Genomic DNA, 72089 nt, shown 5'->3' with positions numbered 1-72089 from the left:
TATATCCCTTGCTTATTCTCCCAATAGCGATGACATTGTTGCTTCTTATCGTCCCAAAGTTGAGATGTCAATTATGGATTTTACTCAACCTTTGCTAACTCCTTCCTAGGTTATTAGTTAAGGAATACAAGGCTCCAACATTTTCTATAATCGAGTGGGAAGCATGTTACACCCGGGTCTACTGCTAAGCTATATTTTAAAAAAATATAACTTAGATTTATGTGCCAAAAGCCCATTTGAGTTTTCAAGTATATATATTTTTTAAATAGACTATGGGCCTACAATCTCTCTTTTGTGAACTAAGATTTCCTTCAACTTTATTATTTAAGTTAAAAATCTTTTATGGGCCGAGATAATTTTTGAATGTTAGATTATTATTTTTTATTGAGACCCAAAATTTGGAGAAAAAGCCCAAGCCCATCAGTTGTTGTATCAGACTACACATCCTACACGATTCATGTTTGTTTGTCACTGCATGCACAACTTCTTTGTGTCTGTGTCCTTTGCATGCACGTTTTTATCTTTAGGGTTTTTCTCCAATCACCTCTATAAATACACATATATGCCCCTTGTATATTTTAGAAGCTACCCAAACCCTACGCTGCTGCACCTCCCCAAGCCACAAACGCCCACACCCAGCCACGACAAGGCCATTGTATTGTGTCTTTCCTCCTACTCACATGCATCGCAAGCCACCAATTTCACCACCATAGCCACTTTTCATCCCCACCATACCACCACTGGTAGCAACCTCCAAGTAGTATCGAAAACTATTGCAATTCTTCTACAGGACAGTGCCTTTAGAGGCTCACCACCGTGGCTCCAACCCTTTAACTTCAAACCATGTGGTCTCCCTCGTCTCTTTTCTTCTCAGTCAAACCCATCATAAAAGACCATCACCAAAGCCCCACCGTGCATCACCCAACGTTGCCAAGTTTCCTCTTGCATAATGAAATCTGTCGGCCTGTTTGTCACCTGTTTTTAGCCTCCAAAATAGAGCTTTGGACACAAACCACCAACCCCCCTATCCCGGGAAAGCCACTTCTCGTCACTAGCCCCCACCCTGACGTTGCAAACCGCCCAATTTAAGCAAAAGTTACAGTTAGAAGACTTTTTGGAAAGCAAGTCAAAGGTTGATAGATATCTAGCTGAAAAATGTGAGGATGAAGGTGATAGTTTTGACCTTCTAAATTGGTGGAAGGTGAATTCAATTAGATATCACGTATTTTCAAAGGTTGCATGCGATGTACTTGCAATACCAGTATCTACCATGGCCTCTGAATCTACATTTAGCACTGCGGGTCATGTACTTGAACCTTTCCAAAGTAGTTTAAATCTAATGATGGTTGAGGTTCTCATATGTGTACAAAATTGGTTCCGTTCTTCCTCTACTCCAATATGCTTGAGGACTTTAATGGATGAAGTGGAGGAATTTGAGAAGCAGATGGATATGGGTATGTAATAAATTTACTTTTGATTTATTTTGTGCTATATTTTGTTTTATCTTTTATATTATTTAACTTTATTTAATTTGTTTTGTTTTAAATTTTTATGGATAGAACTTGTTGGTGAATTTGCTGATTCTGCAGAATGATCAAATTCAATGCTTACCGGCTTTTAACCTAATGTTGATGTAAGACCAAAAAGGTGAGACCATGAGAATGATTGTGCTCAGTAAAATCTGTGTGTGTGTGTGTGTGTGTTTTTTTTTTATTTTTTTTTTCAGTTTTCTTTCTTTCTCATATTTTTTTCTGTTTGTAAATATTTTCTTTCCTTTGTTGTTTTTCTATTTTTAAGTGCATGGGAATATATAAATCCATGCTTGATGTAAATGTAAATGTAAATGTTAGGACTTAGGAGCTTTAAACAAGTTCAACAGAGTTGAGCCAATTCAGTTACTAAACAAAGTTGTGCTCAGTAAAATCTATTTTTTTTTTCCAGCTTTCTTTCTTTCTTGTCTTTTTTCTATTTGTAAATATTTTCTTTTCTTTATTGTGTTTTTATTTTTAAGTGTATGGGAATATATAAATCCAATATCAATGTAAATGTAAATGTTAGGACTTAGGAGCTTTAAATAAGTTCAACAGAGTTGAGCCAATTCTGTTACTAAACAGAATTATCACATTTTAAATCTTTTTTTTTTCTAGCTTTCTTTCTTTCTCTTGTCTTTTTTCTATTTGTAAATATTTTCTTTTCTTTGTTGTGTTTTTATTTTTAAGTGCATGGGAATATATAAATCCAATATCATCGTAATGTAAATGTTAGGTGACATTCTTTTAACTTAACTTCACAGTAACAAGAATATCATACGTACACGCCTTAATTTAACTTAATGTGCTGTCATGACATTCTTTTAGGTGAGCCCATCTTGTTTTCCTTTTGGGTAAAGCATTCAAATTCTTGATAATATTGATGTGGCTTGGGACTTTCTTTATCAATCCTAAGTCTTTTTCTTTCATATTATTTTAATATGTAGCATGACTCGCATCCAAATTATATTCACTTGATGGGAAATCTCATAGAGGAAAGTGTGGTTTTTGCAGTTGACCGAGCTCATCTTGATCTGTTCAAATCTGAAATAGTAACCATCCACTCTTTTCTATTTTTATGTGTTTGGTGATGAGAACTTTTGCTAATAATTCCTTTGTTTACACTTTACAGGGTATTGTGAAAACACTGAAATGTAAAAAGTATGCCAAGCCAAAAAGATGTAGGTGCTACTAAGGCCTGGAGGATAATTGTATAATTTGTATTGATGTAATTTTGTTAATGCTTTATGCTACTATTGGTCATATTTTTTTATAAGTAATTTATGCTACTGTTGTAGTGCTTTTGATGTAAATGATTTAATATGACTTCTAGTCTACGATAGTTTTTTTTTAAGACCTTTTAATTTTTAGTTTTTGAAACTTGTATAATTTTCGGCTTTCATTATCTATTCTTGGGAACTGATTTTTTCTTTCTTTCTTGTAGAAAGCAGATTTGAATCATTTGATGTTTGTAAGATACATGAAGGTAGATTTCAATCGTCTCTCTCTCTCTCTCTCTCTCTCTCTCTTAAAGACCTTTCTTTCTTTTCTTAGATAATGCAAATTGCAATTAAGTTGCTAGTTTGCTATATGATAAATATTAAATAGTATATACTATGATTGATTGATAACCTTGTTTAAATTGTTTGGATGTATACAACAACTGAGAAGATTACAGGGTGATATTTCATTTAAAGGAAATGTCTCTAATATTGAGGAAGGAGGAAAACTTTGGGTGTTGTGAGATAATGGAATCAGTATTGATGTGCAGGGCCTTGACTCACTAAAAATTGAATAGTACAAAGGCTATCCCAAGTGCAGGAAGATGTCCTTTAATAATTAGGAGTAAAATTCCTAGATCGTCTCATTGGAAAAAGTTGATTAAATCCAAACTTGTATAAAATGGTGAAAAGTTTCACAAACAAAAGTGGTGGTATGTATAATGAATGGAAGAGTGCAATGGAGATAAAAAGGGCACTAGTAATAGACTAAATTCATATTTTTGAATTTTTTTAAGTATTGAAATGGAACATAAAAGACTAACAAATTGAAATTAAATATTCAACTATATTAAACAATTTTAATTAATTTGAAAATTAAATGATAAACTAAAATTAATCTAAAATGTAATTGTAATGCATATTTAATGGAAGTTTAAAGAAACAAAAAAAAAAAAATAACTGACATAAAATAAAATAACAACAACTAAAATGCCCAACTTTTAATCCAAAAATATCAATAATACACCATAAACTTAAATTGAAATTAAATAAAAAATAGAGAATAAAAAGATCAAGCCAATTGAACATAGATAGAGATTGAAAGCAGTGGAGGAGGCTGGACTATAGCAGCAATTAGACGTCTTAAGGAGCTCTTCAACGCAGTATGAGTGTGTGGCCCAGAAGAATTTATGTGTTGTGGCGCGAATGAATTAATGCCCCAAAAAGAGAAACTTTATGCGGGGTCAAAAAAATGCCCAAAGAGATCTTATATCTGTGCGGCACTCTCTAGGTTCTAGGAGAAAAAAATGTTGCTGTCCAAGTCTTCAACTTCCCCAAAAGCCAAAAGTCATCCATATCCCCGTATCCAATTAAAAAGCGTGCGCTCTAAGTGAATAAAATAATCTCATTCCTCTTTTTATTTTTTTTATTTTTTTTGGCCTTAGGTCACAAAGTCTCCAATCTAATAAATAGGTGCATTTCTGTCCAGCTCAAAAGTTTCTATGTAGGTCAAAGTCTCATTTGAATAAATGCATATCAAGGTCAAAGTCTCATTTTCATTTATTAGCCTATATAAAAAAATTAAAAATAAAATAAAATAAAAATAAAGAATAGAATATCAAAAATATGTTATGCATGTAAAGAAAGTCCAATTAAATCATAAGTTATAAAATTAAGCATAAATTCATGTATTAATCAATTTAAATCAAAACTCGGATTTATGCATCTTAATTATTTTTTCATCTAAAACTAATAATAATGTAATGAAAGAATTAAAATATATTGGTTCTAAATGTATAAAAATATGTAATATTTTAACTCAATGACACTCTCAAATTAGCGTTTTGCTAATCCTTGAGCAAAATAGTGAAAATTTAGTTGAGATGAACATTGCATAAAGATCGAAATCCAAACAAAAGCAATCAAACACAATTTCGAATTTCCACAAAAGGTGATCTATGACTACTCAACCCAGGAGCTATACCCACCAAGACTGTCTCAACAATCCTTCATATAGAATTGGAGAAAATGTCTTAGAACTCAGATGTGTGTGTGGCTACATGGTTGTGTGTTCCTCATTATTAGCCAGGATTTGTCATTGGATTTTTCAACATTAAGATTAATCATTGCTGATTCTAACTACCTTAAAGCCCAATAGACTAGGAGTTTTCATACTAACTCTGTTTAAAAGTTGAACACTCAATCCCCAAAATTAGGGTAACTGTTTTTAGCCCTTTACTTAGGAAAGTTCACTAAGCTGCCTTTATCTTCTTCTTCTTCTTCTTCTTTTCTCTCTCTCTCTCTCTCTCTCTCTCTCTCTCTCTCTCTCTCTCTATTCTTTTCGAATCCTTTTTATTCTTTTTCTTTCATTTTTTTTTTTAACAAGGCTCGATAGTTCTGCAGTTTACTTCTCTTGTGTTAAATCAATGGACAGTAAATGATGAACACAATAGGTGAAAGCATATGCAAATTGTCCTTCAAACTTTTCCTTTCGTTCTATATAAATCTTACCAAGTCTCATCTCAATAAGTATAGTAACCTGGTGTTTCAAACCATATATCAACTAATATGATGCATCAGAAATCATGCTCTATGCTCAGGCTTGAAAATAAATATTCACAAAATAATTCTACTCAACCAATTCACCAAGGTGCTCAAATTTCACAAAATACTAGAAATAAAGTGTGTGTCAATCATATATGTATCAATGCACATCACATTAATGCAAAATTTTTTATTTTTTATTTTTTAAATCTGTCCACACACACTACCCCCAACTAGTGAGAGACATGGTCCTCAATGAATCGAACGAAAGAAAACAAAGTGCACAAAGATAAGCAAGCAACACAGACAACCAATCATGTGATATAAAATGAAAGCAAAAAAACAAATATAAATAAAAGATAAAATGCAATTAAAGAAAGCCGTAAAGATAAGAAGTAAATAAATAAATCAAAATAAAAAAACTTCCCTGGGATCTTGCACAAGTAATATCTCTTCGTTTGGATCAAAGGCAGTAAGAAATGGCTTTAGATGTTGCCTATTGATAGTAAAGCTATTACCATTCTTCAGATTGACAATGTCTACCGCCTCGTGAGGATGAACCTTATTTACAATATATGGCCCACTCCATCGGGATTTCAGCTTCCTGGGAAAAAGATGTAGTCTAGAATTATAGATGAGCACTTTCTAATTAGGGACAAGATGTTTATCATAGATCTTCTTGTCATACAAGGCCTTCATTCATTCCTTTGCCAAGTGAGAATTGTCGTAGGCCTCCCTCTTTGCTTCATCAAATTCTGAAATCTGCAACTTTCTTAAACCTTTGGCAGCATTAAGTGAAAAGTTAATTTGCTTAATAGCCTATAAAGCACGATGCTGAATCTCAACAGGTAAATGACAAGCCTGACCATAAACCAATCTATAAGGTGATATCCTTAAGTTAGTTTTGAATGCAGTCCTATAAGCCCAGAGAGCATCAACCAGTTTTTCAGACCAGTCCTTTAGAGTGGGACGGACAGTTTATTCAAAAATAAGTTTGATCTCTCTATTTGCCAACTCAGCTTGACCATTAGTCTGGGGGTGATATGGAGTAGAGACTTTGTGGGTCACTCCATATTTCTGCATAAGTTTTTGAAAGGGTTTGTTACAAAAATGTGAACCCCCATCACTAATAATTGCTTTGGGCATGTCAAAACGTGCAAATAATTCTTTCAAGAAACGGATGACAACCTTATGATCATTTGTTCTTCAAGGTATGACCTCTACCCATTTTGAAACATAATCTACAGCAACTAAAATATAAGAATTCCCAAATGAATTTGGGAATGGTCCCATAAAGTCAATCCCCAAACAATCAAATATCTCAAGTGTAAGAATAGGAGAAAGGGGCATCATGCTACGTGATGTAATTTTTTCAAGTTTCTGACAAGGCTCACATGCCTTGAAAAAGGCTCCACATCTTTAAAGTAGTAGGCCAGTAGAGTCCACTTTGCAAAATTTTGGCAACAGTTTTCTTAGCTGAAAAATGGCCTCCACAAGCCCCAGTATGGCAAAAGTGAAAAACAGAGGTAAACTCATCATCAGGAATACATCGACGCACCAACTGATCAGCACAGTACTTAAAAAGATAAGGAGTGTCGAAGTAATTTAATCATACCTCTGCAAGAAACTTACGCTTGTCCTGAGCTGTCCAATGTTCTAGCTCATCAGGAAAATCTTCATTCAAGGGAGGAATAGACGTAGATACATCAAGTAGTTGCAGTCGTGACAGGTGATCGGCTACCACATTCTCGACTCTCTTCTTATCTCGAATAGTGATGTCAAATTCTTGGAGCAAAAGAATCCAATGTATCAACCTGGGTTTAGCATCCTTCTTTGGCAACAAATACTTAAGAGCAGAATGGTCAGTAAAAATGATAACATGAGACCAATAATATAAGAACGAAATTTATCCAAGGCAAATACAACAGCTAATAACTCATTCTCGGTAGTGGTGTAACTTTTCTGTGCATCATTTAAAGTACGACTTGCATAATAAATGACCAAAGGCTTATTGTCTACTCTTTGGCAAAGAACGACACCAAGAGTGAAATCACTAGTGTCGATCATAATCTCAAATGGCAAGTCCCATCGATGAGTTTGCATAATAGGTGCAACTGTTAAGTGTTCTTTTAGGGTCTCAAAAACATGCTGACACTCATTAGTCCAAATAAAAATAGTATCATTTTGCAATAAAGTACATAATGGTTTTGTAATACTACTAAAGCTTTGAATGAAACACTGATAGAAGCCAACATGACCAAGAAAAGAACGAATATGCTTCATTGTCTTAGGAATAGGCAGTTGAGATATTAATTCTATTTTGGCCCTGTCAACCTCTATGCCACGTTTAGAAACTAAATGTCGAAGTACCAAACCACTAGTGACTAGAAACTGACATTTCTCCCAATTCAGCAATAAATTCTTTTCCTCACATCTTTTCAACACAGCAGCAAGATTTTTTAAACAGACATCGAAAGATTTATCAAATACAGAAAAATATTTCATAAAAACCTCACACATATCATCAAGCATATTAGAAAAAATGTTCATCATACATCGCTAAAACATAGCAGGTGCATTACATAAACCAAATAGCATTCTTCTAAAAGTGAAAGTACCAAAGGGGCAAGTAAAGGTGGTCTTCTCTTGATCATCTGGTGCTATGGAAATTTGATAATAACTAGAAAAGCCATCCAAGAAATAATAAAAAGTATTAACCGCTACTTTTTCTAAAATCTGATTTAGGAAAGATAATGGGAAGTGATCTTTTCGACTGACCGAATTCAACTTTCGGTAGTCAATACACATTCTCCAACCCATTACCTTCCTAGTTGGGATCAACTCACTATTAGCATTTTCAATAACAGTTAAACCATATGTTTTTTGTGCTACCTGTGTCGAAGTTACCCACTTGCTGTAGGAGATAGGATAGATGATGCTCAGAGCTAACAATTTCAGCACTTCATTCTTCACCATCTCCTTCATGGTAGGATTCAACCTCCATTGTGCATCAAGAACTGGTCTCGCATCTCCTTCCAGAAAAATATTTTGGGAACAAATTGAAGGGTCAATACCTTTGATGTCTGCAATAGTTCAGCCTATTGCTCCTCGATGATATCTCAGCACTGTTAATAACTCTGCTTCCTGCTTCGAAGTGAGCTGACAATAAATAACCACTGGAAATGTATCCTCAATTGGGCCCATAAAAACAAACTTCAAGTTCTCGGGTAGTAGCTTTAACTCTAGTATTGAGATTTCTTCTTCTGATGACTTCATGGCTCCTAGTAAATCAAGAGTTTCAAAGACTGGCCTACGCCAATTACTCGTGTAACTTACATCTGATAATTGAAGAGATCTAGTTGTCTCTGTCAACTGCCCATATGATTTTGTCAACTCTAATGATGTAGAGATTGTCTCAAAAAGAGTCTCAGACTACTCAAGAAAGCCATCCTCAGATGCACTCTTGGAATCAAATACTGACAACAACTCCGAAACATCAAAATCATACACCATATCAACAGCATGCACATCTGAATCTTTGCATCCACTAGGCATCTTGCAAGCGTTGAACACATTCATGTCTAGTATGATATTCCCAAAAGTGAGCTTCAGTACTTGACTTTGACAATTAATAAGTGCATTCAAAGTAGCAAGGAATGGGCGTCCAAGGATGACAGGCGCTTGGTGAATGAATGTCAAGAACTACAAAATTCACTAGGTAATAAAACTTGTCCACCTGGACCTACACATCTTCAACTATACCTCTCGGCACTTTAACTGATCTGTCAGCCAACTGTAGCATGATGGATGTCTTTTTTAACTCACCCAATCCCAACTGCTCATACACTGAGATTGGTAACAAGTTCACACTACTCCCCAGATCAAGTAGGGCTCTCCCAATGTGTGACTCACCAATTATAATGGAAATGTGGGGAGAGCTGGGATCTCCAAACTTTTGAGGAGTCTCGCTCAATATTAGTGCACTAACTTACTTTGTTAGAAAGGCTTTCTTCTTCACATTCAACTTCCCCTTCACTATGCACAAGTCCTTCAAAAATTTTGCATATGAAGGCACTTGTTGTATGGCATCCAAGAGTGGAATATTAATCTTGACTTGCTTGAAAATCTCTTGAATCTCAGTGTGATGTTTGTTCTTTTGGCTAGCTGCCAATCTCTGAGGATAGGAAACCACAGGTTGGTACCCCTACTAGTTTCAGTCTCTCCACTCACAGGCTTCTTTGACTCTAGCCTCACTTCCCCTGGTTCTTTTTCAGCTTCATCAGTCTCTGTTACATCTTCAGGTTTAGAACCACTACTTGTCTATCCATGGTCATCTCAGGTTGAGGAACTTCTTTCCCACTTCTCAAAGTAAGAACGACCTTAGCTGTCTCAATAACGTCCCTTGAGACATTATGCACTTGCTGTTGTTGTTGCCTGTATACTTGAGGATTAGGCAGAGGCTGTGCTAGCAATTTCCCTTTCTCTAGAGTGCTCAAGGTCGTGATCATCTTATTAATAGTGCCACACAACTCATTTATAGCCTGAGTGTTCTGATTGTTTGTGGTGGCCTGAATCTGTATGAATTGCTAAAGTGTATTGGCCATCTGTGCCATACTATTGTCTAAAGACTTCTTTGCAGATGATTGAGGCTGAAATCCAGGAGGCGCTACAAAAGGATAGCTCTAAGAACTCTGATATGGCTGATATTGGTGTTGCGGAGCACCCTGATGAAATGGTTGCTGCGAAGATGGTGGAGACCGGCCAGGCTGATCATTTCTCCATGAGAAATTTGGGTGATTCCTCCACCCCGGATTATATGGGTTGGAAAAAGGCTGATTTTGTGCTCTGTTAACCCAGTTATCTAATTGCATCTGCTCAGACCCACTTTCTTAAAATATTGGTATAATCGGGTAGTCCTAGGTCTTATGGTTCGAATCAGCACATATAGAACATGCCTCTACTACTTTCACAGCCTTCACTTTTTCCATTTCCATGACCTCTAGTCTTTTAGTTAATGCAGTTTTTCAGGCTTGAACATCAGTGTCTTCCTTAAGTTCATATCTGCCCCTTCAAAAATAGCCTTTAGTGGCTGTGCTGTTAATGGCACTCGATCAATTCGAGTGTTCCACTGTTGTGAGCTCTTGGCAAGATAGTCAAAAAATGATATTGCTTTATCGGGTTCCTTGCTAAAGAATTCCCCATTGTACATCACCTGAATAAACTCCTTGCATTCTGGAGTGAGCTAGTGTAAAAATAGCTGACCGACCTCCAAGATTTGAAACCATGATGTGGACACATGTTTACCAAATCTTTAAATTTTTCTCAACTGGCCTGAAAAGTCTCATCAGGTTTCTGATTGAATTGGCTGATTTGCTCTTGCAAAAATTGAGTTCTTTGAAAAGGAAAATGTTTTTTGTAAGAATTCACACTACATATCAGACCAACTAGAGATATAATTATGCCTCAAAGAATTAAACCAAATCTTTGCCTTATCTTTTAAAGAGAAAGGAAATAAACGAAGTCTAATAAATTCATCAGTAATGGCCCTAGTAATAAAGTAGTGCAATTCAACTTAAAATCTGTCAGGTGCTGGTAAGGACTCTTAGAATCCATCCTGTGAAACTGAGGTATCACTGACATCATACCATGCTTAATAGAAAAATTAAGTGCATCATCGGGTAAAACAATGCATGAAGGTGTACTATACTGGTATGAGTGGGTTGCAAATAATCTTTAAGAGTGCGTGGTGCAGGTGCAGCCATGGTTTGTTCAATTTCAATATCCTCTCTCATAGAAGAGACATAAGAGCTATCTATCTCAGAGTTGTGTACACTACTCTCAATGCTCAATGTGACTCTAAGCAGCCTATTTTAACTGTCTCCACCCATGACATGAAACATCAGTCAAAATAGCATAAATAAGATTCAAGCGACTGAGTAGTAGATGTAAATGAAATGTGTAATCAGAGATAAGAAAGTGAAAAAAATGAAAATAAAAAATAACGAGTTTAAATTTAAATTAGACAATTATCCCCGGCAACGGCACCAAAAACTTGACTCACTCAAAAATGAGTAGCACAAAGACTATCCCAAGTGCAGGAGGATGTCATGTAATAATTAGGAATAAAATTCTTAGATCGTCTCCTCGGGAAAATTTGCTTAGATCCAAACTCTTATAAAATGGTGAAAAGTTTCACAAATAAAAGTGGTAGTATGTACAATGAATGGAAGAGTGCAATGGAAATAAAAATGGCACTAGTCATAAACTAAATTCATACTTTTGAATGTTTTTTTAGTATCAAAATGGAACGTAAAAGACTAACAAATTGAAATTAACAATTAAATATTCAACTATGCTAAACAATTTTAATTAATAAATTTAAAAATTAAATAATAAACTGAAATTAATCTAAAATGTAATTGTAATGCATATTTAATGGAAGTTTAAAGAAACAAGAAAACTAATTGACATAAAATAAAATATCAGCAAATAAAATGCCCAACTTTTAATCCAAAAATATCAAGAATACACCATAAACTTCAAATTGAAATTAAATAAAAAGTAGGGAATGAAAAGATTAAGCCAATTGAATGGAGATGGAGATTGAAAGTAGTGGAGACGGCTGGATTGTAGTAGCAATTGGACCCCTCAATGAGCTATTCAACGTGCTGCAGTGTGAGTGAGTGGCCCAAAAGAATTTATGTGTTGCGGCGTGAATGAATTAATGCCTTAAAAAGAGAAACTTTATGTGGCGTCAAAAAAATGCCCAAAGAGATCTTATATCTCTGCGGCGCTCTTTAGTTTCTAGGAGAAAAAATGCCCAAAGAGTCATCAACTTCTCCAAAGTCTTCACCGTGTTGCAGTGTGAGCGAGTGGCCCAAAATATGCCCAAAAATTTTGCCTTAGGTCACAAAGTCTCCAATCTTATAAATACGTGCGTTTCTGTCTAGCTCAAAAGTCTGCATGTAGGTCAAAGTCTCCTTTGTATAAATGCATATGAAGGACAAAGTCCTATTTTCATTTATTAGCCTATATAAAAAAATTAAAAATAAAATAAAATAAAATAAAAATAAAGAATAGAATATCAAAAATATGTTATGCATGTAAATGAATATTGTTCAAATAAATCATTAGTTATAAAATTAAGCATAAATTCATGCTATTAATCAATTTATGCATCTTAAGTATTTTTTCATGTAAAATCAATAATTAAAATATATTGGTTCTAAATGTATAAAAATATGCAATATTTTAACTCAATCAGGCCATAGTAATCAGAGCATCAATCTGACGGTTAATGAGAGGTCTTGTTGGGTCTCCTTTGTTTATGCGAAATGTAGATATGGAGAAAGAGGAACTTTATTGGAGGGACTCCAAAGGCTGAATCTGGGGAGCTGCCTTTGTGGTAGGTCTGAAGTGCATGAAAGAAAAGCTTTTCGGCAGTAATGCTGCCTATCCTACAGTTGATTGTTGCCTATCTTGAATAGTTTTAGCTGATAACTCCAAGTTTGCTTCTCCGCCTTGGCCTCCCTACACATGGGGTATCTCTCATGTATTAGCTTTGAACCATGTATTGAAATATGAACAGGGCGAAGTGATAATCGCATTCTTTCACAATTTACTTCTCCTTAGGGGCTAATACCTTCCAAGAATACTTGGCTTGAAAATGAGGTGCCAATTACTAAAATTTCCTGGTGTAAATGTTATATAACACTCACCATGTGTGTTATATCACATTTACAAATTAAGGATGACAATGAAAATTCAACCACGCCTTAAGGAATTGATTGGTTTGTTCTGTATCCATTATTGTGGACCCAATTGGTAATGGTGTAGGATGTTGATTGCAGACCTAACACACTAATTGGACCCAAGTTTTATGAAATCGTCACTAAAGGTAGACGAGAAATGGTTACACGTTCGAACTTTGATAATGTTTCGTTCGAACATAACTCATATGATGTCGTTTTTCAATGGTTACATGTGAACATATAAAATTTTACATTCAAATGGTTCATGCACGTTCGAGCGTTAAGCCCACTTACATTCGAATGTGTAAATTATTTGTTCTAATGTTCAGGTAATAGTCATTAACGTTTGAACGTGAACTGTTTTAAAATTAAAAATGAAATTTCAAATTAAAAAATATTGAGAATTGAATTAATAAAAAAATACTAGATATATTAAATGATATTATTTGTTACATAAAGTATAAAAAAATTGTAAATTATGAGTAAAAAATTTATTCATTTCATTACATAAAGTTACACTAGATAACTGGATTTTTTATTCATTATTCATTAAAAAATGGATTTTTTTTTGTTCATTACACTAGATATTGTTCATTACGTAAAGTTTAAAAATTAAAAATAGAATTTCAAATTAAAAAAGATTGATAATTGAAATACAAAAACACTAGATATATTAAATGATATTGCTCATTACATAAAGTATAAAAAAATAGCAAAATATAAATTACAACTACAAGAAAAGTGCAAAAGAAGTCAGTTGAAGTTGTTGACATAAGTATGTCAACCTTTTCAAAAGTTATCCCACCCCAAAAGTTAAGCCGCATTAATTCCACCACTCCAAAAGTTACGCCACATTAAAAAAATCTGACTAAAGGAACTGTTGAGGAGATACATCCCCTGACACAGGGCATGGGCAACTAACCCAAGAAATGGGGTATAAAAGGCAATTCCCAAGTACTAGAAATTCTCTCTGAACTCTTTATTCACTCGCACAAAACTCTAAGACAATAATGACTTTGGCATCGAAGACTCCTTAGTCACCACCACGACTCCCATCTAGCGGTGTTTGCTTTGTATTTGCAGACCCAAGACCGAAGACCCAAGCTGTTGAGAGCCATGCCCAAAGATGTGCAAAACACAATGTTAATAGTGGCGCCATTTGTTGGATCTTCATAGACTTCACGTGTCCTTTGTATGCTTGCGAGAACCCATTCTTAGACGACCTGGGGACAAGAGGAAGCAATGTCAATGAACATGGATGCCAAATTAGTTGCCATGGACTAGCTGGTGGGAAAAGCCGACTATTCAGGTGGATACCTTATGAAAAGATAACAGGTCACTCAAGGGAATCCCCAATGAGGCAGGGAATGATGTGGAACCCAGCAATAGTGAGCATGTTGGATCCCAAAACACCGATAAGGAGGGTCACATAGAGGAGGAAATGAAGAACATGCAGAATGCGCTTCGTAACCTTAAGGGAAAATAAGAGGAGATGGCAAGAAAGATGGGCACTATCTCATTAGTAGACCAATTGCTCACCAACATGGGCCTGCCCTACAATGAGGAAGTGATGGCGGTGCCCTTACCACCAAAGTTTCGGGTCCATTTCATGGAAATATATGACGGGAACCACAGACCCGCTCGAGCACCTGGAAACCTTCAGGGCACACATGATCCTATAGTGTTTCCAAAGTGTCCTGTAGAGCCTTCCGCTGACTTTGAAAGGACCAGTGAGAGTTTGGTTTGGGTCCTTGACGCCGGGGTCCATAGACAGTTTCGGGGAACTGGCCCATATATTCCTTGCTCAGTTTATGGCGAGCAAGAGACGAAGGCATCCTATGGCGTACCTCACCATCAAACAAGGGGAGGATGAAAGCCTAAAGGCATACTTGTCCAGGTTCAACAAGAAGTGCATGACGATGGATGCCCAGGACGAGAAGATAACCTTGGTAGTGCTCCTAGGAGGAGTATGGCCTTAGTCCCAGTTCATGCAAGAGCTGGCAAGAAGGACTCTCGCAACACTAGGGGAGCTCATGGATCAGGTTGACAACTTTATCAATATTGGGAACACACTCCACACTCTGACCTAGCCAAGGAGGAAACAACTAGAGCGAGCAGACAGTAACTCAGGGCAAGGCTGTGGCAGCATGAAAAATGACCACCCCACCCATGTGAGTGCAAAGGGGTAGGGTAGCACCCCTAGTACAAATCATTTTCTGATTTGTGGATAACCTAAAAATCATATTGAAAAGGTTATTTTCCCTACTCCTTTGTTAAGTACGCAAGTTAAGAACATAGCACATAATAATTATGTATGTAATGTAGCCTTTGCAAAACATTGAAATGTCCCTCTTTGTTGCCAACTGGCCCAACTCATTTGCATTTTAAGCTTGAAAGTCATTTTTGTGGAAAGGATGTTGTTGTTTAATTACTTATTCTTTGCATTCTTGACTGATTATGGAGTTGCCACAATCGTACATCGGAATCCTCTTTGATAATGCTATATAATATGCTGTAGTTTTGAAATAGGAAGAAATTTGGGTAGTAGAAGTTTTATATGCTCACATAATGTATCATAATAGTTGAAAGTATTATTCTATTTTCGAGTCAGTGTGTAGAAAATAGCATCCACACCACTTAATTGATAATATTTGATTTGTATGATTCAAATTTTAAAACTTATATGTCAAAGAAAATTATGCCATGTAAGTACTATACTAGCTAGGTTTGTTGAAATGTATGTTATTTGAGCAGCACATAAATTAATGAAATTACAAAAACTTGAATTTTGAAGTTCCTCATAATTATGCAATTTTCTTTACATGAAAGTTCCAAGTATTCACCAAAATTGTTAGTTACTGAAACAAGTCTTGTAAAAAATGAGTTCAGGTTGAGTTCTAGTTTGGGATTTCAATTTTCACCATCCTCAATATATAATTGAATAATAATCCGGTTGGCTTGTTATTTTCAAGTAAGGGAATTATGGCACTTGTAGTTGTGGATAAATAAATACTCCCTTTCGAGATTTTCCTTTCATTAGAAAATTTATAAGAGAAAGGGAAAAAATAAAATTTGTGTATATTTATATATGTTGAGTTTCGATATGAATGCATTTTTAAAATAAAAACTATTTATTATCATTTTAATTATTACTTTTTATCATAGTTCTTTATACATTATTAAATGATTCAAAAGCTAGCCAATTTGTTAAGAGCGTGTTTCACCTCCACCTACCACATGGATAGCCTACAACAAATGAAGGGACAGCACTGGTTGCTCTGTGGAATCTTCAATGCCAAAGTTAGAATTATAATATGAGAGTAAGAGTGTATAGTAAATCAAGTTAAGGATTTGTTACCTCCTATAGGCTATTTATAGAGGTTATTTCCTTGAAGTGATAGGAGTATAATTAGCCTTGTGAAACCTTTTCCTTGTAAGAGTGTGAGTCTCTCTCCTATTAGGAACCTGCATCTCTTTCTTCTTAGGAGTCTGAGTTTATCTCCTGTTAAGAGTGTAAATCCATCTCTTACTAGAAGTATGCGTCATCTCCCTCCTAGGAGTCTGAGTCCCTTCTTGACTTTATCTCTTAGCTAAAATTGTGGGGCCTCAAATATCCCTTCCAGTTACCCTGCTAATTTTCTTCATGATCATCATGTGGGAAATTAAATATACCACGTTTCCTGCCACCCCTCTAGTTGTTGGTGCGAAAACTGATGGTGAAGTCATAATTGCCATGGCGGGAGGCCTTGGTTGATGTGGAGCTTTGTGGCATAAAACGTTCGTTGCCATTATGGCAGGTGGCGAGGAGACTCTGGTCGCCATCATGGGTGAGGCGAGGAGAGTTGATCTTGTCTGCTACTTCCTATCTTTCTCAATTGTGATTTGTTTGCTGTAGAATGTTTTTTGCACGGAGAAACTGTTGCTCCTTGAATACTTTAGTAACAATATTTTTGTTCATCAGAGGTTGCTAAATACTTGCTCGCCTAGAGTTGTTGGTCGTGTTGCTTGCCTAGAGGCGTTTGTATAGTTGTTTGCCTAGAGGCATTTGTGCTGTTGTTCACCCAAAGGCGTTGGTTTACTAAAAACAAAATTGGTTAGTATAATAAAAAATACAAAGTTGAGATTTAAATACATGAGCCTTGCTCTGGTGGCGATGGGCTCCTGGCGAGAAGATTAACTTGGGCGTTGAGGAGTTTCCTTTGTACATGGCACTGCGAGGCTGATAGCTAGTCATTGGTATTTAATGGTCGGGCGGTCCCTAACCTTTCCCGCCTCTTTGCATGGCACCTCAAATGTGATAACTCGTCATTGGTGTTTAATGGTCATGCGGTCCCTAACCTTTCCTGCCTTTTTGCATGGCACCACGAGCCTGATAGCTCGTCATTGCTGTTTAAGGGTGGCATGGTCTATTGACCTTCGCGCCCTTTTTACATGGTACTGCGAGTATGATAGCTCGTCATTGGTGTTTAAGGGTCAGTGTGGTCTAAGGACCTACGCGTTCTTTTTACATGGCATCGCGAGTGTGATAGCTCGTCATTGGTGTTTAAGGGTCGGCGTGGTCTCAGGACCTACGTGTCCTTTTCTCATGGCACTGTAAGCTGCTAAAGCTTGCCTTTGGTGTTTAGGGTCGGCATGATCTGAGGACTTACGCACCCTTTTCTCATGGCACCACAAACTGCTAAGGCTTGCCTTTGGTGTTTAGGGTCGACGTGATCTGAGGACCTACGCTCCCTTTTTTCATGGCACCCAAGCTGCTAAAGCTTGCCTCTGGTGTTTAGGGTTTGAGTTTAATCGTCCTAATAAATTTTCACCAAAAATCAAATAGGTTAGTGTAATACAAATTACAAGTTTAAGATTTGTAAACCTGAGCCATTCTACTATATTGTGGCGAATGCTGGTGACACATTAATAAAGGTCCGGGATGCCCGCGGTTATCGGTTGGTCTATTCTGATGAAGACAAATTAAGATGGTTGAGCGGGGCTTTGTAAGTGATGTTCCTTACTGCTCGGGTGATTTCTAGCAAAGTATATGCCAGAGCAATTTTGCTACTGCTGCCCCGACTAGGATTATTTGCTGTTGAATGATTCTTGCATGGAGAAATTGTCCATCCTTGAGTGCTTTTACGACAATAATCTTGCACGATTGAGATTGGTGAATTTTTTGCTTGCTGAGAGGCGTTGCTCTTGTTATTTACCCAAGGCGCTGGTCTGGTTTGGCAGTAATGAAATGCTTTTATTGCCTGCCAAGAGGTGCCGCCTATCGCGTACGCAACTAACAGTCAGGAGCTATTATCTGCACTTGTGTGGACCTGGTGAGATGCTTCTGGCGAGATGCAGTACAGTTAACGCCCAAAATCTCGTGAAGTGGTCTTGATGCATGAAGCTTGGTCAACATGGGGCGGCGAGATGGACTTTCAGTAGGCACCCAAAATCTGGTCGAGGAGCTTATGGTGCGTGAAACTTGGCGAGGAAGGCTCCATGTGGTGAGTAAGTGGTGAGGAGTATCCTGTGAGTGGGCAACTGGCAACCAACATCTTGTGAAGAGGAACTTCGTACGAAAACAACTCTTAGTAGTGAGAACCGATGGCGAGAAGCTTCCGTGGCGAGCATTGGTGCATGTGGCGAGGAGGTTTCCTATAGATTTGTTGCTCTCTACCCACATTGTGCACGACGTGCACAATACCTCTATTCGGTGAGTTTTAGGAAAAAGCCTTCTGTGCCGCTGTATCACTGGTGGGTCACCAGTGGTTGTGGCTTCTGCATAGTGCAGGAAGCCGTGCACCCCTTCCTACATACGTAGTGCATGGCACAAGTGCAGCGCAGGTTGCATGTGTGTAGTGCATCCGTTTCTTGTGGTCCTTCTCAATGTATAATGTATGTATGTATATTTTTTTTATTAACTGCAGTGTTAGTTTGTAAACAAAAAGAAAAATAACAAAGTTGAGGTGATCTTATTTGATTTTTGGAAATGATCTTGTGAGTCACAGAATTCCCCTTTTGTAAAGGACTCCTTCGATAAGCTAGAATCTAGTCTCCTTTTTCTTCACCCTCCTCACCTCATCTTTTTTTTCTGGTAATTTTTCTTCTTCTAAGTATTCCACAATCTTGCTCACCCATTCTGGAGTGTTAGATCCCAAGACGCCTACTTCGATGCTAACTGCTGGGATTTCGACGACCCTTCTTTCTACTTGCCACGGTAGAGGTACCTCTTCTATCCCAGATGCCGCTCGTGCCAACTTGTCTGTGACCTCATTGTCCGCCATTGGTATCTAAGTTACGGTGAAATACGAGAAGAGGTCGCAAATTTCCCAGAATTTTGCTAGATATTTTTTTAATTTTTTGCCTTTCATAGTATATAGGCCCAACACTTGATTTACAACCACTTGCGAGTCTGACCTGGCTTCTATCGGTCACCACCATTCGTGTGGCCACAAACAATCTTGCTATTAGTGCTTCATACTCTACTTCATTGTTTGTTAATTTGAATGCCAACGTCGCCATGTAGTGCCGTCCTTGTACGTCAGGACTCAATAAATGCACTCCTAGGCCTCCACCTTCTCGGCAAGATGTGTCGTCTATGAATAGTACCCACGGCTTTTCTGATGGTTCTATTGTTTCTTCTTGGGGAAATCCCACGAATTCTGCTACAAAATCTACCAGCGCTTGTCCTTTGATTGCCTTCCTCGGCTTGTACTCCAAATCAAATTTGCTTAGCTCAATTGACCAACCTGCTAACTGGCCTGTGCTGTCCAGTTTTTTCAGGACCTTTGCTAGGGGGCCTCCGTGACTACTCTTACTGTGTGGGCTTGGGAGTAAGGTTGGAGCTGTCTGCCCGCATTTACCAGAGCAAAAGCCAACAGTTTAATTCGAGGATACCTTGCTTCAGCCCCTCTGAGTGCTCAACTTATGTAATATATCGGATGCTGGGCGGCCTCCTCCTCCTTTACCAGGACGACGGATACAACATGCGGGGAAACTACTAGATATGCGTAAAGTACGTCACCCTGTTTTGGTTATTTCAATAGGGGCGGACTAGCCAAATATTCCTTTAATTTTTCGAACAACTCATCACACTGTTCATTCCAAGGATGTACCTTCCGCGGTACTTGGAAAAAAGAAATGCACTTATCCATTGATCTGGCTATGAATCTTCCCAAGGTGGCCACTCTACCTGCCAGCCGTTGGGTCTCGTTCAGGTTCTTTGGTGGCTTCATGTTGAGTATGGCTTTGATCTTATCTGGAGAAGCCTTGATTCCTCTCTCGGATACAATGAAGCCTAGGAACTTTACCGACTGGACCCCGAAAGCATACTTTGCTAGGTTCAACATCATTTTATAGCGACGTAAGATCTCAAACGCCGTTCGCAAATTCGTAAGGTGTTGGGCGGGTTCCTTACTCTTTATCAACAAGTCATCCACATATACCTCCATATATCTCCCAATCTGTTGCTTGAACATTTGATTTATCAGCCTTTGGTAGGTCGCCCCTACATTCTTCAAACTGAACGCCATAACTTGGTGACAATACAACCCTCAGTCTGTGATGAATGAGGTTTTCTCCTAATTCACCAGGTTCATCCGTATTTAGTTGTAACCTAAGTATGTGTCCATGAAGCTCAACATATGATGCCCCGCTGTTGAGTCTATGCATATCCTCCATTTCCCGTTTGCATTTTTTTACCATAACTACATTGCACAACCACTCAGGATAATGGGCTTCCCTGATGAAACCAGCTGCGAGCAATCTTTCCAACTCTTCGTTAATAGCGGCATAGTTTTCTGCACCGAATGATCTCCTTTTCTGTCGTACTACTTTGTGTGTTGGGTCTACGCCCAAGCAGTGTTCGATGACATCATTATCTATACTAGGCATCTCTTTGTGGCTCCATGCGAAGATATCTCGGTGCTCTATCAGCAGTTGTTTTAGGGCTTCCCTATCCATCGGTTTCAGGGCGGTTAGCGTTTAATGTCACAAGCTCCAATGGTTCATTGACTTCAGTATGTTGCTGGCTTTGGTCGTTCTTGATCTCAATATCTTCCTCAAAAGCCAGTGTCGTAGGTGGGGGATGGGGTGGTGAGGCTTCATTCTTCTCTTCCAAAATACAAACCTCGCTTTTGACCTTTTGTAATTTATGTACGTAGCATTCCCGTGCTAGGGCCTGTTCGCCTCTTGCCTCACCTACCCCCTCTTGGTTGGAAACTTCATCTTGAGATGGTAGGTGGACATTACCGCCCTAAGGTGGTTAAGTGTTGGTCTCCCTAATATAGTGTTGCAAGAAGAGGGAGCTTTTACTACTAAGAAATCTGTCATGGTGGTCGCTGCCCGTATTCTAGTTCCTGTTGTTATTGGGAGGGTGATCGCCCCTATGGGCTGAATGGTATCTCCCGAGAAACCTTTTAATGGTGTTGGGGAGAGTCTCAATTTGTTTACCTTGATGCCCATTTTTACGAATGCCTCCCAAAATAGTATATCGACAGAGCTGCCGTTATCTAACAGCACCTGTCTGGTTGTATAGTTGGCTATCACGAGGGTGATTACTAAGGTGTCATCATGCAGATACAGAACTCCTTGTCTGTCCGCCTCTTCGAAAGATATCATCATTCGATCGTTGCTAAGTTTTGGAAGCTTGTGCGCCTTATCTGCCTGTCACGCTGAAATACCGACCCCAGCAAAGCCTCTTGCTATGGTTCTTATCTCTCCAATGGGAGCCCTGTTCCCGTTACTTCTTTAGGGGGCTTCATTCGCCCCATTTTGGCAGGTCTTGGCTTGGCGCCATTTTGCTCGACTTTGACTCCGCTAGGTTTCCTGTCTAGACTCTTGGCACCTTCTCAACCTCGACAGTTCTGCGACCATTCGTTCTAACTCACCGATCTCTACTAATTGCGCTACTCTTTTCTTCATGGTTGTGCAGTCTTCATTCCAACGTGAGCTTGTTTGGTGATATTTGCTGTATCGACTGCCCTTCCTGGTAGGGCGACGATCTCCTCTTTCCTTCCCTTTCTCTCGTATGTCTAGATTATTGTATATCAGCCTAGGACTGTGATCTGAGCGCCTCTCCTGCTCTCTTTCTCGCCTACTTGCCTTAGCTTTTTTGTCAACTTGCCCGTTTCTTCGTTCGATCCCCCTATCTTCCTTACCAGGATCCACTAATGCTTGCAGGGTGTCTTCCGCATTAACAAAGTCATCAGCCTTATCCATGAATTCTCTGAGGGTGGAAGGAGTCCTTCGGGTCAACTTTGCCATAAAAGGACTGCATGGCCATACTCCTCCCAAAAGAGCGGCCAGAGTGATCTTTTCATCTTGGTCATCCATTGTCAAGCGTTCCTTATTAAAACGGGTCAGGTAAGCCTTCAAATTCTCATCCTCCTTTTGTTTGACAGTTAGTAGGTAGGCGACTGGCCGCGGATGCCTCCTGCTAGGCATGAACTGGGTCAGGAACTGTTTTGCCAACTCTTCGAAGCTGTCTATTGATTTTGGCTTGAGGGTCCCAAACAATCCCCTAGCTATCCCTTTTAAAGTCAAAGGGAAAACTCGGCACGCAATCTCTCCAGGGAAACCATGGGGCGTGATATGACCTTTAAAGTTCTCCAGATGATCTACTAGGTCTTTGGACCCGTCATACATAACTACTTGAGGAACCTTGAATTTTGGCGAGACTGGCATGACCATAATTCGTGTGTTGTATGGTAGATCTATCTGATGTAGCAGACTTTCTACTGAGGAAAAGCCCTCAATCTTTTTTGCCATCTCCTCATATTTTCTGGCTAGTTCCTTCAACTCATCATGCATTATTTCTTTTTCTGCCCGTCCTATATCCGCTTCGGTATTACAATGTGCCTCTCCCTCATCCTGCACACTGTGAGCGGGTGCATTGATATTATTAGAGTTGGCATTCTCCTATCTCAAGTCGTCATTCTCTTTTTGAAAGATTTCCATAGCTTCCAGGGCCTTCTTAATATTTCCTCTGCTTCTGCTAATCGTGCTTCCATTGATGGCTGCAATGCATCCATTGCTCGGCTTGCTACTGAGCGAGTTATAGTTGGCATGTGAGAACCACGCTAAATCATATAGATCCCACAGATGGAGTCACTGTTAAGGACGTGTTGCACCGCCACCCGCAACTGTTCACCAAAAATTGTCAAGGATCACTACAAAAAGAAGCAAATTTGCCGGCATTGGTTATACGCCGGCAACTATCCAAAAAAACGCCGCTAATTAATTCGCGGCATTTTTCTAACGGCGCAACCGTCTGCCGGTAATAGAGGGTTGGTATTTTCATTGTTCCAGCATTTGGGCAAATGCCGGTATTTGTAAGTCTCATGAGTGGCATTTGTATCAATTTAGCGGCATTTCTTGAACGCCACCACAGTACCTACATTAACAGCGTTTCTCAAAACGCCGCCACTTTATCATTGCCATCCTTGGTATATACTAGCAGGTTTACCATAAATGCCGCTGCAACTACATTGCCGACGCATCATATAAATTGGCGGCATTTATTTAAATGCCACTAATAGTACATTGGCGGCGGCACATTGAATTTGTTAACGGCGTTTATATGACCACCACCACTTTTTAAAATAGCGGCGTTACGATAAATGCCGCTACTAGTAATTTGCCGATGCATCATATAAATTGGCAGCATTTATTTAAATGCCACTGATAATATGTTGGCGACGGCATATTGAATACTTTAATGGCATTTATCTTAACGCTACCAATGACCTAATTTAATGGCGGTTATCTAAACGCTGCTACAGGTAAACTGCCAGCTCGTCATATAATTTGGCGGCATTTCTTTAAATGCCACTAATAGTACATTGGCAAATTTTGTAACTGCGTTTATCTAAACGACACCAATTTTTAAAATAGCGGCGTTAGCATAAACGCCACCACATTACGTTGCCAGCACATCATATAAATTAGCGGCATTTATTTTAATGCCACTAATAGTACGCTGACAGCACATTGAATTTATTAATAGCGTTTATCTAAACGCCACCATCAATTTGTTTTTCCTATATTACGGCTTATTGTCAATGCCGCCACTAATTCGTTGCTGGCATATTTTTTAAATTAATGACATTAATATAAACGCCGCTACAAATACATTGCCGGCGCATTGCATTAATTAATGGCATTTAGAACGTACCAATAATATGATAATATCCCACAATAAAAAATATATATAACATATCAATTAATAATAAATATGATATAATGAGTCATTATTCATCTAATAAAAAAATTACAAATCAAAGCACATGAAAGTTCTTCATAGATAATTCTTCTTCTTCACATCGTGTTTGTTACTAGCTTTAGGACTATTTCTTTCATGGGTAGTTGTTCTTCACACTTATCCAATGGTTCTTTGAAATTGTTATGCAAACGTTGAGCTTGGAAAAGACCAAAAAAGCTATACTAAATTAATAGAGAGAGTAATATAAACACAATGTGAAGAACTGAAGGTCATAAAAGGCTGAGGAGAAATCGTGGTCAGAAACCATGGAAATGACAACAGAGCAAATCGCATCTCATTTGTCCAGTCTGCCTTGAAAAAGAGAGGAAAAAACAAAAACCATCTGCATACTCATACAAAAATTCCAGGATATACATTCGAAATAAAAAGAAAACTATTACTTTTGAGATAGATTAACAAATAAACGAAGTTGGCACATGCGCTTTTGCTTGTTTGTCTTTGAATTGGGTTGTAGAATGCTTGCAAGGCTGCTTCTCTCCTTTGTATGTCCTAGAACCGATTCAAAAACATAAGGCCAATACAATTTAAATGTTTGATTGATGAAAAACCTCTAATTATAAATACGTGTTACAACATCCTTTGTAGTCTTGTAGAGGAGCACCTTCCTCTTTTAGCACAACCCATCTTGCCAAGTCGCGTAATTCTTAGACCAAATCAATTTCTCCTTCCTGTACTCGCTCCCTTATTGACTTGTAATGTATTATGCATAGATCATCAGGCATCATCTCCAGGAGTTCATCACTGCCAAAAATGAGATCCGGTTTGGTTAAGAAGATGATGAAATATTTGTAGGAGCCCAAACTGGAAAATTCCACGAATGACGTATTACTTGCCATTAAGTTGGAAAGGACCAAGAAATCGCCTGCTTTTGCAGACAACGAATGTGTCCAAATGTGGCTTTGGGATTGAAAATGACAACAGAGAAACCTTAAGGATTGAAGGTTCACATGTGTGATGTGTCTTTCAAGCAGTTACAACTCAAGCTAGCCAAATCTCATTCCAAGTCACGTTGAGTTGAATTCTCAAATCTTTCACTCAAGCATATGATACAGCAGTTACAACATATATATAGTATCTTCCAAACTGCTCACTTTTGAAGAAACAATAAACTAATGATCATTGAAAGAAAAATAGAACTAGAAAGTTGTGTATATCACCATTTGATCAGAGCAGTAACTACTTTAGTCAAGATAGAAAAGCAGGGGGTGTGCTCCGCTTCTCATATAAATATGGTAGCAGCTAAATTATAATGACTGTAACCAATGACAATTCTCAATGCTAGAAAATCAAACCAAAGACCAGAGTGCAGATTAACAGGACAAGTAGCTAGCATGAAGAGATATCTAACCCTATCATATATATAAGATAGACTTTAGGAATCAAACATTACCCCATAGCAATCGCCAATCAAGCAAGATAGAACCATTGGTCAGCTTTGTCCTCTTGGTGATCTCGTGCTTCTTCTTCTTTTACTTCCCAACAGCTTTAACCTACAACAGAGATTCACTTAAAATAATTACAGGCTATAGACAAATAATTGCAAAACAGAGGCCACGGTAAGCATAACAAAACAGATTTACATTGGACTGGACTGCTCTGTTTTTTACATAGCAAAATAGAGTTTTGTTGCCGGCTTTATGTTGGTTGGGAGGGATGGACGAGTTGCAGCGGGTTAGGGTTAATTAGCAGTGAGAGAGAAATTCAAGTTTTCTGAAAATTTGACAAAAGTTTGAAGTTGGCGCTCAAGTTTGGAAGACCCGCTTTTGTTGTGGGAAATTTTTGAGGGAACTCATATATGGCTATATATATGTACACATGATGCCCCACGTTTATTAGACTTAATACCAACCGAACTACTCATATGTTAGGATTGGTTTTCTTCGTCTTTATTGTTGGTTTCGAATAATAAATCTGGTGGCATATTTCTTTGGTGAAGTTTATGTATCTTTTGAATGTGAATTATAATTAGTTTAAGAGATAAGTCAATATATAAGGCAATTTTTAATATATTGAATGTGAATTAATTAAAAAAATGATACTTCAAAGTGAGAAAACGTGTTTTTACCACGTTTATTATTATTATAAGACTAATTCCTCTCCATATTATTATTAAAATATGACATTACAATTTGCGTGGGTAATATAAAATAGAAATTATTCATCATCATGATCGGAAGATTCACAAAATAAACTCAACACGTGATCAACAAATATATATTAAACTGGATTAAAAAGTTAATTAAAGTGTCATTAAGTTCTTCTTTCTTTTTTGGAAAATACCCTTTTGATTGTGAAGAAATCTGGAATCCTATCCAAAAGAGACGTGAGACAGCAATATGTTCACCCATCAAAATGTTTAGGTTGTGTTCTTTCCAACATATATATAATATGGCCAAATGTGTATAATGTTATAACTATAATTCCTATACTTTAATCGAAAGCATTAGCATTTAGATCAGAGCTTTATTTTTGTTCTTCCACGTAATTATAATTTTCTTCATTTCAATTATAAAAATCTTGTACGTAGTTTTGGTAATGTGTTTGTGGTTTTCTCAACTCATGCACGCGCGCCTTTCTAGTTTTATTACTAATGAATTCATAAACATTATTACATTTTGGAGAATATTATTTAAGAGCTTGTAATAATTAAGTTATGATTATTAATTAATTATAAATTTATGAGGCTTTGCATTTGACGTACAAACATTTTTTTTTAACAAATAAGAAGAGCAAGGACTAGGAGAAAGAAAAAACAAGGTGCTTAAACAAAGTTTGACGATCAAGTAAAAGTTATGTTTTTCCTTCCAAACATTAAGCAAATAGCCTATGGAATTCAAGTTAATGTCAAACATATAAACTCCTCACTGGAGGACTTGTCAGCCATCTGGCATGAGTATCATTAAGTTGATCAAATGGTCAAATTTTCTTGAATAGCTGTAAATGTCCCTGTAATAGTTCCACCCACGTCGGGGAATGTCTCAGAGCCAGGAAGAGGTTTCACCTTGCCCATTCAATCAACTTCAAGTGGATACTTTAACAGGTGGCCCTTCATTTCTGTTACCTCATCAGCTGCATATTGTCTCCAGTTGCACTAGCTCATGGACCGTACCTGTCTCACACATTCAAGGCTCTCTGGTTGCTTGAAACATTCTTCGATTGCCCCGACATGCTCTGCCCATAATGACATTTGATATCCATAGATCTGCTGAGCCTGTTAATTGAGGGGGTCTGACGCACATGTCGGCGAATTGTAAAGTGACTTTATACTAGGGGTGCTACCCGCATGGTGCGGGGCGGGGGAATGATCCCCTCCACGCTACTGGGGGGTACTTGGGTTGAAACCACAGTACCCCCCAGTAGCGTGGAGGGGATCATGCCCCCGCCATCCCGCCCTGCGCGCCCCCCACTCAACCCAAATTATAATATAATTTAAATTATGAATTAAAATTTATACATTTAAATATAAACTTATTAGAGTTGTATTATAGGATTAACTTGAATTCAACTTCAAGTTTTTAACAAATTTTATATATCTATATTCAACCCGCCCCCATATGGGCTATTAATCCATATGGGGCGGGGGCATGATCCTCTCCCCACTACTGGGGGTACTGGGGTTGAAACCACACCCCGCCCCCCGTGCCCCCCTCAACCCAATGTCTAAAATTGTTTTAGACCCAAATTATAATATAATTTAAATTACAAATTAAAATTTATACATTTAAAAAAATATAAACTTATTAGAGTTGTATTATAGGATTAACTTGAATTCAACTTCAAGTTTTTAACAAATTTTATATATCTATATTCAACCTCGCCCCGCGCGCCCTCCGCTCAACCCAATGTCTTATAATTTTTTAGACTCAAAATTATAATATAATTAAAACTATAAATTAAAATTTATACGGTTAAAAAAATATAAACTTATTAGAGTTGTATTTTGAATTAACTTGAATTCAACTTTAAGTTTTTAAAATTTTTTATAAAAACTAATATATTCAACCCCGCCCCGCGCGCCCCCGCTCAACCCAATGTCTAAAACTTTTTTAAACCCAAATTATAAATTAAAATTTATACATTTAAAAAATTGTAAATTTATTAGAGTTGTATTTTGAATTAACTTGAATACAACTTCAAGTTTTTAACAAATTTTATATATCTATATTCAACCCCGCCCCATGCGCCCTCCGCTCAACCCAATGTCTTATAATTTTTTAGACCCAAATTATTATATAATTAAAATTATAAATTAAATTTTATACATTTAAAAAAATATAAACTTATTAGAGTTGTATTTTGAATTAACTTGAGTTCAACTTCAAGTTTTTAACAAATTTTATATAAATTAATATATTCAACCCCGCCCCGCGCGCCTCCCGCTCAACCCAATGTCTTATAAGTTTTAGACCCAAATTATAATATAATTAAAACTTATACATTTAAAAAAAATATAAACTTATTAGAGTTGTATTTTGAATTAACTTGAATTCAACTTCAAGTTTTTAACAAATTTTATATATCTACAATTTTTATTAATGTAGTTTATGATAAAACCTTGGGTTTGATAATTAGTACTTTAAAAATCTTTTTATACTTGAGATAATCTTTAAATAAGTTGGATTATTATTTTTTAGTTTGAATTGAGGTCCAAAATTCAAGAAATTAGAACCTATCTATTTATTTGTTTTCATCACTTTATTTTCACGGTTGCACAAGTTCACACACAACCCCATAGACTCCATGCAAGCTTATATCACTTCCGTCCCTAGGGTTTTATTTTTTGGTTCCTACATACACTAGGGAAGAAACCTCAAGCCAACGCAATATCATTCTACACACAAGTCCCCACGGTTGCACAAGTTTGAGTTGCAAAACTATCCTTCCTCCTTCCACAGCCACGCAAAACCATAGCACAACCCTTGCTCCATCGCGCAGCATCAGTCCGAACAGAAAAGAGCACCACCGTTTGTCCCCTATTTTTCCATACCTGAAACAGAGCATCCACAGATCCCCTTTTTGCCAGAGATGATAAATATGAACAAAGGCAGATTACTGTGGTTGACAAGAATGGTAGGGGATATGAACTGACGGTTCAGGGAGCGGTTGAGTGGAAGCAATATTCAGGATGTTAATCGTGACAAGGATGTTTTTGATTGGGTGGAAGCTAATATTCAGGATGTGCAATACCCCATTTACGGAGAGAGAAATTGCCTATAAAAGAGTCTAGTTTAATGGAACACCTCAAGTAATAACAAAAGTTTCTTGGAGATGCATTAGTATGGATTTTTGTGAAGATTTTTGGGTGTTTGAATTTTTAGTAGTCTAATTCATTGTAAGGGATAACCTAGAAACAAAGGAAAACTATGGGAAAAATCAAAGAATGATCAATAAAAAAAAATACTATGGGCAGAAACGATCAATAAAAATAATAATGGTTCTAATAAAAATAATAATGGTTGATTCTTTTTTTAAAAAAAATAATGAAAAAAAATCAAAGGATAATAATGGTTCCTTTAAAAAAAAATAATTACTTGATATATGACGCTGTGTTATCTCCATTTGTTATTTAATACATAATAAAGAAAACTAATATATGCTCAGAGAGAAAAAAAAAAAAGCAACAAAAAAAAAAAATAGTACGACTATTGAGCTACTTGAAATTTATTTGTTAGATGGTATTTTTAACTAACATTATTACATAGTATTAAAAAAAATCAAAGGATAATCTTCTTCCTTTTCTTTCTTGGCAATGATTGGCATATACTGATGTAAATATATATATACACACACTCTTCAATGCATAGTTTTCTTTTACACTATGGGGCAGGCCAGATACGAGTAATTAGCATGAGCCGCATTGTATCAATCCTCAAGCACTCCCAATTATCGATCCATGGCTACTAGAGTACTACTCTTAACCATGGGGAAATTCTTTGGGGAGAATAGAATATATCTTATGCTTCTGATTATATGCAAATTTAAGCTTTATTTTGCTTTACTCATACAATTAAATTATTTTCCATACTATGTTTTAAGTTATTGATGATCTTGCATTCTCATAGGTTTTTGTTTTCATATTTAAAATATAGTTAAGCTATGGACAAAAGTTGGATGAAAAAACCTCGACATACAAAAGAGTATCTCGATGGTGTCAATGAGTTTTTGAAGTTTGTGTGCGAGAATTGTGATACAAATTCATCGATTTGTTGCCCATGTAGAAAATGTGGATTACGTAAGATGTTTATCCCCAACATGGTATATGATCATTTGATTAGTTATGGAATTTCTCAAGGTTACACCGTTTGGCATACTCATGGGGAGAGAATAGGGGGGCATCTTACCATGCTAATGATGCCCAAAATAATAATGAGCAAATAAATGAAGGCTCTAGTGGGATGACAACCATGTTACATGATGTTTTCCTCATGTTTGATCTTGAAATAGTGGAGGGTGGGCCTGAAATAGGTGTGGATGCTGGAGAGGCAGGAGCCAAAATGAGAATCGACAAGGTTCTAGTGAAAAAGTTAATAAATTTTACAATATGTTGAAAGACGTTGATGAGCCATTATATGAGGGTGTACAAAACATACTAAGTTTAGTGCTATCGTACGTCTCTAGAATATGAAGTGTTTGGGTGGATTGAGTAATAGCATATTCACAGAACTGCTTGAATTTGTGAATGAGTTGCTCCCACCAGGAGCATCGTTGCCTAAAAATGCATATGAGACGAAGAAGTATATGAATGAGTTAGGACTTGGATACGAGAAGATCTTAGTATGTCCCAATGGTTGTATGTTATTTTGGAAGGACAATGAGAATCTGGAAACATGCGTGGTATGCGGAGCACCAAAGTGGAAGCAAAAAGAGTCTATGGATGATATGTCTAAAAAAGGTAAAAGAATTTCAGCGAAAATATTAAGGTGGTTTCCATTGAAAACAAGGTTGCAAAGGCTTTTTATGTCATCGAAGACTTCTTCACAAATGAAATGGCATGCTTTGGGCCGCACAAATGATGGGGTATTAAGGCATCCAACAGATGGCATGGCCTGGAAGACGTTTGATACACAACATGATGATTTTGCCTTTGACCTCCGCAATGTTAGGCTTGGTTTATCTGCAGATGGCTTTAATTTTTTTGGAAACATGAGCATTTCTTATAGTACTTGGCCGGTTATGTTGGTACCTTACAATTTATCTCATTGGATGTGCATGAAACGATCAAGTTTCATGCTATCGTTGATTATACCGGGACCATTATCACCTTCAATAAATATAGATGTATACTTAGAGCCTCTAATATCAAAATTAAAGGAATTATGGGAGGTTGGAGCACCAACCTATGATATTTGCTCTAGCGAGATCTTTACAATGTGCGTAGCTTTAATGTGGACGATAAATGATTTTCCTGCGTATGGTGATTTGTCTGGGTGGAGTACGAAAGGTCATTTAGCATGTCCTATTTGTATGGGTAATACACGATCTAGATGGCTGAAACATGGAAAAAAGTTTTCCTATATGGGGCATAGACGATTCTTGCCAAGTAATCATAGGTGGAGAATGATGGAAAAAACATTTGATGGTACATGAGAAATTGATCATTCACCTACTATGCCAACACCTGATGAAATCTTGGAACAATTAGATGATTTAAATTGCAATGATAGAACAGATCATAAAAGAAAAAGAGTTGTGGGGTTGACTAGTGTTAAGGAACACTCATGGAAGAAATGTAGTATTTTCTTTAGTTTACCTTACTGGAAATATAATTTATTGTGTCATAATCTTGATGTGATGCACATTGAAAAAAATGTGGTGGATAATATTGTTGGCACACTATTAAATATTGATACAAAATCAAAAGATGGCATAAAGGCACGTCTTGACTTACAAGAAATAGGTTTGAGACCACAACTTCATCCAGTTATAACAGATGCAAGCAAGACATATTTGCCTCTTGCTATTTTCACAATGAATAACAAAGAAAAAGAAGACTTGTTGAAGGTTATACAAAATGTAAAAGTACCGGATGGTTATTCTACAAATGTTTCACATTGTGTCAAGCTTCAACACTGTACCACAGCGGGCATGAAGAGTCATGATTGTCATATACTGATGCAATAGCTTTTGCCAATTGCATTATGTGGGTCATTACCTAAGAAGGTAATAGAACCATTAATCGAGCTATCTGGATTCTTCAAGGGAATTTGTTCCAAAATGTTACGGCTTGAAGATTTGGACCGATTGGAATCTAGAATACCTTACATATTGTGCCAATTAGAAATGATATTTCAGCCATCATTTTTCACAGTTATGGTTCACTTGACTATACATTTAGTTGCAGAATGTAAGCTTGGAGGACCCGTTCATTATCGATGGATGTATTCCGTTGAAAGGTATGCTATAGTTATTGAACTAAAAGTCATGTGCGTCTATTAAAGTAAGAACATATTTTTTGAAAAATAATAAAAGTCATCTAATGATTTATGTGGTAGGTACCTACACCGACTTAAGTTTCATGTGCGTAACAAATCTGCGCCAGAAGGTTCCATTGCTGAAGGATATTTACTGGAGGAATTATTGACGTTTTGTTCTTGTTATTTAGACCATCTAGAAACCCAGAGGATTCCAAAGGGAAAGTTGTTGACGTTCACCTCGATTTTATGTCGTGGACCCAAGCACATCGCTATATTCTCTTCAACTCTGACGATTTCACTCCATTCCGCATGTGAGTTGCAATGCTTGATACCTATGAATTAAATTATATTTAATTTATATTTGTGAAATTGTAACAGACATTTGTGATGTCGTGAACATATAATAGGATGCACTTGGAAATAATGAGGAATACAGTTGATGGGAATCATTTATCGAATGATGAACTACAGAAGATGCACGAAGACCAATTTTGTAATTGGTTCCAAGACTATGTATGGATTACACCCCATTCAATATTGTATCACAATATTAATTTATTATGCCTCTGTAGCTAGTTTTTGTCATTTTAATCAATGCTAATAATCCAACCTTTTAGGTAATGAAAATGGATGACAATGGAAGAAGCAAATTGGGCCATAAAGTTGTAATGCATTCTAAAGGACCCATGCGAGTTGCCAAAGAATTTAAACGAATTGTCATCAATGGCACAAAATATCGCACTAGGAATCACAAAAATGGGAAGAAAACTCATAATTGTGGGGTTAGTGTGTGTACTAATCAAGATGGTCCTGCTTGGTATGGCCAATTAACACGCATAATTGAGGTTCTGTATTATGATGGGTCCCGATATGTGTTATTCAAATGTGATTTGGCAGACGTTACTCGGGGTAGAGGTTTCAAGGAGGACGAGTTTGGCTTTACTATTGTAAATTTTTCTCATCTAGTACAGACTGGTAGTCGGATAACTGATGATCCGTTTGTTTTATCTTCCCAAGTATCTCAAGTATTTTATGTGGCAGATGAAAGATGTCCAAATTGGGTCGTCGTCGTTAAGACAAAACCAAGAGACGTGTATGACACTGGTGGACAGGAAGTGACTGACGGCGATGAGGATGAATATTTCGTCAATGAATATTGTATTAACACTTCCAACGATGAAGCTATTGAACTTGGTATTGACGATGTTGTGTGAACGCGAAATGACATAGATGGAATGACAATCGAAACTCACTAATAGTGTTGAGGTTTCGTTTATATTTCTATAGGCTTGTTTACATCAATTTTCTTTTATATAGGCCTGTTTAGTGGTATTTTCTTTGCTATATCGTTTTGTTGGTACTTGGATTTTTTTAATTTTGTTCTATATTTTTGTAAAATCTAGGTACTTTGATTGTTACTACTGTATTCCTCCGCCACAAGTGAGGGTTGATTAATAAATTCGGGCGTGGGTCACTAATGGACATGTGACTACCCTCTCTTTAATTTTTTTTAAAAAAATATGATATCTCTTATCACATAAATCTATCTCATATCATGCTCAAAATATTATTATTTCTATTGATTTGCATATATGCAACTTTTTTTTTATTTTTTTTATTTTTGTATAGGTACAATGGGTCCAAAAAAGAAGGCAAAGACTACCATACCACACCTGCGAAGACAATCTACAAGACTACAAGATATCTATAGTGAGACACAATCTGATAGGACAACCCATTCATTACCCTCTATCGATGGGCCACCCCTTTCCGTTAATAGGATGGTGGAGTCATCACCTTCTATAGATTGTCCTTCACAGCCATCATTATCTTCACAGCAAGAGACTCAACCTTCTCCATCTAACCAAATAGGAGGACAACTATCCAGACATACAGAGATGAGCAAAGACACCGAACCATGCACATCTGTACCAATAGCACCTAGTTCAAAAGCAGAAAATGTCGACTCATGTTCCGACATTGGAGATCGCTTTGTCGTCGTCGTAGGCATGTTTCTGTTTTTCTTACTTATTATTTATTTAACTATGAATGAAGATTTACAAAATACTAACAATGTAACTAAATCCATTTTTGCAGATAGTAATGGCGATCGAGTAAAGAGACCATTGCACTCGATTCCTGACATTTGGCATCTTCCAGAAGGGGAGCGCATTGAAATAGAGTTCAATCTTCTTGGTCAACCTATAAAAAAGCAAGACTCAAATGTGGTAAGGTTTGGTTGTCTGATAGCGAGAAGTAATAAGTTGGTTCCAATAATTTACAAAGATTGGAGTTCGGTGCCTAATACCATGAAGGAGGAAGCGTGAGGTCTTATAAATGTATGATTTTTTATAACATCATATTAAAACATTATTAATAATTAATAGGTATATTTTGAAATTTTTTTTTAGAAAGCTACTCACACACTTGTGTAAATTTATTTTGACTGTAGGGCAAGTTTAAAGTTCCTGATGACAAATTGGATGTATTCAAAAAATGGATACTAAAGGACTTGGGGAAGAAATGGAAGGACTACAAGCATGAGTTGAAGAAAAAGTTACTTAATGAAAAAGACACCTCTGCAGCACAAGTTGTGGCAAGGGCAAGTCCTGATATGGTGGACTTAGAGCAACTGGCAGAGTTGGCTAATCTTTGGTTCGATCCAGAATATATGGTAACAGTGCGCATATTTTTGTTATATATTTGTAAAGTCAACCAACTAGTTATTTTCATAATTCTCATAATTCTTGTGATATTGTAGTCAAAATGTAATAAAAACAAGGAGTGTTGTAAGAAGCAGGTGATTGTTCACAGTGGAGGATCGAAAAGTTTAGCAAGATATGCCCATGATGTGGTATTTATTTAATTAATATTTATTTATTGTTGAATATTTGTTAGATCTTTGTTTTCAATATATGTGTTTAATCTAAAATATTGGAAGCAGAAAAAATCAACTGGGGCATTGCCAAGTCGAGCCCAGTTGTTTGTCAAGACCCATAAGAAAAAGGATGGCACACACTACAATGATGAAACGAGAAAGAAAGTGGTATGTTTATTTTCAAATTTATTACTTTTTAATTTTAATGGATTTATAAGATGGAGAATAATGTGTATTTTTAATTGTCTATTACAGGTTGAGATGGAGGAACTTTTAACACAGGACACAAATCCTATAGAAATAGGGTCTGGAGAAACCATGACTTGGAAATCAGATAATGCTTATTCGAAAGTTATGGGCCTAGAACGGCCTGGACGTGTGTGCAGTTTGGGGTTTATGCCAACCCCTACAAGGCAAAGTTGTCAATATTCACTACCAACTTCAAACCAAGAAGATGGTATATCAAAAGAAGAGTTTGATAAAATGCAGAACGAATTAACTGAATTGCGGAACTTAGTAAACACATTTGTGCATGCACAGGTGATCACCCCACATATGTTTAGTTGATATCAGTTAACCCTATTTTGGAATTTTTGGACCCTAATTTGAATTATATTCAGGCTTCAGGACAAAATCAAAATGAGAATGAAGAGGAAGAGAAAGATGGAGAAGAGGAAAATGCTGAAGAGGAGGAAGATCAAGAGGAAGATGAAGAACAAGAAGAGGAAGATGAAGACAATGATTGAAGGTCAGGATTACAAGTTAGACTATAATTGAGGCTATATATATGGTATTTGTCATATATCGACGTTTGCTCTGTTTAATGGTATTTGCAACTTTCCTTAATTAAGACTAAATTTATGGTTATGCCATATATCGACGTTTGCTCTGTTTTGCTAATTTGGAATTAGGATGGATTATAAAAGGATAACTGCTGGATTATGCATATGTTTTACTACTCTTTTTGGAAATTGTGAATCTTAGTATGATGTTTAACATATTTTGTCATAAAGTTCGCAAACGCCACATTCTTTTTTAAAAATTAGAATAAATACGAGATCCATATTAAAAGATTACATTTTTAATAATAGACTATTTTTTTCAAAAGGAATATTGTACGACACTTGCACAATTTTTAAAATGAATACACAATACTTACATTACTGTATTATACATTACTTATTAAATATTAAAGGAAAGAAATTAAATAGCCTCACATTAAGATCTCAATTAGGGCATCCTAGAAATTCAACTAAGATTTTGTGAGTATTTTCGTATCATTTAAATAAGTTTTTTTATTATTTTTATTATTTATTTTACTATCAATAAATTTATAATAGCCTTCATCGCTAACTCTATATATTATTACTGGCGTCACAATAAATACTTCGGCCATTTATCAATTACTGGCGTTTCATTGATCAATTTTCAACATTTGGTAAACGCCGCCAATGCTATATAATTATTACCTACGTAACAATATAAACGCTGAAAAACTACTTATTTACCAGTGTAAAATTAATCAATGCCTGGCATTTGCTCAAACGAAATAAATGCCAAAACACTCAATACTTTATCGGCGTAAACTTTATCAATTGTTGGCGTTTTGTGAAATGCCACTGATGCTATATATTATTACTGGCGGTATATTAAAGACGCCGGCAAACACAGTTAATATAACGGCGTATAATTAATAAAGTATTGGCGTTTGTGTAAATGGCTCCAAAAATATATATTATTACCAGCGTAACAATCTAAATGCTGGAAAACTACTATTTTCTCGGCGCATAATTGCTATCTTGGCGGTGTTGTTATGAATGCCGCTAAACCTATACATTATTACCGGTGTAAAAATTTAAACGTCGGGAATCTCAATAATTTACCGGTGGAAACATTAAGCGCCGGTAAATTTTTCTATCTACCGGCGCATAAACAAATGCAGTGGATATAAACGCCACCAATTTTGCATTTTTTTTTTTTTTGTAGTGGATGTTGGTGGGGCTTCACTTGAACACACTCTGATGCTTAAGTCAATGAAAGGAAGTAGCAGTCAAATTATTCCCCTACTCTCCTTTCCGACATTAAGAAATCGTCGTTTGCATGTGATCATGTGATAGTTGGCAGGTGAAAACCATGTTGAAGTCTGTATGGATCCCACAAATGGCGCCATTGTTAAGGACGTGTTTCACCGCCACCTGCCACATGGATCACCTGCAACAAATGAAGGGGCAGCACTAGTTGCCCTGTGGAATCTCCGATACCAAAGTCAGAAATATAATATGAGAGTAAGAGTATATAGTAAATCAAGTTAAGGACTTGTTACCTCCTATAGGCTATTTATAGAAGTTATTTCCTTGGAGTGATAAGAGTACTCTAATTAGCCTTTTCCTTGTAGGAGTGTGAGTCTCTCTCCTATTAGGAGCCTGAATCTCTTTCCTCTTAAGAGTTTGAGTTTATCTGATGTTAAGAGTGTGAATCCATCTCCTACTAGAAGTATGAGCCATCTCCCTCGTAGGAATCTGAGTCCCTTCCTGACTTTATCTCTTAGCTTGAATTGTGGGGGCTCAAATATCTCTTCCACAATTGTTATAAATTTTTTACTTATTTATAAACTATTTGGTGTTACGTCATAATTGGTGGAAATGATGATATTTATAGATCAGACTATGAATAATATTTTTATTTCTTAAAACAAGTTGCAGGACTTTTTTTTTTCCCCCCCACCCAACAGATTACAAGGCAAGGAGGCATTGCCATTTTCGGTCTAATTTACTCTAATATAGGGTTAGAGTTAGTGAAGATATAATTGAAGGATGTTAAAGATATTTTTGATGACGTAATATTATACAAGTCTTGGCATATGTACCTTTTATAGATATATCTCAGCTTATAAAAAGGTAAAAAGATAATTTTTTTTTTTCTTTTAAGATTAAGCCTCGATTTGTTTTCACAAATCATTTCATCTCATCTAATCTTATTTTAATAAATATTTTTTAATTTTAAAATTTCAACTTTTCAAAATTTTTATCTAATAATTATATAGGCATTATAACTTTTTAAATTAAAAAAAAAATTAACTTTTTTTGCAAATTCTAAAAAAAATAATATTAAAAATGATATTACAACAATCAAATATGTAACTGGGTTCTCCACATCATGTGTCGGAGACTGGTCTTCTGTTAGCTGCTGCTGCGGTTGGCAACAATTATTGTTCTCCAAGACTATCTTGTTCTTTCTGTTAGGAGAACAGTAATGCCGTATCACTCTTTGATCATCATCATCATCCATATAATTGTCGTTTTGCTCGAATACAAAATGAACCCCCAATCTTTTATCAATTAATTTATCCCCGTCCACTACATTTAAGCCTGGGATTAGAAATTAAAATGAGACTCGAAAGTGATCTCCTCCATTGGTCTCATCCCACCACATGAAGGCACCACGTGGAAAACACAATAGCCACACTTCATCTGATTCCCATAATCCACTAGAGGGGGGGCGTAGTCTCTGCATGGAGCCATTAATCGACCATTGATAGAGACCCACATGGAAGGACGAGACAATGGTCCAAAAGCTTTCCGTTTCAAAACAATATCGATAACCAAACCTGCTAACTTGGCTTTTTTAGGTGGAGGCACTCGGAAACACATCTCATGATTCTCCCTACTTGCATGGATAAACCATCCTGGTAACTCCCCTCCTCTAACTTTAATTGTAGTTATCATTTTTTCACAAAATCTATATAATATAGGAATCATCGTACTTAAATTATCGATGAAGGATTTGCCACCACTACTTGCATTCATTTGTCGAAGCCCCTTGCAATCCTTCAATACAAGGGATTGCAAATTGGTAAATCTAGTGATACATGCAGGGAGGCTAACGAAATTGTTTCCTGATAGATCTAATAATTTTAGTGTGGAAAGGCAATGAAGACTCTTGAGGAAATCAACTTCTGCTGGATTACAGTAAGAGATTATCAATATTTCCAAAGCTGGAAACCCAACAGAGAGGCTCATACCTTGAGTTTTGTTCCTCTTCGACCAAGCCAACCAGCCCAAACTTGTAGATGATGATGATGACGATGTTGGAAACTTTTCAAAGTTTGTGCAACACCTAAGACAAAGATACCTGAGACGTGGCAACTTAGAAATGCTTTTAGGGAGATCTTTAAAGTTCTTGCATGACCGTACTGTTATCCTTTCAAGCCCAATGAGATATTCAATTGATGAAGGGAATTCTTGAATGGGACTGTTTATAAAATTAATTTCCCTTAAACGAGGAATTTCTACCACAATATCTGGAAATCTCTCCATACTTGTGCCCGTTAAAACATATAGGCTTTCAAGACATGGCAACTTCAGGCTAGGAAGACGTCTAAGTTTAGAGCAGTTTCTAACATCCAAACTAGGCCTGCAACCCGTAAGCAAAAGTCGGTTCTGTGCATTGTCGGATCCGCCCGGCTACCCAAAGCGCACCAACCCGACCCGACCCGTCCGTACATACCGGGTTGTACGGACGGATCGTTTTTTTTTTTTTTTTCTTTTCTTTTCTTTTTTGATCAAATTCTACACCCACTTTAGTTTCTTTTCCATACAAATAAATATCATTTCATTACTAAGGAATGAGCAAAATACTAGTACAAAACTATCAAGAGAAAAACAACAAAAATAAACATCTTTTTCTATACAATTGCTATTAAAACCATTAAAACATCTACCAAACTATTAAAACCAATTCCATAATTTGTTGAGAAGGCAGCAACAAAATTCCCTTGCATCACATTCCAAAGCTACTACCTACATTCTATTTTAATCCACCATTTTGCAAGTGAATCTACAAATCCAATATCAAAGGTTTAGAAACTAACATTAGGGAAAATCAAATCAGAATTTTTAATTCATGAAAATCACATAAAAATGAGTGAAAATAAAAATCATACCATTCATGCATACCATAAGCCTTGAGTTACTCCTCAATCTCATCATCATAAGCAAAGCTTGATTTTGGACTAAACTCGAAAAAAACACATGATGATTATTAAAATGATATAAAAATAAACATTATGAAAAGGTTTAATAAATATGTAAATAAGAAATAAATTCATTACCCAATTCCGGCGCCTCAAAGCTTTCAATATTATCTAAGGAGGCACGAAGATCAATGGGTATTGGATCTTTCAACCAATTTTGTGTACAAACAAGTGCCTCGACTGTTCTTGGAGATAGTGAACTACGAAATGAGTCAAGCACACGACCCCCTGCACTAAAGTATAGGTTAAGTGTATTTGGGTAGAATAACTAAAGTCAATTATTCCCACAAGACGACAGGGTGAATACCAAAAAATGAGATGTACCTTTTTTTTTCCTTCTTTTTCTGCGCATACATTAAGGAAGTAAATTTTATTTATTTATTTTTTAAAGTTTCTTAGGATTATGTCATAGAGAGGCACAACACAAGCATCAGCATGCTCCAATCAACACAGAAAAACAAGAAAACTATTCACAATTACAACCCAATTTGCAATTGAGAAGAGTGGGATGGTAGTTTCAGAATGCTATTTAAGTTATAATAGATTGATTAACCATGATATGGATGGCAATAAAGCCTAACCCTCAAGGACTAAGGCACTAGAACAAGCTTTATGCTCATGCCTGTCTCCATTTCCATCTAGTATATAACTAACAACAAGGCATATGTTGTTGTCTTCTATGATTTTGTTTAGCAATCCTTTCATCTTTCAGAGCCTATATTCTTGAATATAGGGGCAATGCATAAAAATTGAATCTGAAAGCCTTTGATTGTACTGTAGGTAATTAAAGGGATCAATGATTTCAATATATGTTCTCAGTCCAGAGAACACCAGATACATAAAGACATAGGGATCCACACTGCTTTTGTATGATACTAGTTGTTGCTTCATTGAGTTCGCATCGTTAATAGGACCAATATAATGATACCCAGATCTAGTTCTAGAAAGGCCGACTTAGTTTTAATTGCAGGTACAGTTACAATGAAAATGGCTCATTCTTCAGCGAGAATAAATTTATTTTATTGGCAACAGGTGTCCAGGACAAAGTCCCGACCAAACCACCCCTACACAGACTTCAGTGAGATTAAATTAACCAATGCCTGAACCACATGCTATTCCCATGGGAGCCTATACAATTACAAGGGATGCTAAGTACTGATTATTTATAGTACTGTTTAGGGAGTCAAGCTAATTCCGGTCAATGTCTATTTGGGAGCCAGTGAATCTAAACCCAAAACATTTATAAATGCTATAAGAAAAATGAGTAAAAAACTATCCCAAGGCCTTTGCCTTTAATCTCTTAAGTCACGTTTACAATATCCTTCCTATCGAGAAACCATCCAAAACTATGAAATTACCATAACATGGTGGCTGCAGATGCCACATAAAACCAGAACATATTTGTAGACCAACTGATAATCTTTTCATTGCAAACAGAGAGAGGAAGGATCCAGGGCACAAAATCCTCATTCAGTTCAGGGGAAATGCATTTAAGAGGGACTTACTGGTTTGGAAGGCGAAGATGAACGGCGTGGTGCACTGGAGGCTAGGGTTTGTATAACCAGAGGAGGGGCTTGAAACGAAGACTGCGGCTCTATTGGTTTCGACCGATGTTAGCAAATCTCAACCCGTAAGAGAGTTGGATCCGAATAACCCGACAAATGTCGGGTGGGCTCACTTCGGTTGATGCGGACGGACCGGCCCAAGACATTATTTGCACACCCCTAATCCAAACGAACAGTTTTTTTAGAAATCCAACGGATTCATGAACCTCAACTAAATTGCGACAACCTAGAAGATCCAAACTCTCAAGATTTGCCATCATTGAGACATCAGGGATGCACGTCAAGTATTCACAACAAGAAAAATTTACTGCTCTCAAATTTTCACAAACATGGAAAATAAAGGTGAAAGGACCAATGTATCAACTTCCAAGAATTACCCATACGATGTTTTTTACAAGTAACTTTTTTTAAAAGAAAAATTGATCCAGCATCTAAATTCTTATTTTAAAATCCAGAAAAGAGATACAAAATTTAGATCATAACTTTACCTTTATTCCTTCGAATTGCTTGATTTTACTCTGACACATGTTGAGAACAACAAGTTTCTGAGGACTAAAATTCGACGGCAGAGATGGTGATGGGTATCCAACCCAAACAAGAAATCCCAGCTGATTAGGCAAACTCTTAGGACCCTTCGAAAAGCAAGAATTTTGGATTATAAGCAGTCTAAGCCTTTTCATTTTTGTAAAGGCTCTAGGATTCAGCAAAATATCTTTTTCTCTGAGCAAATCTAGCTTTATGCCTTGAATTGCATTAGTTCCCTAGTAAATCATAGAACAAGTGGATGACAAAATGTTAGGACTCAATTGAAAGAAGAAAATAATAAAATTATATATATATATATTTTAACATTAGGTTTGCCTTGAAAAAAAAATAAAAAATTGTTCTTTCCATGTCGCTCTTACCGTGTTGTTTTCAACAAGAACATGGAGAATATCCTCATGTGACCATAATCGGCTACGCTTTCCTGGCTCGTTGGGAGATTCTTGATGAACAATATTCCTACCCATCAATTGTATCAAGTCATGCATCAGCAATTTGTTTTCGTATACAATCACCAAAGATCTTTCAACGAGAACTTGTACTCCAATAATAGGATCAAAATCGCTTGCTTCCAAATTTGTTGTCACATCATCTTTGTATTCTCCATTAAAGAAACATGCAATATCAAGGAAGATAGCCTTCTCATTGTCCTCCAGTGCATCAAAGCTTATTTTAAGTATTTCATAGATCTCTTTATGAAGACTTCTTTGTATTTTACGTATTGCGCTTTTCCATTCAAGTTTGCTTCTACCATATAGGTGAGACCCCAGAACCACTAGAGCCAAGGGAAGGCCTTTGGCATACTGAACTACACTATTCGTGAGCTCCTCATACCCTTTTTCAGGATAAGATGTCTTGAATGCATTCCAACTAAGAAGTTGAAGAGCATCAACATGACTTAATCCTCCAACCTGGTATTTTGTTTCTACCCCATGGGTATCTAGCACATGTTGATCTCTAGTTGTAATAATGATTCTACTTCCTGAACCAAATCAATTCTTATCTCCTGCTAATTTCTCAAGTTGCCCCAACTCATTGACATCATCCAGAACTAAAAGAACTTTTTTATGGCAGAGCCTATCCTTTATTACATTAATTCCTCTACTTGCATTTCTCAACTTTAAGTTGGTATTCATGCCCAAGGTCTCAGATAGAAGTGTTTCTTGTAATTGAACAAGGCTGCACTGGTTTGTAGTTTCTTGGACGTTAGCAAGAAAGCTGCAACTTTGAAATTGACCAGCAAATAAGTTGTATACAGCTTTTGCAATAGTTGTTTTACCTATTCCTCCAATTCCATGGATTCCAACCATGCGAACGTCATCATTCCCAACACTCAACAACTCACTCATGGCATGTATGTGAGAATATAATCCGACTGGATACTTCGCATCATCTAAAAATGTTCACTTCAATATTCTACTTGATATCTCTTCAACAATGCTTTGGATAAAATCGGACTCATGCCTGCACGCCATTCAAACAGGACAATCTAGAAATCCCTTATCAAAGGCTTTCTTTAGTGTCACAATATAGAGGAATTAAAAATGAAAAGTAAAGAAGCAAAAAGGAATTGGAACCAATTAAGTGCAATTACCATAAAATCAGAGAGAAATGTAAAAGAGGAAAGAGACCTATTTGGTTTTGTGTTAAATGTTTATTGCACATCGGTTTTATGTTACAACTCAAGTATTTGAGTCCTTACTTTATCAGAATTATTTGATATTAATGCTTGCATTAATTAATCAAAATTGAAAGTGTACCCATTGCTCAAATGCCAACTAGACAAATTGGCTGCCTCTTGGAGAGCCACCTTCCACCTTAAAACCTTTTGCATATCATCCTTGAATTTCTTTTCATGCATATCCATTACTTCTCCAAACTGTTTCCGCACATCTCAAGGATCCACATCATAGAAAATGGGTCGAACCATTTGGCCAAATGATTTCTGACACTCAAGAATCTTGACGAGTTCATGTAAGCACCGAGTGGAGGTGGCATAGTTCTTAGAGAAGATAATGATGGAAATCTTAGATTGTTCGATGGCTTCCAAAAGTGCTAGGGAGATTTTGTCTCCCTTTCGAAGATCCACGTCATCTCTAAAGGTTTTGATCCCCTTTATAATGAGAGCGTTATAAAGATGACCAATAAATGTTTTGCGGGTATCTTCCCCTCTGAAACTAAGGAAAACATCATGATTCCATTGATGGGAAGAAGAAAAAGAGGAGGAGGAGACATTTGGGATAGCCATGGAGGAGATTGAAATCTTGGTAGCTTCTTTGAAAGAGGAAGGGTCAGGAGTTATTAAGTGCAAAGAGAGAAATGTGAGTAGACAACTTTATATGAGTTTTAATACATACAAGCAAATTTGCGTACCAATACTAATGACTTCATATTTAAAATTTAAATTAGTACTGTTTTTAATAAAGTTTATTTTCTGACTAATCACATTAGATGAGTGTAAGTATTGATGCGTAGAATCGCTTACAACTAAATTTTTCTGCTTTATATTAAGGAAGTAAATCAAGATGGTTTGAGTAGGTCACTGTCACTGTGTAATTAAACTCATGAAATTTCCTGGACATTACCAAAGACGCTGCAACTTTCAAACTGATTAGCAAATTGCTACTTCTTTTTGTCAAAAAAAAAAAAAAAGATATGCGTTACGTATACTTCACTTCGAAGAAAAACTTCGCCTCAGTCTTTATCTCTCCCATCTGTCTTTTTCTCCCTTTGCTCGGAAAATTGAAATGACCCTCATGAGAATCCAAGATTTTTTTAAGAAAAAATTTAGTTGCAAGCATAATTGTGCACTAATATGTACACTAATTTATTGTGATTGGTCAAAAAGTAAATTTTATTGAAAACAGTGCTAATTTAAATTTTAAGTACGAAAGAATCAGTATTGATATGCAGATTAATAAGCGACTTTACTTATATATAGCAAAACTCTTTTTTAATGAGTACCCACATACACGTCTTTTTTTTTTTTTTTTGAGTACCTTTCATTACGTTTCTTTTAATTTTTATTTGAAAGAGTCAGTCAAACCTACACTTATCTCGAGTTGGAGTTTATGTTTCGAAAAAACTCATTTCCTCCATCTTCAATATATTGTAAATAATAATAAAATAAGAACAAAAAATATGTAAATAATAAATAATTTGTAAATAATAAGAAACTAGTCTGATAATATTTGAAAGCAATTATATTCAAATAACATGCATAGGATATTCTACCTCTTTAAATATATACGATATTCTCCTTATAAATATATAGATAATATTATAAAAATAAAAAATAAAAAATTATTTAAGTTTATTTAAACTTAAAGCCATAAACAAGTCGATTCCAGCCGAAATATAAACAAATTTCGATCCTCAGAAAAAAGAAATTCACAAACAATCTCTTTATATAGACAATTCGAACCGAATTCAAGATAATTTATTGGGGGGTAAATGTCACCATATAAATAAGGTAGTGTAAACAATAAAATAAGTAGTGTACACAATAAATAAAGTTCACAATTTGTTGCTTGCTGGAATAATTGCCATGCGCATCATGATGTGGATCGCCCATGACCAAAAGAGGCTAGAGACACTCAATTGGGTCAACTCAGTGTTAATAACGTATGGCGCACATAACACAAGGAAGCATGGATATTTGTGCCCATGGAGAAGATTGGGAATCACATGATTTACTTGAGGCTATAAACTTTGATGTAGCTGTTCGGTATAATTTTCATATATATGCTAGCAGCATATATATATATATATATATATGTCACGATGATAAGAAGCTTCTCTGCGTTTATCACGAAATCTAATATTGAATTAACTTTAAAATAATTGAAAAGATAACTCATTTTAATATATATTAGACGAGAAGTGTTGTTTCCAGCTAGCCACAAAGGTCTGCCGCACCAAGCCTCTGTTTTCCTAGTCCAACACCCTCATTCTCTATCTTTCTTCTGCCCTTCGACACAGGCAAGTTATTCCACCTCCATTTTTTTTCACCCTTTCTCTCTCTTTCTCTCTCTGTCAACACCTCACGTTGTCTTAGTGTTAAACCGTGGAAACCAAGGAACACCCTTCAGACAGAGACCAATAGGGCTAGGGTCGAGGCTATATGAGAGATGACCGATCAACTTAGGAGAATTCTCTTTTTTTTTTCTTTCTTTTTTTTTCTCTCTCTCTTCCTAATTCTAGCTACCTTACTAGTTTCATTTGGCAAGGGTTTGATTCCCATACGGCCTGGGTCATGGACGGTTGAGCTGAGGTGGAAGCCTTGTGCAATCTTGGCGAGTAGGCCTATTGAAAAGTGTTTAGGCTCAGGGCCATGCTAGAGCATTCCGAGAAGGCCTTTGCGGTGGTTGAGGCCTAACGAGTCTTTGCAGGAGATCATTAGGGACCTCTGTAAGGAAATGAAGGAGCTAAGGCAGGAGATGTCTTGCCATCTGTTTGAAGCTAGGGTTTTTGAAGTGGAAAGGCACTTTACCTAGAGGAGGAGGTGAATGAGGCGCAAGAGCATTGTCTAGGTACATTTCCTCACTGTCAGAGGCTAGAGAAGCTCTTTGTGGCTTAGACAAGCGTATCAGCGAGCTTCAGTGCGAGAAGAAGGTACTCGCAGTGAAGAATGCCGCACTCTAGAGAGACAAGGACAAGGCCAAGGACCTGTACATATAGTTGGCTGAGTCCCATCTACGGCTCAAGGAAGTGATGAGGTCCCACGAGGAATGGGTGAAGGAGCTAAAGTTTGAGCTCACAGTCGCCAATGACAAACTTGCTAGGCTTTCTCCCTAGTTTGCGGCAGCAAGGCAACTTTGTAACAGGCTTGGAGCTATGGGTACTTTCAAGGATTACAAATGTTAAGTGGGCATGAGGAGGAGAACCTTCGTGGCAATCTCTAGACCTTGGACCAGGCCAAGTCTGTGCCTAATCGGGAATACCTTGACTTTTAGACTACCTGGGTTGAGACTTGATGCCTAATGCCTTCCTTGCCCCAACTCCCCATCCCAAAGTGTACAGACATTTTATAGTTTTATTTTTATTTCTTTCACCCTAGTTGAGATTAGGGGACATTGCATTTTGTACTTTGTAATATTCGATAGTATAATAAATGTGATTATGGCATCCATTTCTTCTTGAACCTACGTGCTCGTGTTCTTCTTGCCTATTGTTGGTTTTGCAATTTAAGTATTCTTCACCCCGATTCGACTTAGGACTCGATCGAGCTTCTTTCATCACATTGTGTCTCTCGCAAGAGTGCGTGTTGTCTATCTCATCCCAAAAGCTTCCCGTTTCAAAATAATACCGATAACCAAACCTACTAACTTGGCCTTTCCAGGTGGAGGCACTCGGAAACACATCTCATGATTCTCCCTACTTGTATGGATAAACCATTCTGGTAACTGCCCTTCTCTAACTTCAATTGTAGTTATCATTTTTCCGCAAAATCGATATCAAATAGGAATCATCATCCTTAAATTATCTATGAAGGATTTGTCACCACTACTTGCATTCATTTGTCGAAGCCGCTTGTGATCCAGTGATACATGATGCAGGGAGGCTAATGAAATTGTTTCCTGATAGATTTAATTCTTCTAGCGTGGAAAGGCAATGAAGACTCTCGAGGAAATCAACTTCTGCTAGATTACAGTAAGAGATTCTCAACTCTTTCAAAGCTAGAAACCACTCAACAGAGAGGCTCATATCTTGAGTTTTGTTCCTCTTTGACGAAGCCAGCAAGCCTAAATTTGTTGATGATGAAGACGACGATTTTGGAAACCTTCCAAGGTTTAGGCAACCCCAAAGATAGACACTTGAGACGTGGCAACTTAGAAATGCTTCGAGGGAGATCTCTAAGGTTCTTGCATGACACTATGATATAAGTTCGAGCCCAATGAGATATAAAGGCAGTTCTTGAATGGGACTGTTATAAAACCAAATGTGACTTAACAGAGGCATTTATCCAACAATATTTGAAAATTTCTCAAGACTTGTGCAATAAAAAAGTCTTAGGGATTGAAGACGTGGCAACTTCAAGTTAGGAAGACGTCTAAGTTTAGAGCAATTTGTAACATTCAAAGAAAGTTCATTTAAAATTCCATCATATCGATGAACCTCAACTAAATTGCAATAGCCATGAACATCCAAACTCTCAAGATTTGCCATCATTGAGACATCAGGGATGCGCGTCAAGTATTCATAGAAAGAAAATTTTATTTCTCTCAAATTTTCACAAACCTAGAAAATAAAGGTGAGATGACCAATATTGTATTAGCTTCCAAGAATTACCAATAAATTTCTTTTTTAGAAGTAAATTTTTTTAAAAGAAAAGTTCTATGCATCTGAATTCTTATTTTAAAATCTAGAAAAGAGGTAAGATATTTACCTTTATTCCTTTGAATTGCTTGATTTTACTATGATGCATGTTGAGAGTAACAACTTTCTGAGGATGAAAATTGGACGACAGAGATTGTGACGGGTATCCATCCCAATCAAGCAATATTAGCTCATTAGACAAACTTTTATGACTCTCTGAAAAGCGTGTATGACATATTATAAGTAGTCTAAATATATTTTTGCCCGAACAAATCTAGCGTTATGCCTTGAATTGCATTATAAGTTCCCTAATAAATCATAGAACAAGTGGAAGAAAAACTATTAGGACTCAATTGATAGAAGAAAAATGATAAAATTAATGGAACAGGTGGACTAAAGTGCTCTTACCGTGTTTTCAATTAGAACATGGAGAATATCCTCATGAGACCATAATCGGCTTCACTTTTCGGGCTTGTTGGGTGATTCTTGATCAACAATATTCCTACCAATCAATTGTATCACGTCATGCATCTGCAATTCATTTTCCTCTATCTAGACTTCCCACCTTTAAGTTGGTATTCATGCTGAAGGTCTCATATAGAAGTGTTTCTTGTAATTGAACAAGGCCACACCGGTTTGTAGTTTCTCAGACGTTAGAAAGAAAGCTGCAACTTTGAAATTGATTAGCAAATAAGTTATATACAGCTTTTGCGATAGTGGTTTTACCTATTCCACCAATTCCATGAATTCCAACCATACGAACGTCATCATTCCCAACACATAACAACTCACTCATGGAATGTATGTGAGAATGTAATCTGACTGGGTACTTCACAACATCTAAAAATGTGCACTTCAATATTCTACTTGATATCTCCTTAACAGTGGTGTGGATAAAATGGGACTCATGCCTGCATGCCACTCAAGCAAGACAATCTAGAAATCATATTGTTACATATCAAAAGCATTTCAGGATCAATCTAGAAGTCACTTATAAGAAGAATCTAATCAAGGCTTCCTTTAGTGCCACTAATATAGAGGAATTAAGAAATGAAAAGTAAAGCAGCTAAAAGAAATTGGAACCAATTAAGTGCAACTACCATAAAATCAAAGAGAAATGAAAAAGAGGAGAGAGACATATTTTGTTACAACTCAAGTATTTGATATCAATGCTTGCATTAAAAAAAAAAAAAATTAAAGCATACCCATTGTTCAAATGCCAACCGGACAAATTGGTTACCTCTTTGAGGGCCACCTTCCACCTCAACACCCTCTGCATATCATCATTGAATTTCTTTTCATGCATATCCATCACTTCTCCAACTGTTTCCGCACATCTAAAGGATCCACATCGTAGAAAATGGGTCGAACAATTTGGCCAATCAATTTCTGACACTCGAGAATCTTGATGAGTTCATCTAAGCACCACGTGGAAGTGGTATAGTTCTTAGAAAAGACAAGGATGAAAATTTTAGATTGTTCGATAGCTTCCAAAAGTGCTAGAGAGATTTCGTCTCGCTTCTGAAGATCCATGTCATCTCTGAAGGTTTTGAGCCCCTTTTCAATGAGAGCGTGATGTAGATGACCGATAAAGGTATTGTGGGTATTTTCCCCTTTGAAACTCAAAAACACGTCATGATTCCAAGGATGGGAAGAAGCAGGGGAGGAGAAGGAGACATTTGGGATGACCATGGGAGAGATTGAAATCTTGGTAGCTTCTTTGAAGAAAAAAGGGTCAGGAGTTATTGAGTGCATGCAGAGAGACATGTGAGTAAGGAGCTTTATATTAAGGAAGTGGATCAAGATGGTTTGAGTGGGTCAGTGACACACTGTCACTGTGTAATTAAACTCTCTTGAAATTCCTTGTGCATTACCAAAGACGCTGCTACTTTCAAACTAATCACCATATCTCTTCTTCTTTGTCAAGAAAGGTATGAGTTTTTATGAAAAATTATATACATCATATTATCATCCCACTTCCATCTCATTAATTAAGAAGTGGCATATTTACCATAACTGAATGATCATTTATTATATATTTCTTTATCATCAAATGGTAATAAATACGCTACATCATATATAGTAGGATGCAAGTGAGATGGTAGTGTGATGTATAACATTACTTCGTTTTTATTTCTCCCATCTTTATTTCCCCTATTACTTGTCCTCAGTCTTTATTTCTTGAGTAATGCTATATACCACACCACCATCCCATTTGCATCCCACTATATATGATATGGTATATTTATCACTATTTGATGATAAAGAAGCATGCAATAAATAATTATTTAATGGTAGTAAATATATAACTTCTTACTTAATTGAATGTAAATAGAATGATAATATACTACATAAAATTTTCCTTATTTCTCCCATCTAACTTGTCGTAATCTTTATTTGTCCCCTCGGTCTTTCTCCAAATTAAGGATCTAACACTTGCTGGGAAGAATCCATGGTTTTGGCGAGTACCCACAAGTCTTCTCTTTTTTACTACCGTTCACTACATTTCCTTCCATTTTGATCTCAATTGAGTCACTATATAAGTAGTGTAAATAATAAAAAGTGTACACAATACGAGGGATTTGCTTATTAAATTAAAATAAAATAGGATGTGATGCGATGAAAGTTAAATAAATATTAGTTTTTAATATTATTTTATTTTAAAATTTAAAAATATTGAATTATTTATTATATTTTATTTAAAAACTTAAAAAAATTATAATTATTAAATTAGATGAATGAAGATGAGTTTATTATCGTATAGAAATGAAAAGCTCACAATCGATCTGTTGTTTGCAGGAATTACCTGCATGCACATGCTGTGCTTTGCGAAGAATATGATCATCGCCCATGGTCAAAATAGGCCGGAGTCTATCAATTGGTTCAATTCAGTGTTAAAAACCTAAAATAATTTTACTTATTATCCTCGTAAATTATACATTATATCTTATTTAGTTTTTCTTTTTAACTTTTTTTATAATAAATATGTAGTATTTATATAATAAATAGAATAATTCAATTAATTTAATAAAAATAAAATAAAATAAAAAAATAATATTAAAAAAATAAAATGTATTAAAATAAATATGGAAATCAAAGTCGTTCGGGACCCACACGTTATCACTTGAAGCTAAACTTTGATTCACACGTCCTTAAGTTATACCCATGGCATTGAAGAAAAACTTGTCGTCAGTCTTTATCTCTCCCATCTGTGTCTGTCTTTGACCGAAGGATCCAAAGTTCACAACACTTGCTTTCCTATATTTTATAGCTTTTTGTCCATTTGCTCGAAAAATTGAAATGACCTTGAGAAAAATGATGGAGGATCTTTTAGGGAGTACAACAGGTATTTTCTTTTTAAATGCCTTTCCTTACATTTCCTATAATTTTTATCAGAAAGGAGGAGTCAAGTCAAACTTGCACTTAGCTCGAGTTGGAGTTTACGTTTAGGTAAATTTCATTTGCTCAAATTTGGATTTTTTTTTTTTTGTTGTTGTTGCTGCTGCTAATATCTTTATAAAATTTCTATATACATAAATCAATTATTATATTAATAAGGATTGAAATAACATGCTTAGGATTAGGAACATTATTTCCTCCTACCTACCTCTTTATATATTTAGGATATTCTCCTTATAAACATATAGTCTATATAGATAGTACAAGTCGATTCCAGCCGAAATATATAATACAAAATTCGATCCTAAAAAGAAATTCACAAACAGCCTCTTTAATTTATATAGGCAATTTGTTGCTTGGAGGAATAATTGCCATGCACAGGAATCCTCTTTTGATCATGGCCCGGCTATCCACATCCACACAACACCATTCAATTGAGCCGACCATTATATAAATTAAATTATTTATATCAATACGAGTTTTGAGAAAAAAGTTTCGGGCTTTTTTTTAAAAAAAAAAAATTTGAATTATTTTGTATCAATATCTTTATAAAATTTCTATATACATACGTCAATTATTGTATTAAGAAGAATTCAAATAACATGCCTAGAATTTGAAAAAATTGACACACATATTCTTTACTTGAAATTAAAAAATTTCAAAGAAAAAAAAGAAAAACCTTCTTTATGACAAAAATTAATAATAAACTTGTGGCTATCACTCTTTTAGAGCTATTTTATAATTCACTTTATAATCAACCGATAGCCACTTCATTAAAAATCATCTCAATTTTATATGACTATCCTCCTTTTGAAATAGAATTATAAAATAATTTTAAAAAGAAAGGATTTAAACTTTTTACTTTTTATTTTTTTATGGCAAAGTCTATCTCTTATTAAGAAATTTTATTTATAACTCGTATGGATAATACACATAATAAAGTACTTACATGGAATAATTTGATTTGAAAAATAAATTTTAAAATTTGAATATAACAATTCAAGTTATATGAATGATATATTCTACACAACAGCTTGAGGGGAGCGGCGAGTAGGTCTTGTCAGAGGATAAGGTGATCACCCTTGAGTTGGAAGGCTTTGACGTTGGTTCGGGCGATGTGAATCTTCTACCTAAGAGACCGCGGCTACACCTCCGCCGCTCTAGGATATCCCTTCTACCCAGTTGGGAGACAGGTTGGGGGTGTTCGGTCCTGAGCAAGATATAGAAGAGATGGAAGCGGCGTTCCTCAAGGCCATGCAACACTCAACATTCGACGCACCCAAGGACATTGCTACCATGGAGCACCTCATGGGGACCGGTCACGCCCACTCTACCTCTAGAGTTGCCAATCAAGGGACCTCGTCGACTTCTGGGGCTGCTCCTTGCCAAATGGAGGGAGGAGCCAAATGGAAGGTCATCCAGAGTGGTACAGAGGACGACCCCCTCGTGAAGACCTCGTGATGCTGAGTGAGGATGGGTCTTTGACATCCTTATCTTCCTCTAGTAAGTCTGTCAAGTGGGATACCTCCCCAATCACCGTCTTCGAGGAGGCTTCCCCTAAAGTTAGTTTCATGGGCCCTGGCTCTTCTCAGTGGTCGTAAGGCACGACAGTTAATGACATTTGGCTTGAGGAACCCTTGACATCACAAGTGACCTTAATTTTGCCTTAGGGTTGCTAGGCGGCTTGGCACCCCGGGGTGGGGATGGCACCTCCATGTCTTGCCTTTTGGGGATAAAGAACCAATGGGGCTAGGTTCAAGGCTATACGAGAGATGACCGATCAACTTAGGAGCATCCTCTCTTCGATGGGACTTCTCTCTCATTGTTTTGTTGTGATATTTTTTCTTTTTAATTTTTTAATTTTTTTTTCCTGTTCTAGCTATCTAACCAGTTTCATTTTGTAAGGGTTCGATTCCCTTGTGATTTGGGTCATGGATGGTCAAGCCGAGATGGAGAATGAGGTTGAGGCCTTGCACATTCTTGGCTGGCAGGCCTATCGAAAAGTGTTTAGGCTCAAGGCCACGCTAAGGCATGCCAAGAAGGCCTTTGCCATGGTTGAGGCTGATAGCTAGTCTTTGCAGGAGATCATTAGGGACCTTTGTAAGGATATGGAGGACCTAAGGCAGAAGGTGTCTTGCCACTGGTCCGAAGCTAGGGCTTTCGAAGAGGAGAGGCACTTTGCCTCGAGGAGGAGGTAAATGAGGCCCAAGAGCACTGTCTAGGTACCTTTCCTCTTTGGTAGAAGCTCATTGCAACTTAGACAAGCATATCAACAAGCTCTAGTTCAAGAAGGAGGCACTCACGGTCAAGAACGCCACGCTCAAGATAGACAAGGACAAAGCCAAGGACCTGTACATATGGTTGGGCGAGTCCTATCTACGGCTCAAGGAGGTGATGAGATCTCATGAGGAACAAGTGAATGAGCTAGAGGCTGAGCTCACCGTCGCCAATGACAAACTCGTTAGACTCTTTCTCGAATTTTTGGCAATAAGGCAACTTCATAAGCAAGCTTGGAGTTGTGGGTACTTTCGAGGATTAGAGAATTTGAGGGGGCATATGGAGAAGAACCTTCATGGCAATCCCAAGACCTTGGACCAGGCCAAGTTTGTGCCTAATCGCGAAGACCTTGACTCCCTAGACTACCTGGGCTGAGACTTGATGCCTAATGCCTTCCCTGTCGTGACTCCATGTCCCAAAGTGTAGAGAAATCTTATTTTTTTATTTTTTATTTCTTTCACCCTGTTTGAGAGTGGGGGACTTTGTACTTTGTAATATTCAATTGTATAATAAGAGTGATTTTCGCATCCTTTCTTCTTGTACCTATGTGCTCATAGGCGTCTGATTTATGGAGTGCTTTCTTTAAAGGGGCTTCTGTTAAAACCTTGATCAGGTGAGCTTGCAAGTATGGCCTTAGTTGCCGAGTAGTCGTCAATAGGGCGAATGCTAACATGTCCATCTGAGGGTAACATGCTTTGGCTCCCCCTAAAGGCTCGGCTCATGTAGTACACCGGCCTTTAACTCTTCCTCTCTTTTCTTACTAGGGCCATCAAAACTGCATCTAGGGAGATCAATAAGTACATGTATAGGGTTTCTCTTTGCTCGGTTCAACTTAGGAGTGTTGGGTTGGTTAGGTATTCCATTAGCTTTTCGAATGCTTGGTTGCATTCTTCATTTAAGGATTGGAATTCCGCAATAGTTTCAAGAATCGTAACATTTGTTCCTTGAGCTAGAAACAATCTAATTTAGAATTGCCACCCCGCCAGTCAGCCTCTGTACCTCTTTTATGTTCCGGGGTAGTTTCATGTCTATTACTACTTTGATCTTTTCTGAGTTGGCATCTATCCCCCTCTCCAACACCATGAAAGCCAAGAACGTGCCCGAATCTACACTAAAAGCACACTTTGCTAGGTTAAGCTTCATTTTGTATTGTTGCAGTATGGTGAAAGCTTCCCATAACTTGGCTAAGTGGTGTTCAGGCTCTTTGCTCTTGACAAGTAGGTCATCTACGTAAACCTCCACGTTAAGTCCTATCTACTCATTGAACATGCGATTCACCAATCTTTGATAGGTGGCCCTAATGTTCATAAGCCCAAAGGGCATGACTTGATAACAATATAATCCACAATCTATTATGAACAATGTCTTCTTCTCTTCATTTGGGTTCATCTGGATCTAGTTATATCCCAAGTAGGCATCCATGAAGGTTAGCATGCAGTGTCCCACCATGGAGTCTACTATCAGGTCAATGCAAGGCATGGGAAAACTATATTTTGTGCATATTTTATTTAAGTTAGTTAAGTCAATGCACATCCTCCATTTGCCATTTAACTTCTTCACCAGTACTACGTTGAATAACCACTTGAGGTAGTGCGCTTCTCAGATAAACCCCATGGCCAAAAAGCAGTCAACTTCATCGACTATGGTCGCGTACTTCTCCATGTTGAAGCTCGTTCTCTTCTATTGGACCTTCTTGACCACTGGACTTACACAAAGACAATGCTTGATTACTCAAGTATCTATCCCAGGCACATCCTCGTAACTCTAGGCAGATATGTCTTTGTGCTCAATCAATAGCTGCTTTAGCTTCTACCTTATGTCGGGCCTCATTCTGGTCCCGATCCTTGTGGTGGCTTCAAGATGGTTTGGATTCAAAATCACCAACTCTAGAGGCTCATCCGCCTCTGCTTGTTTAAGTTATGATTTCCCCACATTTCCACCTTGCAATCAATGAGCTCTGATGGCGGTGATGATATTTTGCCATAACTTGAGCTTTTTGCCATCCACACATCTTTTCCTACATTCTTGAGCTCTTGCACATAGCACTATTGTGCTAGTACTTGCCTTGATTAGAAATTTCATCTGTAAGTGGTAAATGGAGGTAATGACTTTCAAGCTATTCAAGATCGGATGCCCAAGAACAGCATTGTAGGATGACTTACCAGAAAGTTGGTCATGGTAGTGGTGGTGCAGGGTCCTTTCCTAACACAAACGGGCAGCATGTGCCCATGGGTTCGTTGTACACCCTCGCCAGCACCAATGCAGAGTTGCTTCATTGGCGTGGGCTAGAGATGCAACCAGCTTTGGTCAATCCCTATTTCTGTGAAGGCATCCCAAAAAAGGATGTCAGCCGAACTGCCATTGTCGATGAAGATACTTCTGGTTAGGGGTGTAAAAATTAACCGGAAAATCAAAAAATATGACATGTTCCCTTTGTTCCAAAACTGGCCGGTACCATTCCAATTCTGGTTATATGCTTTGTAGGACCAGATTAGACTAGACTTGACCGGTTTGCTATTATATTTTAAATTAATTTTTTTATATTATATATAATTTATATATAATATATATTATAATTATATATAAGATAATTTTATTATAATTTATAACATAAAATTTTAATCTTAAATATGAAGATTTATTTGATCATATGCTTTAATAATATATATATATATATATATATTAATAACATTTTAGGGCCTAATAAATTCTCAATATATTCTTTTTGATAAGTACGTTAGTAAATTAGTAATACAAATATACATTAGTATATAATATATATTAATTAACAATTTACATTTTATGACCTACTACTAATAGTCTAATATTATATTACGATCAGTAATATATTTTAAGTCTATATATAAATTACAATATAAATAACTATAATAAATAATTATATTTGAAATAATGATATAATAATACTAATATTATCACTATCAATGATATAATTATAATAAATTTAAATCACTATAACAAATATTAATATATAGTTATTCTAATCATTATAACTAATACTATTACATATACTAATGCTATTAAAACTGGAAAACTGAACCAAACTGGACTAGAACGGGTAAAACTAGAGGTACTAGTTTAGGAGGATAACTGATGCGTAATCAGTTTTTAAAAATGTAAAACAGGTGCATACCAGTTAGGTCTCAAATTTTGTCCAAAATTAGACCAAACTGAATCAGTTACACCCATACTCCTGGTGGTATAATTGGTGACTAACAATGTTACCACCAGCGCGTCTCATGGGAGTAAAGGACCTGTTCACAATATTCAGCACCAAAAGATATAGCTATTGTCTTGTGGCTTCTTGCTTCCTTTGGGGGCCTCTTCGTTGAGAACACTTCCTAATATCTGGACCTCAATGCATATGTGTTTCTATTAGAGTAATTGGAGCCACCCTTAGTAAATCCTCTTGCTAACGTTTTGATTTTGCCCAAGGGCGTATTGCTCCTAGTAGGGCTTTGGTGAGGGCTATCTTTAGAATCTCCACATATTATTCTTCACCTCTTAGGGATTTCTGTTTGATGTAGCCTCTGTGATTGCTCCATTCTCTGGCTTGAAGATTTCCCACTGGACGTTGAGTTTTGGGCGACCAATCTTTTCAACTCTCCGTTCTCCCTTATTTCTTCTCTTTCCTTGTTCAGGGTATAGTAGTTTTCCATCCTATGACCCTTCGGTTGGGTGTAGGTGTGGAAACGACATGCCCTCCTAGTCTAGTCGCTATTGCCTCGTGTACATGCCTCGCTTTCCCCCTTCCACCTCAAGTTTGTGTTGGAAAGCTTGGAACCTTGGTTCCTAGAAGACATGCCTCCATTCTGCCTTCTAATGTGCAAGCACTTTCTAGCCATTTTTTGGGCTTTCCCGTAGCCTCTTGGAACTTCTTTCCGCCTGCTCCAGCTCAGACTTTCTTGGTGCAGTTAGAGCCTTGAGCATATATTTAACGTTGATGGGATTGTCCACCCTATCCATGAATTCTAATAGTGTTGTCATAGTTCTTCTTGCTGGTTTTGCCATGAATGGATTCATGGGCCATACACCTCTCAAGAGACTAGCAAGTGTATTTTTTCATCTTGATGATTGGTGGTCATGCACTCTTTATTAAACAGGGACCGATATGCCTTCAAGCCCTCGTCCTCCCATTGTTTGAAGGTCAAGAGATAAGTCATGGGTCGCCTTCATCATCTACTCGCCATAAACTACATCAGTAATCTCTTAGCAAGCTTGTCGAAGCTGTCTATGGAACCCGACTGTAAGGCTCTGAATAGTTCTCTTACCATCTACTCAAATGTCAAGGGGAAGGCCCAACAATGTTCTAGGAATTCGTGAAGAGTCATGTGAGCCTCAAAAGTCTCCAGGCCTTTGACTAGGTCTTTAGACTCATCATATAGTTCTATTTGTGGAACTTTGAACTTTAATGGGAGTGGCTCCATCATTATTTTGGGTGTTTTAGGGCAAGTTCTTGGTGTTGACAGAGCATCGACAATAGGGGATGTACCTATCTTCCTAGCCATTTTATGGGCCCCAAGGGAGACCAAGTCGTAAAGATCATTTGCAAGTTTCAGTTGAGGCAATTACAAGATCAAAAGTTAGGAAGATCAAAGAAGCTTATGCAAGGATGAGTGAAATCCAATTGAGACGTGTTTAGCAAGAGTCCAAGATTTAAGATGGGCTAGGAGGTCTAGTTTTCATCCATGTGATACGCTACGAAAGACACGACTTGGGCTTATTGTTATTGAAGGCCTTGAACTTATTTATTTCATTAAAGGAGCTTATTTTATTAGTTTAGAATAAGTGAGCTTGAGGATGTCAGCCCACACATGTCTTTTTTCTAATGAACTAGAGTTTTAGAAGTACTGTAACTCGGCACTGTTCACGCTAAAGTACCCGCGGCTCACTTAGGATTTTAGGGATTATTATTTAAACCAATTGTAGTCCCATTTGAGAAGATAAAACATTATTGAAATTGATGTATTTTATTCATTGTGAGTTGAGTTTATCTCATCTTGTTCTTGATTGAATGTTGGAACTTATCAAAAGTAAATCACAACCTTTGTGGCATTCCTCCTTTGTAACCCGGGTTCTTGAGACGGGTTCTTCAACGGGTCTAGATTTTAATATAATCTAGCTTCTTGAAACGAGATCTCATCGGGTCTAGATTTCTCCATCCAATAGACTTGATATTGGCTTTCTTAGGTTTGTTTTTCTAATATTGTTGTTGGGTCTCAAAGCAAGTCGATTGGGGTTCACATCACCATTCCTCCATACTTTTCCATTAGATGGCGTAAATCTTGGTTCATCTTCCTCTTCTCCTCATCATTAAGGTTTGTAATGTCTATGTTTTGTGATTCTGCTTCAATCCATTTAGCATGATTTGGTGCAGCATTTAGTGCACTTTTTTGCCTGAGAACCTTATTATGCTACTGGAGGCTCTCCATTTCTAGAGTCATCCGATTCAACCTCTCCTCCATCACCGTGAATCTTTATTCCATCCTATCGTCTGCTCAAACACTTGTTGTAGTTTCTTGATCGAGGATTACTTGGGAGCATGTTTCTACAAGGATACAAAAAGCATGATGAGATGTAGTGAAAGAGATCCCAAGTACAGACTGTGCCAAAATGTTGCGGATGTGTTTTGTAGTTGAGTCCACAATTTCAAGTAACCTAAAAAATTAGAAGGCACCAGGTGTGTCTACAAACACCTTTGAAGACTAATCAGTGTATAATCTAGGGAGTATTTCGAATTTAGGGGGTTCATAAATTACTTTAGGCATGTTGTTTGACCTTTACTTTTCGAGTTGGTGAAGGGTGAGAGAGGCTTGCCACACGACTTACCTTTTCTTATTCTTGTTGGAATGCAAATTATTAGGGTCCCAAATTAGTCATTATGCCTAGGGACTTAATACCCATGCAGATATCGTGGGTGTGTATTGTGCCGATCATTATCGTGAGTGGTTGAAATTGAATTAAGTATTGATGCGTTCTAGTTGGTGGCTCCTTATTCTTGGACCGTTGGCTTTGGGCTCTCTATCCTGTGAGCTTTCTTGGTCTTGGGTTTGACCTATACCTTATGAGGATCCATTCAGCCCTCTAATGTGAAAAAAGAAACTAAATTTCATATCAATTTAATGCTAAGTTAGTTCACTAGCTACATATACCTTTTAACTATTCATCTATCTAGACTTTTGTTATTCTTTAATTTTCTCTCATCCACTTTATATTTTGATTATTTCCATAATATCACTTGTGCATTACATCCTTTGCTGCATTTTTTTGGCACCTTCCTTCTACTTTGATTGTAATGGCCACTAATGTGATACCCCATATGATAAGGATAAGGATAGGTGGTGTATGAAATTTTACATTGTTTGAGAATGAGAAGTTCTTGCTCTCTAGAAGGTTCCAATAAGGCTCTAGTTATATTATTAACTAGTCCTTTTAGAGTATAGGCCATGTAGTTTGGGCCTTCCATTGGGGCATTACAACTAATGTCTATTGCTCATTTAATTTTCTCTACTCCCCTATCAACATGTATTTAAGAAAATTTTTCTTTCATACGTGTTTTATTTAGGTTATTTTTCTTGTTTTGAATAGAGATAGACATAGTATAATAATTGTAACGCCCTAATCCCGGAGGTCCAGAGAGTTAGCTCCTCTTACCTAAAATCATCTCCCATAACACATTTATATATACTCCAAAGACTATAAGATATAAATTTAATTGTTCAACACAAATATATATGTTCCTCCTCTGGGACACCAAAGAAAAATGTTAACATAACAAATTAAAATCTCCGCAAAGATTCCGAAACATCCATGTCTCAAAATATTCCTAATAATAGAAAATGATAAATCTACTAAATAGGACTCTGCAACAATTACTTGTATCCTTTGGTAGTTATTCCTCTACAATCATAAAATCTTGCTAATACTTCCTACTCTTATTTTTAGTTGAACCATCAAAATTATCTGAAAAATATTGTGGAGATAAGGGGTGAGTTATCAACAACTTAGTAAGTAGAGAACATATGCTTGTATGTAAACATGAGCATTTACAGAATTTAGAATGCAAAACCAAACATTTTTCTTTTTTTACTTTCAGAACGCGAAAATCAAACATGTTATAAAAAAATGTCAGAGCAAAAGTTCATCAACATTTTTATTCAAATTTATCCTTTGGCATAGCATAATTGAGTATCATCATCATTATATCAGAGTATCATATCATAATAGAGGTTATGTTTAACCCTCGTGGTAGTGTTGTGCATCTGCAGATAGCCAAGCAGAACATAAAACACTCTATCACCAAAATGGTCTGCACTCAAATAGAGACCACTACTATCACTTGTGTTAGGTTTGTATACCACTATTATCACTCATGGCAAGATTGTATATTACTATTATTACCTATGGAGGGGCCTTATATTGTGATTATTACTCGTGGTAGGGCGTTATTCCACTATTATCATCCATAGTGGGGCCTTATTTGGAAAAAATAAAAACAAAATTAGATGCAAAATTAAAAAGTCATGCTAAAAGTATTTTAGATGCTACATCATGTCAAAACAGAGTACTGAATGGATTCACATCATCTTAACAATTTCAAAAAAGATACTGTTGAATCTTGGTTCCATTGAGCAAGTTCTTCTACTTAGGTTGGATTACTTTTGGGGATTTTGGCTGTGATTATTACCTAAAGACTTTGGGGACGTCGGTGTCTAGCACACATGGAAGGATCTTGTGAAACTATTTCAGTTTTGTTGAATTCTATAAAATATTGGATTGGGATTTTTTGCAAGAACATCAATAAAGTCTCAAGATTGTCATCCTTTGATATGCAAGTGCTTAATTCTTTAAACATCCTTGTGGTAGCTCTTTTAAACCGTCAATATAAAGTTGTTGAATGGAGTCGACTTGCTTTGGGCTATGTTAAACTTAATACGGATGGAAGTAGCTTTGGCAACCCAGGTCCTTCAGGTATTGGTGGTATCATTAGAGAAGAGTACGGTCATTTAATTCACACTTTTGCATCTCATATTGGAATTGCCTCCAACGATAAAACAGAATTATTAGCTCTTTTACATGGGCTTAAAATGTGTCAATCTTTGGGTCTATACTTTGTAAAAATTGAACTTGACTCTATGAATTTCATTTCATGGTGGAAAAATAGACATTGTGGTGTGTGGTATTTGGAGGATTTTTTAGAGGAAGCCTCTAATATTTTGAGAAGGTAATAAAGTGTCTGATTGGCTAGCTAAACAAGGAGTGGGTGGGTTAGGTTCTAATTGGAATTCAAGTGCAGATATTCCTCATTTGTTGAAAGGTTTGATTTGTATGGATTATTCTGGTTTGCCCACTTTACAGTTGTATTAGTCTTGCTTGGTTTCTTCTTGCTTTGTCTTTTTAGTTATGTTTAGAGGTCTATTTTCAATTTCGATATGCATTTAGTTTTCGGTTAGGTTGGCCCTTTTTTTGCATGCTGGGTTTTGGTATTTTGCAATTATATAAACCCCCGGATGATTGAAATGTAATAACGGTATTCCTCCGCCATAAGTGAGAGTTTATTAATAAAATTGGGAATAGGTCACTGTTAGACATGTGGCCCTAACTCTTCTATTAAAAAATATTTTTAAAAAAAAAATCTATTAGAGTAAATAGCACAATTTCATCTAATAAAAATAGACTTGATTAAATTTAAAGCGTTTAAAATAGAGTTAAATACTTACTATTTACTACCAAAATTCAATTGTAAACTAAAAATTTAATTACAACTAATATAATTTAAGTCCTTAAATATTTTTTTGTTGAACAAACCTTTTGGGCAAATATAAAGTGAGACAAAGCCAACTATAAATAACACAATAGTCTTCTGCAGTCAAACTTAGGCCCATCTTAAAATCAAGCCCAACAAAATATGAGTTCAAAACACATTACGATTTGGCTTATAAATCAAAGGGCATAATTGTAATATCATCTTAAAGCAAATTTTAATATCATCTTAAAGCAAATTTTCTCTACTATGTGTAAGAGTACTAGTATAGGACTCATCAAATTTATCTTTAAAATTTGATGAAAAGTACACATTTTTCATAAATCCAAAACTTTCATATCTATAATTCTACATTGGATTAGTCATTAGATTCATCAAAATAATATTATAATATTTTTTTTAATAATAATATTTTTAATTTTTTTCTTCATATTTTGTAATTATACTAACCATATGGATCACGTTAATAGTTTAATTTAGTACTTAAATAATTGATTCCCAATTAATTTAGAATAAAATAAAATAAAACCATTTCTTATTAAAATTAAAATAAAATATTAGTTTGAATGTGGAATTGTAGACCTTCAAATTTGAAGGATGAGTAATAATTACTGTAGCTCAAAGTTTTCCAAATACTTATTTGATGAATTCAATATAAGTTTATTTTAAGTAAATTTATTAAAATTTAAAGATATATGATTGACTTTTGATGAAGCCAATACTAATCCTCTGAGAAAGTTTTTGGTGGAACTTGAAATAATTTCCATTTTACTTAAAACCAAGCAGCGTTGTGTGTGGGTAGAGGAGCGACAGAGGCTTACTGAGAGAGAATGGGACACGTGACGGAGCAGTGAGCTGGGTGGAGGTCAAAGGTGGTCAATGCAGTAGCAAGACACTCAGAGAGAGAAAACGACGAGAGAGAGAGAGCAAGTCATGAGGGGAAGAGAGAGATTACCGAGAGAAAAACGACGGATTTGGAGTGGCGCGAAGTGCCTGGAGGCACTTTTCGTGCAGGTGGTCGCGATGTGGAGGGGGCCTGGTGATGTGCGGTGGCTGGTTTGTGGCTTACCATGGGGAAAATAAATCCTTTGTTTTGGCGTGGTGCAAACAGAGCACGCCTGTTAGAAATTTTCGGTGTCAGGTGTAGGGAGAAGGTTTAAGTGGCTGGTAGTTGAGAAGAGTAAAAGAGGAGGTATGGCTTGCTGGACATGCATGAAGTGGCTCGGTGGTTGGCTTTTTGCCATGAGATTTGTGTGCTCGGCGTCTCACGTGGTGCTACCCGTCCTGGTGATCGCCCTCTACTGACTGTGGGTAGTGCACTGTAGGAATTCACAGTGAGGGGCGGGGATTGATGTAGCTGTGGTTATGCTAGCTGAACGTGGGATTGGGCTGTGGGTTGGTTTCTTTTCTCGGCTTGTCCAGGTGCTGCGGCCGAGGGATTTGAATCAAGGAAAAATATAATTGTAAGTATAATTGTGTATCAATATGATGTGATTGGTCAAAAAGTAAATTTTATTAAAAACAGTATTAATTTAAATTTTAAGTATGAATAAATCAGTATTGATACACATATTAGTGCGCAACTATATTTGTATGTAACAAAATTCATTATAGGCTTAAAATCTCTATTTTGGTGAATTATAAATTTTCTTTTGGTTTCATATTTAAGTTAAAAAAATTTTTATGGGCGTGATAAATTTTTATTGAACAAGTTTAGTTCCCCTTTTTTTTTTTTTTTTTTTTTTTTTTTTTTTTTTTTTTTTTTTTTTTAAATCGAGGCCTAATTTATTTAGGAGGACCCAGCCTTTGATTTTTTTTTTTTTTTTTTTTTCAAATGTTTGTTATCAATTTCAAAGTGTTTAAAGTTACAACTCTAGAGTCTCATTTCCATTAAAATCATTAAACCTATTTTTCAGCCCTGTGATCTTTTATTTTTGAAACCTTAGTTGGTTCTTGGTTGCCATCACCATGTTCGCCACACATGCACTCTCTCATGCACTTCTCAAACCATGCCCATTCCTTTTCCCATGGCCCCTACAGTCACGACAGATATATATTCACGACAACAATCCCAATTATATATAGAACACGTACGAGTTAGATCCCGTATTCATCTTCTTCCTCTAGACTAGGGTTGCCGCCGCACCACCTTAAGGTAGCCACTACTCAGTCCACGCATGGAACCTCAGCCACCCAAACTCCTTAAGAGTTCACCACTCCAACCGTGCCCATCTTCGGAAACACCATGAAAGCAGCCTAGTGCCACAACGCTGCCCTACCCCTTCGTGCCCAGCCATAAGAAACCGCATCACCATTGCACAGACACTGCACGTGAGCCCCTCCAAGCAGAAGCTCCACTCTCTCTCGCAGCAACAACCTGAATGGAAAATCACCACCCTTGCTCCTCCATAACACCCTACACGTCAGAAACACCACATGGTAGCTAAGAGCCACTGCACCTCCTCTTGGTCACCACCTCAGCGCACGGTTTATCCACCACAACAACCCCTATTTTGCATGCATAAAAATAGAGCACTGCCCCCTTCCTGTTGAACCATGGCCCAACGCCTCCATCCACTCAATCGCCAAACAGCCTTTGGTTCACTCTCCACTGCCATTAAGTCTCCATTTTTCTACTCCCGAAACTGAGCATGGGTTGTTCCCTCAGCCCCTTGCGAGACGGAGGTCTAGCGTTGTAGCCACTTGCCACTCATTCATCGTCATCCAGCCGTAAGACATGACCACCTGTTCTGCTATTGCACTGTCCCTATCGTAGTAGATCCCACCCACTCTTGATTAGCCTAGTTTTAACTTTTATTTATTTATTTATTTATTTTTTAAGTATATAGCTTAATAGGTAAATAAATATAGAGTTGAATTATATTATTTAGCAGTATATATATATTTTTTAATATGAATTTTTGAAGTGAATAGTAAGTACAATATTTTATTTTGAATCCTTTTAAAAGAATATTTTTTTTAATTTAACCAAAATTATGTTTGTATACTTTTCTAGTTATAATGAATTTGATATTTTATAGTTAGACCTCAATAGTAAGTGAGCTAGAATTTATTACTTTAGTCAAAGATTAAGTTGGATATTGATGAATTTGGAAAGTGATGATACTTTTGGGTTAAGATAAATTTAAGTTATAATTTTTTATATGTGACGATTAATTATTCGTTGAGCATTATTGTGAAAATTTTTTTAAAGTTAAGAAGTTCAGGTAAGCGGGGTTCCTATCACTACAAGAAAAAAATATTTTTTGCAACGATTTTAGTATTGTTGGAAATAAAATCATCGCAATAGGTCATCAATTCTAGTGATTTTGATGTCACCACAGCGTTTTAACATCAAGTTCTGAAACTAGGTTTTTGCAACAATTTTTTATTTTATTTTTTGCAATGAAAAAATTTGCCACATTGCCTATACTGGACTTTTGCATCCATTTTTCACTTTTTACAATGGAAAAATGTTTGCAAATGGTATAGAATGTATTGCAGCAAAACATAAATAGTTGGGAATGTCTTTTTAAAGCAATAGGCACGAATTTTAATTTCTCTTCCCCCTTTTGATTTTCCCTCGTACACTCACATATCCCGATTCTCCTTTCTTTTAAATTTGTCATCTTCATTTTCGTTCTTACTGCAATTGGCCAATTCGATTTTCCCTCCAATTTTTATTCTTACATTTTTTTTCCTATTTCTCATTGTCATGCGACAAACTCTCAGGTGAACGAGGACTCTCGCCGTTGACCACCTCCTCTCAGTGAGCCATTCTCTCTCTCACTTTCTCATCCTCTATCTACCCTCTTTGTGATCAAATTGAACCCTATTTCTAATTTTTTTGATTCTACGATTTGAACCCTAGAACCCTCTTGTGCATCTTCGTTGATTGAATCTATGTAATGTCGTCTCCAATAGTTCTCTTCACGCTAGTAGGCTTTTTCTCAACCCTCCAACTCTTTGATCTCACCCTCCCTATTTTGGTTTACTCATGCCCACACAGACTCTACCCTTTCTGTTTTTACCTTTCCGCACACATCTTTTAATTACCTTGTAATTTGTTGTTTGTGTTAAATGCTAAATAATTCTATTTTATTTTCAGCAAGATATGTTTGAGCTTGTAGGAGCACCCTTTGTTGAAAATTGTTTAGCTGGATTCCATAGTTTTGTATTTGCATATGGATAGGTATTTTTCAGTTTTTGTTGTTTCTTTCCTAATTTTATTACTATTTTTCAAGTATAATGATCCTACCAATGTTCTCCATGTATATGAAATTTTGCTTATTTCTACATCTTTTGAATGAACTTGTTCTGCATTGTATCGTGTTTGGCTGTATTTTATCTTACAGTTCTTCTAGGCACAGTCTTCGTATTGTAGTCGTCATGCAGTCAGATGATCTAGTGTGTGCCACGTCAACCGATTTAAAAAAAATAAAACAAAAATAAGAAGAACTCAGTCGGTGTAAACATCGCTTCGCAATCTCTAAAGTTTTTGTTCTATTAATTGGTGCCAAAAAATATATAAATATGGATGACTCAAGATGGTCAACAATCTCTAATTGCATCATTTTCTTTGCCGTTAATCTTCATCTCAGTTACATTTTCAAGTGGTCTTAGCTTCTCTACCAAACCCCCCAACAATTATTGAAGTTATAAAAGAAAAATTGTACCTCCTGACATGGATTTTGAGTTTAACATGTGCGAAGAATCTCTACATCTACTCTCTTACAATTTGCTCTGCCCTTTTAATCTTCATCTCCGTTACACTTTTCAAAATTGTCTTAGCTTCTCTACCAAACCTCCAATAATCACTTAAGTTAAAAAAAAAAAAAAAATGGAGTTCGTGATTCCACCGCCTACCATGGATTTTGAGTTCAACGACAATAGTTCACATCCTTCACTTTACATGAGCGCTCCTTCTACCCCTAAATGTTTTGGTGAGTTCTACTTCAGTGCTCCGACCAGCCCATCACATGGCGTCTCTGAGTTTTATCCGAATGAGTCTCATGTTTGATTTTTTTGAAGAATTAAGAGGAGCTCTTTACTGGCCTATGAGCTATTTGATGCTAGCAAAATCTAGCCTTTCAAGTCTTCATCTCGGTTGCAAATCGATAGAAAAGTGGAGGTGCACATGATTTCGAGCAGTCTTGTTTTGCAATCTCCGAAATCACCTAGATCACAATGGAAGAAGACATTTCTGGGTGTGTTCTTTGAAATCACCTAGATATGAGTTTCATTTGATATCATTCTAGCAAAATATTAAATGTGTCATTTCATTTGTGTGCCATGCTAGACAAGACTGCACGAAAACTCCTCTAGACGACTGTAAGTAGAGTTTTTCTTTATCTTATGGCCTCCTTCTGCTAGCCCCATGTTATATACCTAAAGCCAATAATAGCTAAGTATCTTGGTATTTGATTCCATTTGAATAGTATTTACCTATGCTTTATAGTTGTTTTCTTTTTGGCTTGCTTGTGCATGCAGAAATTTATTCTCAAAGTTAACATCCATTGTGATGGATGTAAGCAAAAAGTCATGAAGAAAATATTGCAAAAAATTGATGGATATAGTGGTACCAAAATTGGCAGGAATTAAATAGAACTTATTGCCTTTTTCTTATTTTTATTTATTTAATAACCCCAAGATTAATGAATCTGTGTTGATAATAATAGAAGGAAAATAGAGTCAGATTTGAGAGAAATTTCAATCTACAACGTGAAGATTGATTCTAAATGTCCTGACTCTTCATTTCTCATTAATCTAATATATATACTTATATTGAGACTCAAAACATCTTTAAATCAGAAAGACAACTTCCAGGATTAGCTAGTAATAGTAAAGACTAAACATAGTAAACTTAGACATAATATAAAGAGTTTTCTTGAAAATAACATCACATTAGACTAATTTCAATAATTTGCAAATATCAATATTTTCTCTAAAGTCATGAAGATTAGCTGGTTTAAAGCCACACACAGAAAAGCCCATGAGTAACAAGATCTGCATGGCAATATTTTCTTCTTTTTTAAAGCTAGCTCATGAGTAATTCCAAAGGTTAGCTCTTGATTAGCACCTCTTGAGTGGTTTGGGATGAAATAATCACTTGTTCTATGTAGCATACCTATTGAGAAGGCAACTCTATTGCTGACCAGTTAGCAAAAATTGGTGCCACTGAAGCAAGTAAACTCACTACTTTGATTCAGTTCTTAAACACTGTCCAAATATATTGTTACTTTGTTAGAATTAGTGCTACCTGATAAAGTCATGAGAAACATATTATACAAAATTAGCATGCATGCTTGTGATTGAAAAGAATTACAGAATGCTTGAAGGGTCTTACCTAAAATCTCTAGACTTTGCATAAAAGAAATGGGGTTTTGCGACGATTTTGAGCCATGGAAAAGGCCTAATTTCTTGTAGAGTATACTAGACTTTGCATCAAAAGAAATGAAATAAGGTTGATTTTTTGAAAGTATGCATGTTTGTTTTGAAAAGAAATTTGAAAGCAACCCCAATAATGTGTTCTGCATATGCATAAAATCTGTATACGAGAAAGTATTTTTTTTTGTCATGAATAGTGTAGATATGAGCTAATTTTACGTATTCTATTTTTTGAACTACGCAAAAAGAGTGAATATGAAATTGATAAAAATGTGTGCATGTGATGTGAAGATGTTCTGAATTTGTTTTTGAATATGTGGAATGATCTGGATTTATTTCAGTACTCTGTTTTGATATAATGTGGTATCTAAAAAACCTTTGGCATGACTTTTTGAATTATGTATAGACTCTGATTCTGATTATGTTTTGCTTTGATATTTGACCCCGTCACGGGATATAATAGTGACCTTTGGCTGAGTTATGGGATATAATAGTGACCTTTGGCCCAATCACGGAATACAATAGTGACATATGGCCCTGTCACAGGATATAATAGTGACCTCTGCTCTGAGTGCAATCACTTTGGTAACATGTTGACTTATGTTCTGCTTTGCTTTTCTCATAATGTACAACCCTACCACAGGAGTTAAACATGGTCTGTATTTTCATATAATATGATAAGATAAAGATATTCAGTCATGTTGTGCTAAAGGGGTCTTTGAATATAAAAAGTTGGTTTTTGAATATGAACAATTTGAAGTGTCACTCTCGTTTTCTGACAATAAGTATTATTGAGATTTACATATTGAAACTGAAATATTTTGCTTTTGCATTCTGAACTCTGTGAAAATGTTCATGTTTACATACTAATATATGTCATTTGCTTACTGAGTTGTTGATATCTCATCCTTTATCTTCACAATATTTTTCAGATGATTTTGGAATAGTTTAGCTAAGGATTAAGATTAGGATTATGGAGCTCGGGAGAGATAATTATTTAAGTATAGTGGATTACTCATATAAAATCTTTGAAGATTGGCAGATTTTACGAATAAATTTTGATGAAATGTGAGCTTTAAGTTACAGGAAGTAATTCTCCGACCGTTGCGGGACTGGGGCATTACAGGATTGGTGGCTTGTGGAGGTGCAACAAGGTAAGGCTTGGGCAGTTTCTATATGCAGGAGAGAAATACATGTGTGTGTGTGTGTATATATATATATATATAGGTGATTGGAAAACCCTAGAGAAGGAAAGGGGAGGGAGAAACGTGCATGGGAGATGCACTTAGGCGTGGAAATGTGCGTGGCGCAGAAACTGATCTTTGGATTCTCATGGGCTTGGGTTTTAGGTGCACAAGATTTGAGCTTTTTAGTGAGTTATGGGCCCCTACTTAGCCTCTAAAACTAATACGACTTATCCCATAAATCTTTCGGCCAATTCTGACTTGGTCATTAAAAGATTTTAACCCAATTGCCAAGTCTAATAAAATCTATATTTTGCTATAATAAATTTTGGACCTGCAATCTACTCCAAAATTATTCGTTAAATACCAAGCAGAGTTTACATAAATATTTATTCAAAAGAAAAATTTTATAGAATTTGTGATTAGCTTAGGCGTGATGATGAGCCTTGGTGTTACAATAATATTAATGATATTTACAGTATTAGGGTGTTAAAATTTCGTGGACTCCATTTGAAAGAAATGGATAATTAATTTTGGACACATAAAAAATTATTTTTTATTGGTAAAATTTATTTTTTTTTCAAAATGAGTATACGAGACTTACACATTTTAGCACTGTATCTAGCATTACTCTATTATATATGAAAAAAGATTATAGATATATGAAAATTAGCTAAAACAGATAAACTGGGTTTTTGATTAGCTGCTAAAATAGATAAAAGGTTAGATATGAAATTGGAGAAAATATTAAAATATATAATTTTTATATATATATAAACCCACGAACGCACAAAAGCAGGAAGAAAAAAAAAATCAGTAGTCAAATTATAGAAAAAAGAAAGAAAGAAAATTACTTTTCCAATCCAAGATTCCAAATAAAAGAAAGTGGCGGCAACGAAGATGATCAACACCGCCCAGCTCTTCGGCCAGACGGCGTCGTCTTTCACCGCCAAACTGCCCACATTTCTCTTCCTCTCCCTCCTCCTTTTCTCCTTCCGGACCACAG

General features: G+C 36.4%; 4 protein-coding genes across 5 annotated transcripts; all 4 read right to left on the bottom strand.

Annotated features, from left to right (window-relative positions):
- Positions 1-21840: 21840 nt before the first annotated feature.
- On the bottom strand, positions 21841-22833 carry LOC122277020. The gene has a single exon (XM_043086904.1). It carries the CDS (start codon positions 22831-22833, stop codon positions 21841-21843), a length of 993 nt encoding a protein of 330 aa, XP_042942838.1.
- A 17350-nt stretch (positions 22834-40183) lies between these two features.
- Positions 40184-42127, bottom strand: LOC122274988. 2 transcript variants are annotated; one of them, XM_043083878.1, is made up of 4 exons: positions 41987-42127; positions 40707-40856; positions 40539-40607; positions 40184-40432 (listed from the first exon to the last, which is right to left on the bottom strand). In XM_043083878.1, exons 1-4 carry the CDS (start codon positions 42096-42098, stop codon positions 40392-40394), a joined length of 372 nt encoding a protein of 123 aa, XP_042939812.1. In that variant the 5' UTR covers positions 42099-42127; the 3' UTR covers positions 40184-40391. The 2 variants fall into 2 exon arrangements, with proteins under 2 accessions (XP_042939812.1, XP_042939813.1); XM_043083879.1 differs by having other exon boundaries at positions 40552-40607.
- Positions 42128-42669: 542 nt separating this feature from the next.
- LOC122277019 (disease resistance protein RUN1-like) lies at positions 42670-48174 on the bottom strand. The gene is made up of 3 exons (XM_043086903.1): positions 48045-48174; positions 43099-43718; positions 42670-42954 (listed from the first exon to the last, which is right to left on the bottom strand). The coding sequence occupies exons 1-3, from the start codon at positions 48172-48174 to the stop codon at positions 42670-42672; spliced, it is 1035 nt and encodes a 344-aa protein (XP_042942837.1).
- A 2191-nt stretch (positions 48175-50365) lies between these two features.
- LOC122277018 (TMV resistance protein N-like) lies at positions 50366-50746 on the bottom strand. The gene has a single exon (XM_043086902.1). It carries the CDS (start codon positions 50744-50746, stop codon positions 50366-50368), a length of 381 nt encoding a protein of 126 aa, XP_042942836.1.
- Positions 50747-72089: the final 21343 nt, after the last annotated feature.

The sequence above is a fragment of the Carya illinoinensis genome, chromosome 9, assembly GCF_018687715.1.
Source record: "Carya illinoinensis cultivar Pawnee chromosome 9, C.illinoinensisPawnee_v1, whole genome shotgun sequence".
Classification (NCBI taxonomy): domain Eukaryota; kingdom Viridiplantae; phylum Streptophyta; class Magnoliopsida; order Fagales; family Juglandaceae; genus Carya; species Carya illinoinensis.
This window is presented reverse-complemented; position numbering and strand designations above follow the sequence as displayed.

Excerpts from the sequence above, each read along its gene's own strand:
- LOC122274988 (XM_043083878.1), bottom strand. The coding sequence starts at position 42,098 with ATGAGGATTTTGTGCCCTGGATCCTTCCTCTCTCTGTTTGCAATGAAA. Across the intron at positions 40,857-41,986 it reads TCTGCAGCCACCATGTTATG|GGGGTCGTGTGCTTGACTCA; the intron begins GTAATTTCATAG and ends ACTTTAGTGCAG. Across the intron at positions 40,433-40,538 it reads GCTTATGGTATGCATGAATG|ATTCACTTGCAAAATGGTGG; the intron begins GTATGATTTTTA and ends TTGGATTTGTAG.
- LOC122277020 (XM_043086904.1), bottom strand. The coding sequence starts at position 22,833 with ATGCATGATGAGTTGAAGGAACTAGCCAGAAAATATGAGGAGATGGCA.
- LOC122277018 (XM_043086902.1), bottom strand. The coding sequence starts at position 50,746 with ATGGTCATCCCAAATGTCTCCTTCTCCTCCCCTGCTTCTTCCCATCCT.
- LOC122277019 (XM_043086903.1), bottom strand. The coding sequence starts at position 48,174 with ATGATAACTACAATTGAAGTTAGAGAAGGGCAGTTACCAGAATGGTTT. Across the intron at positions 43,719-48,044 it reads GTTAGTAGGTTTGGTTATCG|GAAGTAGAATCATTATTACA; the intron begins GTATTATTTTGA and ends GATTTGGTTCAG. Across the intron at positions 42,955-43,098 it reads TTCTTGTTGAAAACAACACG|GGAACTAATGCAATTCAAGG; the intron begins GTAAGAGCGACA and ends ATGATTTACTAG.